The sequence below is a fragment of the Macadamia integrifolia genome, chromosome 9 (genome assembly GCF_013358625.1).
Source record: "Macadamia integrifolia cultivar HAES 741 chromosome 9, SCU_Mint_v3, whole genome shotgun sequence".
Lineage (NCBI taxonomy): Eukaryota > Viridiplantae > Streptophyta > Magnoliopsida > Proteales > Proteaceae > Macadamia > Macadamia integrifolia.
This window is the reverse complement of record NC_056565.1, coordinates 31,029,660-31,100,583: the sequence shown is the minus strand read 5'-3', so window position 1 is coordinate 31,100,583 and position 70,924 is coordinate 31,029,660. Positions and strand designations below refer to the sequence as shown.

The 70,924-nt window shown below is 41.6% G+C and overlaps 1 protein-coding gene across 1 annotated transcript; it reads right to left on the bottom strand.

Moving 5' to 3' along the window:
- Positions 1-10,207: 10,207 nt before the first annotated feature.
- On the bottom strand, positions 10,208-19,680 carry LOC122087954 (peptidyl-prolyl cis-trans isomerase FKBP16-1, chloroplastic). The gene is made up of 9 exons (XM_042657088.1): positions 19,577-19,680; positions 15,638-15,795; positions 15,268-15,462; positions 15,093-15,127; positions 13,250-13,343; positions 13,009-13,069; positions 12,821-12,866; positions 10,679-10,749; positions 10,208-10,512 (listed from the first exon to the last, which is right to left on the bottom strand). Exons 2-9 carry the CDS (start codon positions 15,733-15,735, stop codon positions 10,435-10,437), a joined length of 678 nt encoding a protein of 225 aa, XP_042513022.1. The 5' UTR covers positions 15,736-15,795; positions 19,577-19,680; the 3' UTR covers positions 10,208-10,434.
- Between the last annotated feature and the right edge of the window lie 51,244 nt (positions 19,681-70,924).

Genomic DNA, 70,924 nt, shown 5'->3' with positions numbered 1-70,924 from the left:
CCCTTCCCCCTTCCCCCTTCCCCCTTCCTCTAGGGTATATAGAATGATTTGTTCTCCTTCCTCCTCTAGAATCTCCTCCTCCTCCTCTACTGCTTGGCATCTTGTTTGTAGCCATGGTACTCCCTGCCCTTGGCACAAAATCACTTGGTTTAGATTCCATGGCTTCACCGTTTGGAGAGCCCTCTTTAATTGTCTCCACACCCAAGCTTTCCTCATTCACCGCCATATCCATGTGTCCCCTGTTTGTTGCCTTTGTTGGAATGGCTTATAGGACATAAACCACATCTTTTTTGAGTGTCTCTTCTCTTCTACTGTCTAGAAAAAAAGTCCTTACCCATTGCTGAACTTCCAGAAGATCTCCACTTCCCCTCTCTAGAGAATGGATTTGGATTGACAAGACCTTTACAGGTAAGGCCATCTGTGATGGGAGAATTGAGGTGGGTCTTGACGACTTTCAATGGTAAATGCTCTTGTGACATTCTTAGTAAGTTGGATTTCAGTGCAATGTGAAATAACCTAGAGGGGGGTGAATTGGTTATGCTAGTGGAAATTTAATCTTTTCAAAATAATATCCCCAAGTGTGATTGCAAATTAAAATGTTGCAGAATAAATAAAATAAACGCAATCATAAAACACCAAGATTTATAGTGGTTCGACTCAATCCAAATCTAATCCACTCCCTACAAGATCCTCTTGTAAGGTATTCCACTAGCTCTTTCCTTTCAGTACAGTAGGTAGGAAGGAAAACCTTTACAATCTTTTAAGGATAAGAATATCCGCATAAATCCCCTTTTCAGGTAGAGAGACACCTTACAATCTCTTTTAAAGTAGAGAAGCACCTTAAATCTCCTTTAAGGTAGAGAGACACCTTATAATCTCCTTTAAGGTAGAGAGACACCTTACATTTTTTAAGGATAAGAGAATCCTTTACAAAAGCCTAAGTACAATCTTGACTTAATGTAAAAACAGAGAAATAAGAGAAGTGGAATAATAGAGGATTACCTCCGGTGTGGTGCAAATGAAATATGCAATGATGATAGAATGCACCTTTGAAGTCTTCTTAATGCTTGCAATACAAATGCCAAGATGTATAAGAAGACCTGTAGATGGTCTTGAGTTCCTCTTGAATGTAAAATGAAGAACTTGAACTCAAGAAATGGTGTAGTCCAATTCTCACTTCTAATGCTTAAATAATACTCCTCCAAAGTTAGGATTAATTGTTAATTAATGAGTAGCATTACAGGTATTTATAGGTGAGCATAGGAGAGCATTTTAGGCAGCAAATTAGGCTCTAACGATCATATTCTGGGTCCATTGGTGGTAGTCGATCGATCGAAAAGAGCCGTTGGAGCAAAATATAGCCATCGGGGCACTTTTAGGCAGTCAACGGCTGATCAGGACTTCTAGCCGATCGATCGGCTATGGTTTTGGATAGTTCTAGTTGACCAGGACTTTCAGCCGGTCGATCGCCAACATGACAGACTCTGTTTTGACAAAATGCTATCATACTGACCAGTTTTCAGTGTTTTGACCATATCTTTTCGGTTCGACCTCGAATTGACATGAATCCAATTGAGTTGGAATCGTGACTTGATTGCCTACAACTTTTATGAAGGGTCTATCTCCTGATATCAACTCTAAGGTTACCCAAAATGCCCTTGAGTCAGGTCATTGTGGTTTTCACAAAATATTACTTGAACACATTTTTCCTAGTATGTTTCATACCACCTAAGGACTTTCCTAAGGTTATTCTAGTATGATGTTATGCAATGCATGAGGTACATGCACGTATATGGAAGTTTACAGATTACATATAAACAATCATTCTATTCTATAGGTCTTCTTCTCCACTTGAACCTTAAAGTCTTTATCTTCACTTCCACTCTTTGCACTTCTTCTTCCATTCTTCTTGTTTGCAATTCCACGTCTTTCAGCCTCATGTCTTGATATCTTGAAACTTGAATTCTTCTGCTACCTTCTTCAAGAATTGATACCAACTTGTTGATACTCCTAATTTGATGACTTCAATCTTCATTTCTTCCTTTCATTCATCAAATTCGATCTTTGATATGAAGTTTTTACAAAATAATACTTGAAGGAAAATTGTGAAATACCTTCATATGTTTATTATCATCAAAACCAACTATAGGAGTGTGGGCATATCTCTAACAATCTCCCCCTTTTTGATGATGACAAACAGATGATTCTCAAATAAAATAAGGGTAATTTATAGCGCCACCCCCTAGAAAATGCCAGTATTATAGAAACATCCCCTCTCTTTCACCAAATTAGACTCAGACCCCCTACCGTCAGTCTCTATTCAGGAATATACCTTATATACTGATGTCAACTACTATATTTTATTTTAAATATGAAAATGCCCTTACCAAATGTGAAGTCCCTAAAATTCCTATGTAATGAGTCTCATCCTCACCTTTCTCCCAAATCAAGCACCAGCGATCATGGTGGTGGGGGCAATGGCATTGGCGACAGCGACAATCAGTACGAACTCATAGCGGTGGTAGGCAGCGGCAACAGTGACAGTGGCAATCAGCACGGGTTAAACACATAGAGAGAGTTTCTATTGATTTCCGGCACCAGCGATCACGGTGGTGGGGGCAGCGGCGATCAACACGAACTCACAGTGGTGGCGGGCAATGACAATGGTGACAGTGGCAATTAGCACGGGTTAAACACATAGAGAGAGATCGTTCCTGCTGATTGCCGGCACCAGCGATCATGGCGGTGGGGGCAGCAACTTAGGCGACAGCGGCGATCAGCACGAGCTCACAATGGTGGGGGGCAACAGCAACGGTGACAGTGGCAATCAGCACAAGTTAAACACATAGAGAGAGTTCCTGTTGATTGTCGTTGTCACCGATGCCGACAACAGCGATCCATTCCGACGATTGATCCATCACAATATGTGCAATAGCCTTAGTTCTTGATTCTACACCAGAGGTTCAACGGCTGAGTTTTCCAAGCCATCGTCGCTGACACCACTCCACCACGCTGACTCCCCTCCCCTTCTCTACTTCTCAAGTTCCCTAATATGGCCGATCACGTGAGTCACCGAGTTAGAGAAGAAGATCCCTTATACCTGATCGATCAACGACTGCAATCCCTTCTGACGAAGGCGCCAAACCTTCTCCCTTACCTCCTCCTTCTCCACCGCTGCCGCCGCCTCTGACTCCATGTCTGCCACCGCCTTTTCCTCCATGTCCGCCACCGACAGATCCAACCTTATTAGACCTGAATCAGAGAGGTCGCAGAGAGGTAAAGGTTCTGAAATAGTCATGGCCGTGAATAGGAATGGGAGGAGGAAGAAGATGAAACTAAGTCCGGTGAAATCATTTATTTTGATCCGAATACCAGCGATGGAGACTTGCACGCGCACCATCAGAGGTAGCACCACTCGCCGTCGATGGAATGAGCACAACTCGTCGTCGACGAAATGAGCACAACTTGCTAGCGACAGCAACTCAGGTAGTCTAGATCTCGTCGGACTCACAAGTTGAGGTACAAAAAAGGAATGAGGGAGAGAGTGTGGTAAGTGATAAGGGTGATTAAAGGGTACTTTTGGAATAGTATAATAATGGTGTTTTACTCATAAGGGTAAAATTATCATTTCACAACATCACTTAACATAGATTGATGGCAAGGGGTCCAAGTCCAATTTGGTGAAAGCGAGGGGGTGTCCCTCTAATATTGGCATTCTCCAGGGGGTAGCATTGTAAATTACCCATAAAATAAATAATCAATTATCAATAAGTTGGAGAATCATTTCACTATTTCTCCCCCTTTGTCAACAGCAAAAAGTGGGGTTAAAAATCTCTATATTGTCTTTCTCCCTTTTTAACATTGACAAAGAGTGTGGGCAAAATAGCTTCCCTTAATGGTATGCTTAAGAAAAAATAACAAGCATGTAGTCAAGAATAAAACATGCTCCCCCTAAGCATATGCATCATATAAACATGCATTCAAATATAAACAAGTATTAAGGTGAAGCTCCCCTTAATAATATGCAATAGATGTTAATGAAGCAAACATAAATTCAAGTGAGATACAACATTAAAATTCTAAGATGGTTGATGATGCCAATTACTGTCAATTTTGACAAACATTCTAGTGCTTCAAATTTCGCAGAAAATAAATCTATCAGAGAACCTATTGGAGTTGGATATTTTATCTCTTCTCTGACAATGCTAAATCAACCATCTATGAGTCATACATATTTTGCTTTGGCTCTTTAAACCAATAGAATCAAGCATATATCGGTCCCCATAATCTCATAGGTCCATCCATGTTACAATCAAAATATCCCTTGGGTTTCCAAACCCTTTTAGGTGTATGAGGTCTAAAATGTGCGTATGGCCTATGTGAATCATATATTTCATAATGTGTAGGTGGCCTATAAGATTTTATATCTCTTTGAGTCTTATATGGACTATAACGTGGATAAGGCCTTTTTGGTGCATATGATTGTTGTGGAGTATGTGACTTATGATGTATTTGTGGCCAATAGGGAGTGTGAGGTCTAAATTCCCTTTGATATTTGAAATTCCTTTGAGGTCTAGCATGCCTCTTAGAGGGAGTGTAATAATATGCCTAGTGGTCATTGTTCCTTTTTGAAACTTTCCTTTGATTTTGTTGGGATTTCTTTGACTTAGCATGGCAATGCTCAATGGTATGACCTTTCTTTTTGCAATATCTACAAACAATGTATGAAGAGGAGACACGGTTAGTATGATGGGTCACATTTGGTGTTCTATCTTTTGGAGTAGTAACTTTTTCTTTTCCTTTACTTTGATGTGGTGCCCCATCATTATAGCCAAGTCCTTCTTTGTCTTGAGGACTCTTGCCTTGGGATCCTAGTAGGGTATCCATGGTCTTTTGACCTTTAGTAAATGTATGAAATGTGATAGTTAACTTTGAGTTATCCTCCTCAAGTTCATGCATTTTAGAGGTCAAGAATTCTATCATCATTTTCCAAATTAGACTTTTCAGTCTCAAGTTTCAAGCTTTATTCATATAAAGCTTCAAAAGTTTGTTGAAGATCATCATCATTAGATTCATTATTTGAAGTATCTAAATAATGAGATTGAGAACTTACCTCTTGTTCTTCGTCTCCATGAGCCATCAAGGCAAGGCCTATGACTTCTTCATTGGAGTCACTGTCATCTTCATCCGATGAGACTTCCTCATCATTTTCTTCTTTACTTTTTTTCATCCAATTCTTTAGATGCTTTGAAAGCAATGGATTTGGGATGTGCTTTCTTGAATTCTTCATAGAGATCCTTTTCATTGGTAAGAAGTGAACCCATTAATTCATATATGTTTATCTCGTTCAAGTCTCGAGCTTCGTTGATAGCAGTCGTCTTTGGTTTCCACTTGGTAGGTAATGACCTAAGAATTTTCCTGGCCATCTCAGAGTTGGTGTAAGTCTTACCAAGTCATTTCAAGGTATTTACAATATTAATAAATCTAGTAAACATGTCAGAAATATTTTCATATTCATGCATTTTAAATAATTCATATTCTTGTATAAGCATATCTACTTTTCTTTCTCTTACCTCTGTAGTACTTTCATCTGTTACTACAAGTGTGTCCCAAATTTCTTTGGCGTTTTCACACATACTTACTCTGTTGAATTCTTTTTCATTTAAAGCACATTAAAGATAGGTGAGAGCCCTGAAGTTGTATTGAAGAAGTATTAGATCATCGGCTATCAATTCTGATTCAACCTTTGGCACTGTCTTTCCATTTATAAATTTTGGTGATGACGTATGGTCCTCTTTCTATAGTTCTCAAAATAAGAAAATTATATTCACAAATAAAATTCTTAAATCTACATTTCCAGAATGAGAAGTTTTCTCCATTGAAGTATGGAGGCCTAGATGAATCTATTCCTTCAAGTGGTCGATTAAATGTGGCTATGGTCTTTGACTCACTTTAAGACAAATTAGTCTTAAAAATTTTAAGCTTCCACTCTGATACTAATTGAAATAACCTAGAGGGGGTGAATAAGTTATGCTAGTGGAAATTTAATCTTTTCAAAATAATATCCCCAAGTGTGATTGCAAATTAAAATGTTACGGAATAAATAAAATAAACACAATCACACAACACTAAGATTTATAGTGGTTCGACTCAATCCGAGTCTAGTCCACTCCCTACAAGATCCTCTTGTAAGGTATTCCACTTGTTCTTCTCTTTCAGTACTGTAGGTAGGAAGGAAAACCTTTACAATCTTTTAAGGATAAGAGTATCCCTAGAAATCCCTTTTACAAGTAGAGAGACACCTTACAATCTGCTTTAAGGTAGAGAGACACCTTATAATCTCCTTTAAGGTAGAGAGACACCTTACATTCTTTTAAGGATAAGAGAATCCTTTACAAAAGCTTAAGTACAGTCTAGACTTAATGTAAAAACAGAGAAATATGAGAAGTGGAATAACAGAGGATTACCTCCGGTGTGGTGCAAATGAAATATGCAATGATGATAGAATGTACCTTTGAAGTCTTCTTAGTGCTTGCAATACAAATGCCAAGATGTAGAAGAAGACTTGTAGATGGTCTTGAGTTCCTCTTGAATGTAAAATGAAGAACTTGAACTCAAGAGATGGTATAGACCAATTCTCACTTCTAATGCTTAAATAATACTCCTCCAAAGTTAGGATTAATTGTTAATTAATGAATAGCATTAGAGGTATTTATAGGTGAGCTTAGGAGAGCATTTTATGTAGCAAATTAGGTTCTAACGATCATATTCTGGGTCCACCGGTCGGTCGACTACCAAAGAACTGTTGAGCAAAATATAGCTGTTGGGGCACTTCCAGGAAGTCACCGATTGATCGGGGCTTCTAGCTGATCGATCGGCTATGGTCTAGGACAGTTCCCATCGATCGGGGCTTCCAGCCGGTCGACCGCTAACATGACAGACTCTATTTTAACATAATGTTGTCATACTAACCAGTCGTCAGTGTTTTGACCATATCTTTTTTTTCCAACTCGGATTGACCTGAATCTAGTTGAGTTAGAATCGTGACTCGATTTTCTACAACTTTTATGAAGGGTCTATCTCCTAATACTAACTCTAAGATTACCCAAAATACCCTTGAGTTAGGTCATTGTGGTTTTCACAAAATATTACTAGAATACATTTTTCCTAGTATGTTCCATACCACCTAAGGACTTCGTACTTACTCAAGGTATGTCCTAAGGTTATTCTAGTATGATGTTATGCAATGCATGAGGTGCTTGCACGTATATATGGGAGTTTATAGATTATTTATAAACAACCATTCTATCCTAGATGTCTTCTTCTCCACTTGAACCTTGAAGTCTTTATCTTCACTTCCACTCTTGGCACTTCTTCTTCCATTCTTCTTGTTTGCAATTCCACGTCTTTGAGCTTCATGTCTTGATATCTTGAAACTTGAATTCTTATGATACCTTCTTCAAGCATTGATACCAACTTGTTGATACTCCTCATTTGATGACTTCAATCTTCATTTCTTCCTTTCATTCATCAAATTCGATCTTTGATATGAAGTTTCTACAAAATAATACTTGAGAGCAAATTGTGAAATACCTTCATATGTTTGTTATCATCAAAACCAGCTATAGGAGTATGGGTATATCCCCAACACAATGATCCATCATATATGGTGGGAAAGAAACAAAAGAAGATGGTCTACCACTTGTGTACTATTGAACAAGTCTGGGACATTATCACTTTTGAAATTTTCTGAAATTCTTCAAAATTGTGTGGTGTGCACTGATTCAAGCATAAACAGATATCTAGCCTCTTATTGGGATCTCCCTCTTATTGCTCCCTCCCCTAGTTTTCATGTATCATATTTTTATGTTGTTTCTTCCCTCTCCTTTGTTTTCATGTACCCCCCTTCTTTGGTGTTTGTTTTGTCCCTCCCCTGTTTTTTTATGTATCCTCCCCCTTTGATGATTTTTGTTTTTAGTGGCCGATGTTAGGGCTTCTAGCCCTTCGATTGCCGTTATGGCTTGTTCTTTTTTTTTGGTTTTAATATATTTTTAATTCACCTGAAAAATGAAAAAAAAATGACCATATGTGACACTGCTGGCAAACTAGCCTTCGAAGCAGCCATAGACCACATTTGAATAGAGAGAAAACTCCGTAAATGGACTTCCAATTCCAAGTCTTTTGACAAGATTTGAGGTGCCATCCACTTTGATGTCTCCTCCAAATGTTCTCTTATACCTCCTATTCCAGTTGCCAGGTCCCCGAGGAACAGCCTCATTGTCTCCTTTTGGGCCTCCCCCCTTCCATTTTGTTTTCCCTCTCCCCTTCTGGGATGTGGCATCTTTTTTTATTGTACTATTTTTCTTTCCTTGCACATAGGGTTTTATATCCCCTCTCCCCTTTTCTCCCTTCTTGATAATGAATTTCTTATTAAAAAAAAAAACTAGCATAGCAATAAGAGGTGCCTTGAAAATAGAACATATTTTCGCAATCCACACCGACCTCTGTTTCTAAAATAATACACATTTGAGCTTAATTTTTAAGGGCGCATTAAAGTCCCTAGCCTGATGATGTTCGAGCAGATCAAATTCATTACACAACTAGGGTGGCATGGAGGCAGGCAAGATAGCACGTCTAGCTTAGAGCTCCTACCAGCCTTAGCATTCAACCTAGCCTCCTCACATGAACCGGCGACCCTCCATCTTTATAATTCTTACTTTTTCTTGTTCGAATTTATTCTTCTTCAAGTCACAACACTATCCATCCACCATGCCTATTTTGCACTCCCAACTGTAACAAGCGGTTCCAAACTTCCACCGCAACCCCCAAAGTGGAGAAGCCAGGGCAAGGGGCCACCCCACCACCAAAGGCTCAATACAACGGTGGATATCAGATTCAGGGCTAAAAGGAAGCACAATAAAAAACAAAAAATAAATAAATTAACAAATAAAAGAGCATTCATTGGTATTTAAACGAGATAGAGGAGCTTTACAAGGATCAACCTACCTGGGAGGTTGGCATACCGTGATGTTCTCACCTCAACCTCATCAACAGAGGGGGCTTGCATTAGCCATTTAAGATGCTCATAAGTTTGGTCACCAATACGAGAGGAAGGAGTGGATTCCACATCAGTACCATCAGCCACATATGCCTTTCAACGGTGGCATTTGACGTTGGCAATGTAGGCAACACAGTTGGCACCCACTGTGCATGTCCAATTGAGGAATGCTGGACTTCGCATTTTGAAACCTGGTGCTCTTGTTAGACTGTTTAGGGTTTCACAACAGACCCTAATAGGTTCCCACATGGATAATTAGAACACGAAGTCGAATCAAAACATAGATGATCGATATGTATCTTGTACCTAGTATGTAAAAGTGGATCGATGCAATTCTTTACGATTTTCCTTCTCTTGGCTATGGATTTTCTATTGCCCCTCAGACCTTCTTGAGTTCTCTTACATTAGCAAAATGGAAAAGAGTGAATGATGTCTATAGAATAAAATGGTAGCTCCCCATGTAAATTGATACATAGACGGATGGATCGATTCATGGGATACCCTTTCCAAATTGATACTTGTAGACCATGCCCCAAGGACAATTGGTTTGTGTTGGATAAACCAAAGGCCACCTTTCAAGAACTCGGAGTACGTCCTCTTCATTAGAGAACCTCAAGATGAAAAATCCAGACCCCACCAACGAAACCTCAACATTGCCAGAACAATTCCACTACTTCAACAAAACCCACCATCTAACAATGGAGAAGGAAGGTCTTCTACCAAGAAAGTGACACCCCCCCCTCCCCCCCCCGGTGTATTAGTCCAAAGACCAATATCATCCTTGACAAAGTGAATAACCAATTCTCTCAAGCCACACTACAGGCTGGGCATGATCACTTATTAATTTTATTTTACCTAATTTAACTATTTTTAGGGAGAAAGAACCCTGCAGGTCTGGTGTTGCCTACGCCAGCTTCTGGGGCCAATGGGAGGGCTTCAGCGCCTCTGTCTGGGCATAGGCAGCACCAGACCAGCAGGGTTCTTTCTCCCTTTTAGGGGTTTTTTTTTGGGGGGGGTGGTGGGGGGTTAATGCAGCATGAGACCCATCAGATCAACTTACTCAGTACTTCCAGGTTGTGGGTTGGTCAGACTTGAGACGATTTGAACTAAATCCAGGTTTTACATCGCAATTACCCTCAGCACTTAACCTGACCCAACGTAGCTAATGCCACTTCCATTAACTATAAGGAGAAATAAACTAGAAACATAAACAAACATGTTTGAGCACAAACTAGAAAGAATATACATCATAAACTGAAATTTAAAGAAAAGCTTCATTTCCTAATATGCAATATTAGCCTTCAGGCCAAAATCAAACAGTACCTTATAAGAAATTATCAGGAATTGAAATTTGACTATAAAACCATGAGATGAACTCATAGTACCTTCAGGAGCTGCACTTCAAATACCAGAGGCTCATTTGCATGAGAAAGAAGGCTACGTCGAGGGCCAAACTGCAACCAGAAATCAAAATACATTAACAGATTTAATCTTTAAGATACTATTTCCTCAAATTTGGCTTGTAGTTGGTTTTGGAGCCACTTGGAAAAGATGAATAAACTAGCAGTCTATCCAGGACACATTAGTCAATTGCAAAAATAACAATAAATAAGGAAAAACCTCATCAGGGATTGGTTTCAAGTTTTCATTTATGTATCCAACAGAAGGAGGTATCAACGCTCTCCTCTTCCCTGCAAAATAACGAGAGCCAGCAGTTTCAGTAATCTCTCACAGATAAAGGAGCACTACTCTTTTTTGTTCCACCCGTCTCTCTACAAGCAATTTCACATGGATGACAAGCGAATTTATACTGGGATCTGTTTCTGAGTGAAGTTACTGGCTTGCCTGATGAAGAAGGTGAAGAAAAAGGAGAGCTAGATGATACGAGATCAAAAGGAGTGGGTATTCAAAACTTGCATTAACAGATAGACAGGGTGGAGGGGCAGGGGTGCTGAAATCTGTCGATCATTTGCAGACGCTAGAGGGATGGATCAGCCAATAGATTACTATGGAATTGAACCAAAAGGACTGAAACTTTGGTGTTCTGGCACTATTTCCAAATTTAAAAATATATCAAAAGTATAAACTTGCCATCTGATGATGTTATTAAGAATAGGTAACTGTCCTTTTACAAAGAATGAAATCTGTGGTAAATTCAATCAATGAAACGCAGATGTAACAAGTTAAATGCTCCCAAAAGATGATGTTAAAGTTATTATGGAAAACCTTAATTTTGCCACATGATAAACCGGTCCGTGGAAGGTTTTAGAGACTGTGCAATTGTTAATGATAAAATGAAAAATGCGATGGAGATACAGGTAAAGTCCATGTGCAATGTTCAAATTTCAAGCGGAGACTATTGTCCACTTATTTTGAAGTGTGAAATGGGCCAACATATCTAAATGCCACCATTTTGGGAAGTAAGGAGATTGAGTTCCAATAAATTTTCAAAACTATTTAATAAAGTACCTTCCCCAGAAATGTTAAATAAGGAAAGACAAACTTCCGATCTTAGACCATGTGACCAACATTTGCTTTGAAATTAGCAAAAAAACAATAGAACAAAAACCAGGGTGAGATCTCAAGTATAAATCATCATTCACAGAAAGGCCTGGACAGTAAAACTTTTGAGAGCATTTCTACTTGGGAGCCAATGGTGGAAGAAGTAAGGGAGAAAGAACCTGTAGAACAGTTTCTGCTTCAAAAAGATCCAGTTGCACCAACTTAAGATCTATCACAAAGAATCAATCATGTGGTTGAGCGAAGAGAACTGATAAGGAGTGTTCACTGGGGCTGGGCTTCAGTATCCCCCAACAGGGATAGTTCTGGATATGGAAGTTCAGGCAATCACAGGACTCGGGGAAGCCTGTCTCGTGAACATGATACGACTAGAAGCACAGACTGATGCCTTACAGGTCAAGGATATTATTACCCAGACACAGTATGAATCATTGCTGTGGCAAGTATTTAGTTCCTTCACAGCATTTAGCATATTATTTTTATCTATTTGCACAAGGGTCAATAATTAGGAAGTTCATATTGTATCTGCATGGATAAGGGGAATAGAGCAACTAAATTATGGTTAAGAGACCAGAATGGCTTCACTACAGTACAACCTTTCAGAGCATGAAGTATAGGATGATTCTCTGTGGACAAGGTTTCTGTAATTTGATGTTACTATACTCTGTTTCAAAAATTACTGAACCCAATAGCATCTTTAAACCAACCCCACCCACCCACACACCTACCCCCTGTTGGTGTACGATGTCTTGTATTCCATCACAGTTTAATCCAGCGAGTACTGGTGCAACACCTAGACAGGCATGACAGCGGTCCCACTAGCCAGTTAGCGGGTTGTGGGGTTGCAAGGGGGCAGGAGGCCCCCCTACATAGCAGGGGGTGTAGGGGGCGCAGCCCCCCCCCCCCCCCCCGCTCGAATTTTTTATTTGAGGGCAATTGCGTATTTTTTGGATTAGGGTTTTTTCGCTATATATTTATAGCGAGGGTTTCTTTCTTTGTAATGCAAGCAATACTGAGAGGTGTGAGGACGAGCGTTGTAACCCTATTCTCCATTGATAGTGAAGCAGGATCTCATCTCACCGGTGACGTAGGCAACCTTGTCGAACCTCGTAAAATCCATGTGCATTGTTTGTTTTGTTTTTTCCATTATCTTCTGCATTGTTTTAGGGTTGCGTTTCTACACCCCCCCAAGAAAAAAAAGGAGAAACAAGATGAGAGAGAAAGAGAGAGCCGTGACCCTACCTCCAACCTTCATGCCAATTAAGACTTCCTTCAAGCCCTGTATGATCTGTCAAAATAAAAACAATACAAAATAATTAGAAACTAAAAAGGCTTAAGGGACAACCATGTAGCACACCTTTCAAACTGTGCTAACCTGTTTCCTGTTTAGCTCATGATACCACAAAATATGGAATGGTACAAAGACTAACCTGTTTGCTGTCCAGAGTGAGTATCACAGGCGTGCTTTCTCTACCGAATGGATCCAAAGTGCTACATTACAACATAGAAGAAATTGAAGCTCAAGATGACATCTTTATTACAAGAATAAAATAGATATCAAAAAGTTTAGGATGAAGTAAAGGGAGTCAGTTTTTCCACCTTAATGAAATCCTCCATAAAATATCCAAAGAAGAAAAGACATACAAAATTGGGGGGTTGAGAACACTCTACCTATGAACATAGTATCCATTTGAGCGGCGGCAAACATAATTAACTTCTACAATATCTCCTTCATGAGCTTCTTGCCCTTCCCCCTCAACAATGTCTTGCAACCAAAACTTAGAAAATTTAAGAATGACGTGCAAAATAGCATGCTGATATGTCATCAATCACTTGTCCATCAAAGTGATTAATGTTGGTTCATAAAAGGATCTTCATAGGCACTAGGTGGTGTCCTCCTAGGTTATGTGAATATATATGCTCCATCTTCATGGACTAAGCATGATTAATTCACAAGCATAAACAGTATATAGTTCCACGGTAACTGGAGATCCATCTTTTGGGATGGATAGACTTTCTCAAGTTACTACATATACATCTTACTTGTTTGGTGTAACGAACATGGGCAATAGGTCTGCTCATCCAGGCCTCTTACCCCCGCCAACTGAGGCTGTGAAGTGGGAAGTGGGCAGTGGGCAGTGGGCAGTGGGCAGTGGGCAGTGGGCAGTGGGCAGTGGGCAGTGTCGGTTAAGGGTAGATCATTCTACAATGCAGAAGCACATGTCATAGAAAGAGGCTTTAAAGTTGTAATATTTTTAACAAGGTGTTATACTATGAGGAGGTTCATCCCTTTGTAGATGCTGCCCATACTCCACTGAAAGTATTGAGGCATTGAACATTACGAAAAAATGAAAAGGGAAACAATAGGTGAAGCTGGAAAAGAATATAGAAGCCACTTCTGTTGTTAGCTTTTTTTGCAGCCCATTTTAAATTAGGGAAAATTGCCTAGATCTACTAAATAAGAAAAAAAAAATTATAGAACAAGTAGGGTTGACTGTCTTACACCTACTCTTCTTGTAACCTACTTGTTTTCTAATTTCTATTTTAATCTAGTAGATCTAGGAAATCGTCCCTTTAAAATATAGGTGTTGACTGTTGGTAATCATGTAACGCAATAGTAACAAGACATGGAAATTTCCCCAGAAGACATGAAGAAAGAGGGAAAGAGATTCTAGCTCTCTGTCGTGTGTTCATGGTAGGCACTGTTTATTCTTTTGCCAGAAAATTGCTACTGATTTTAACATTTATATGGATGTACCAGGCTTAAGTTGATTATCTTATACAACATAGTCTATATAGATAATAAATTCATGGGTCCTGATATGGTGACATTTTGTTTTGTGACCAAATATATCAGGACTGTCCATTTCCAAATCTCTACATGGTGGACCATTCTAATGTCTTCTACTTCTCTATCGATTTAGCTCAAAAATGTCATGAAACCTGAACCATAGACCTTAAACCTGAAACCGTAAAATCTAACCTTGAAGCCCAAAACCATTAATCCTACTGTGGACTTAGCTGTCAGTGAAGAGACCCCCTCAAACAAAGTTGCCCAAGTTGCAAAAATATCATCAAGATGGAAAGAGTAAGAGAGATTACCAGACTTGCACAAAGAATGGTGGCAAAACACAGGAATAGAGATCATCAAAGCCATCAAGGGATAGAGATTTCCGAAGGTGGAGATGGAGATAGATTGCAGGAGACAAGACAAGAAGACAAATTGCCAGAGATGCAAGAATTGCCAAAGACAGAAAAAGGGAGAGATCACCAGAGATGGAAAGGGGAAAGGTAGAAGCTAGAACTGCAGATAGAAAGGAGGAAAAGAGGAGAAGGTCAAGTAATGGAAAGGAGAGGGTAAAATTACCCTATAAACTTCAATGAACTTTTTCCTAGGGGTAAATTTCTTCTGGGTGCCACTTAAGTTATCTCACAAAAAAGTTTGATAAACAAATCCTCCGGTCATTTGGGAATCATCATGAGAAAAATGAAAATAAAGGAATGAAGTTCTCACCTTGAACTTTCACACCACTGTCAAGCTTCCGAGTCCTGGATGCTTCAGATTGATGCACTCAATTTTCATAAAAAACCAATCACAAGTATCAAAGGTGGAGAGTTGACATATTCAAAATCTCTTTTATCTAAATGAGAGCATGAAAGAAGAAAGAATACAAATAAAAGCTTCACACCTAATTAATTCAGGCTCCATGACATCTAGCTGTTGTGCCGCAAGAGCAGGACATACACAAAACACTGTTGTATTGAATCCTATGAACTCCAAAAGGTGTCTCCTTGACACCTTGCATACTGTTAGCAGACCAAGTTCGTCTTGAAACCCCTTAGCCCAAGCTTTTCTGGGGTGCCAAATGTCCATACTGCTGCTTCTGTACAAAAGCTACTGAAGTCAGCTGATAAGATAAACAAGAACCCCACCCATGCATCAAAGTGGGGGCAAAAGGAGCTATGTTCAGAGCATTTCTATTCCCATGTCTACAACTTAGGTTCCATATTAACTTCTTGACTCAACTTCATTCAGAATGATGAAAGTTATGTGCTAACCTGAATGAATAGAGATTTTGCAGTTGAGACACTGAATTTGAGCTTTGGCAATATCTCAGGAGGGGCAACGGTACGGGGAACTGATATAATATAGGCATATTTATTGCCAAGAAGATCCTTTGGCCAGGCCAAGTGTTTTGAGTGCATATACAAGTAATCTATAAAATATCAACAATGGTTTATTCAGAATCAGGATAAAACTTGAATAACCAGTTCCTTTTTCCCACTTTTGATAGGAAGCAATGAAAACTTCATTAAAAGAAACAATAATTGGACATAGTTGCCAAGGCGTTGCCCAGGCAACAAAGTGCATTTCCAAGACCTGGGCGTTCAAATGCTTTATTGTATGAATGCCTTATTGCTTCTTTATATATACATACATAAAGCTGATGCATTTTCTAATTTGTTGATGGTTTGCGTACATTTTTTTACGTAAAATGTGAAGCATGAGATCATGCCTCTGTATTTAAAAACAAAAACAACAAACCATTCTCTGCAGCTTCTGGCTTCTTCTGCTGAGTCTGTGATGATCTGGTCAACCAACAGGTATGTCTTCTTCTTCTTTGTTGCAGAGACAATGGTGGACTAGACTTGCAGGGGGATGGCAAGACTCGACTACAGGATGATGGCGGAATGGCGTTTGTATAAAAAAATATATGCATTCATTTTACAAATAGATAAAGGAAACAAACTTTCATTTTTACATGTAAACCAGCTTTTAAGTTTAAAACGAAAAGATAATACATAAGGTATTATATACCCAAACACCCCATTTTACATGACATGCCTAAGTGACCTAGGTGCCCGGGCACCACATTGGGTTGCCTTGTCGCAGTGACAACTATGGTTAGTGGACAAGTAAACACAGCCATTGACTTTAGGAAAATAGAGCAAAAGGAGTAGATCGATTGTCTTAAATCAAATTTGGCCAATAATCCACATAACTGGATTTACAAACTTTAATAAATTACTTTCTTTGGCTTCCGATTGCAGGAGGCTTCATCTATCTCATATTTCGTAACAAATTTTTAGCAATAAATTGCAGCTTCATAAGAGCTTTAAAAATGAGTACATTTGTATATAATGAAAGGAAATACTATGCAGTCAATTGGTCCTGTCCTCTAATTTTCTACTTGCTTGGTAAGATGGTAAAACCCTCAGGGTAGCAGCGTGAAGATGCAGGTTTGAGTCTTCAGTGCAGCAATTATGTGCAACAAATACCAAAGTTAAGGGTAGTTATCAATCCACCCCTAGCTGGGTCCTGCTGCCTGCAAAAGCAGGACCCATATCGGCTTACAGCCCTTTTATGGTCCTTTATGGTTACAATATGAATTGGTTAGATCATCCCTATGCATGCTGAATTTGAGAGTTCAGAAACTAAAGAGATGCTAGAAGATCTAGGAAATAAATCTGAAGGGTGAAAACCAATCAATCAAAATGAGTCAGGAGACCTAAGCCAATCTATTCACAGCCCAAGTGGTTACGATAAATAAGCAGATACATCTCAAGACTTCTTTTTTCTTCTTTTTTTTGCCCCGGGGGGGGGGGGGGGTAGGGGGAGGGAAGCAAATCAGAAATCTGTCAGGGATGCTTTAAATCATGTCCTGCTCCATCATCAAATCCATTTTTAGTGTTCAAACAATGCCAAATTAATAGAACTCAGGCGGATTTGGAATAAGATCATAACTATGACATATTGAGAACATTGAAAGGAAAACTTTGAAAAGCAACAGTAACAAATGGGAGTTGCAATCATTGATCAATTTATTCATGAAAGATGTCACTAAATTACATTCACAAGGCCACAAACTTTTGAAAGTTAATCAAATTAGTGCAAGAAACAAGGAACAAGCACCAACCTAGAGCAATAGAAAAAGCGATTATTATAGAGAAAACTACTGCTTTTTCAGTCATTTCTACACACATGCACTCACACTTTAATAAGCTAGGTACCCCAGAAATAGCTGAAAGGAACCAAACAACCACACACCTAGTCGATAACCAACCCCGCCCCCCCCCCCCCAACAAAAAAAAAAAAAAAATGAGGCCAAGCTAAACCAATACCCTCACTGTAGAAACTATTGGCTCAGGCAAAGACTTATAAGCCAATGGAATGAATATTTCAAATAGAATAGGTCCAGTTTCCTTTTCCCTTTGCCCATCTAATTCTTCTGGTGCTTACTTCTTCCATAGAGTCATCAATAATCATTGGATAGGTCCAGTTCCTTTCCTCTTGGCCCATCTTATTTCTTCTATTGCTTACTTTCTCCGTAGAGTCATCACCACTCATCAGCTCCCCAACATACATGATTTTTGAGCCCTTGTGATTTGGTCCAGCATTTTAAAACTCAAAAGATAAATTCACTCAGGATCAGGCTGATCCAAGGGTACCAGGCGAGTCCCCTACATCTAGGTTCGTAAAAACAAACCAACAACAACAACTAAGCCTTTTTCCCAAATGAATGGGGTCGGCTACATGGATTAGTCAAAGAAAAATATAACAGAAAGAAGATGGAAAAGAGGAAAACAAAACAAAAAGAAATGAAACAGAGGCAATGCAACACCTCCAAGCCATTCCACCTCAATGCAGTTGACAATATGGATCTTCGCGCTCCACACAGTTCTGTTTGATGTCAAAACAGGGTCAAGGCCTAGCTTCTGCATGTCTTTCCTTACCAACTCATCAATGATCATTTTTGATCTGCCCCTAGCTCTTTTAAAGCCATCTCATTGAATCTAATCACTCCTCTGTACTGGAGCATCTCAAGGTCTCCTCTGAAAATGGATATACCACCCTAAACAACATTATCGAAGCTTGCCTTGAATCGGGGCCGCTCCCAACTCAGCTCTTACCCTTTCATTTCTCACTCTATCTCTCATAGTTTTGCCGCATATCCATCTCAACATCCGTATCTCTGCAACACTCAACTTATCTATATTACACTTCTTAACTACCCAACATTTTGCCCGATACAACCTAGCTGGTCTTACGACCGTCCTATAGAACTTTCCTTTAATCTTGAGCGGAATACGATGATCTCACAAAAATCCAAATGCACTTCTCCACTTCAACCATCCTGCTTTAATTCTGTTCGAGACATCATCATCTATCTTGTCACCCTTATTAAAAGTTTACCCTAATAAAATAGTTACTTTGTGAAATCTCTCTCTCTCCTCAAGTTTTACCACATCAGTGATATCATCAATAAAAAGCATACACCACAGAACATCCCCTTGATTGTTATTGGTTAAATCATCCATGATAAGCATAAATAGATATGGACATAAAAGCGGATCCTTGACGTAACCCAATGGTAATTGGGATCGGTTCGTAAAAAATCAAATAAAAAAATTTTGAAAAACATAAGAAATATGTAAAGATTACACATAAAGACTAGGAAAATGCATCAAAAATAATCGTCCAATTCTCTAATTGAAATGCGTGGAAGTGGGATCGAAAGGGACAACAGACCACAAAAAATAATAATAATAATAATAAAATTAAAAATTAAAAATTAAAAAATGAGAAGCCACCACTACAGAGCACAAACTCCCCACCCTCCCCACCCTCCCAAGCTTCTTTTTTTCCAGCTTTGCGTTTGTATAACCAAAGTTACCAGTTACTTCAACTAAAGCTGAATTTCAGTTTCTTCCAAGCAAACAAACCCTGGTGAGAGCATCCATGTTGTATATTTTATAGATTATATGGATAGAATTAAAAGGAAACTTATATCAAACATCTGCTATTCCAAAATTAAGAACATGGGAAGCATCAGCCTTTGCGCCTTAAAAAAAATATCTAAAAGTTAATTCCGGGTCTATAGTCTATACAAATCAGGATATAGACAGGAAATAAAAATTAGTCCGTAGGAAATCAAAAACTTCCCAGTCATGGAGAAGAAGAAAGACAAGAAAAGGTAAGAGGTAGGAGTGTAGGACCTCAGCTTGACGAATGCTCCAATGATAAAGATGGAAGCTGATGCAATTGCAATCCCAACGAAAGACGGAAAAACGAAGTTGCAACGTTAAGCAAACAAACCGAAGGAGATCAGGATGGCAAATTTCAAGGTTAAATGGTCGGTCGGACCAGATAAGTTCCGGTTTAATAAATCGGGTTTTGCTTTGTCAGGCAAACCTATAGCGGTTGGGATTTTTTTTTTTTTTGGGAAAAAAAAAACCTTGTCTCAAAGTGTGGGCAATGTCAATGCTTCATCAGTCTATCTCTCTCCTCCTCTTGTGAAAAGATATTTTTATTACTTGTTTGGTAAAAGAGAGAGATTGACGGAAGTCACACTCTCAACAAAGAACCACTTCCCCCTTTTTCCCCCTAGGTAAGGAGAACGAAAAATGAAAATACTAATTTGTAACAACTAACCTATAAGGCTAGGATTTAGTAATCAGCACCTGTCGACTTGTATCAAGAGCTTTAGTCCAATATAGAGTGTCAGTGCCTTTTATTAAATTGACCTACATATTGGCCGTAGTATAAATTGTCAACACCTCATTTTGTCACCCCAATAACAGACTAAGCATGATAGTCAATGTATTATGAGATATCACATAACCCATTTCTTATAGCTCTAGATGTTCCTAGTGACCTGTACCAAATCCTTCAAATGAACTATCGATAAAATAGTTAAAATTAATTTTTGAATAACCTATGAAAATTTGATTTTTTTTTTTTTTTTCATGTGTAGGTGAGACCTGGCCCAAACACAAAGATAGATGCTTTGCCAGCATTGACTTCTAGGAAATTGTAGAAAGTAGGACTCTTGAGTTTGAGGTTTCCACAGAGTGGTTTGGCCTTATATAGTAATTGTTGATCATATGACGAACCTAAACCTCATCCAAAGATTCCTAAGCACATATGAAACCAACCAATTAACTTGCAATCCACCACTATACCTGTTACTGCCAAGAATCTGTATGAGGTTGAGCGCCGATCCTACACAAGCACAGAAGGCAGAGGCTCGAAGGTGGCTCCAAGATTAGTCCTCCAATGCCCAAGTTATAGACTCGTAGAACAGTGTTTTCAGGAGTAATGGTGTGAACGTATTGACTTACCCGTTCTATCTTTTAAGGTTTCTTCTTATAAGATTCCCCCTTTTCCGAGTCCTACTGGAATACGTCTTTCTACCTTCATGAGGAATATTCTCTATCCAGGTATCTTCTCCTCCTCACGTGGTTAGAGTCCTTACGGCCTCTATCAGTTGAGGGGACTCCACTCTTCCCCTCCTGATCTCCGGAGTCATGGTCATAGTGGGTATCCTTCGGTTGGGCATCACGTATCCTTCCTTTGGATGCCACATGTTCTTGCTTCACTGGGTGACTAATTTGATCATATCAGTAGTATGATACCCTACTTTCTAAACTCGGTCAAATTACCCGTATTGACTTGGTTTTATCATATAGGGGCTGAACCGGAGAGAACCGACACAGGTATCATATGAAATATGGTAGCAAGGGTGACCTTGAACTCGGGTTGGCCTGACATGACCGAGTGGGTACCAAGTGTAATACATGCACCCAAGCCTTGCACTTGCACGCACCACGAGGCCATATACAAAAAGTAAAGGTACGTACTAGTATTGTGGGTGCCAACGTAATCTAATATTATGTGGGAGTTTATTCCCATTGAATCCCACCTGAGATATACCTACCTGAGATATATCCACCTAAGATGGCCCACCTGAGATAGCCCACCTGAGATTTACCCACCTGAGATAGCCCACCTGAGAATAGAAGATATTTTTAGGGGGCCCAAGTATTGTCTTTTCCTTCATTAATGATATTTGGTCGGTGGGAGAATAAAGAAGAGAGACAAAGAAGAAGAAAGGAAAAGAGGAAGAAGAAGAAGAAAGAAGAAGGGAAAATCGACCGTAGAGTTCACCGGAGCTAGGTCTTGGTATTTTGAGCCCGGATTAATGATCAGCTCGTTGAGATCTTCGATTTGAGGTAGGTATTGTACACATTCCAAAGATTCTTAGGTAAACCCCTTTCTTAAACCTTCTTTTTGATTTTTTGGAAATAACCCACTTGGATCTTGCTAATCCTACTTGGATAATCAAATCTTAGGTCTAATGGAATGTGTGTATAATGATTTTGAAGGATTTGAAATGAGTGATGATGAAGATCTAGAGTATTTGGAGGTTCTTGAGCAAAAGAAGTGAAATTTGGGGTTTCATTGGTGTTCTTGAGAAAGAGGTAAGAATCTTCATTTTTCTTTTGATTTGTCTTAGATCTAGGTTGATGATACATAATTTGACCTTATATGAGTGATTTGAGTCACCGGATCGACCCCAAACAAGTTCCCAAAGCCAGAGAAAAGTTGGGGAAGATGTTGGAAGAATTTCGTTTTAAGACTGGGGGGTATTTTTAGCCCACCTGTCTTCAGGTTCTAGCCCACCTGAGTTTCTAGAACTCAATTTCTGGGCTCTGGTGTAACTGGTGGGCTGAAACCGGTTGGCTACTGTCTTTGGCTCTAGCCCACCTGTCTTTTTAGAATTCCCAGAATTGGTCCAAATTTGATGGGTAACCCCCACTTATGATTCTAAACCCGATTTTAGTGTTCAAATATGATGATTTTGACCCCAAAATAGTGAAATAATAAACCATTATGTTTATGATAGGTTACACTCAATATACGTGTATCCACACATTGGATCTTTTTCATACCTGGGTACAAGCATCGTGTACATATACAGGTAAATAGGGAGTGAACTCTGATTTAATTTCAAAATGCTATACATCATTTAACATGTGTTTGTCTAGCCATATCATCATATCACTTATGTGTAGACTAGACATCACTTATGCCATATCATGCATTGTATGTGCATTTACATAACATGCTATACTTTGCTTTATGATGAATATCCTTTATGTCATGATGTATGTGATGGAAGAGTTTTATTTGAACATGATGTATATGCTAGATTAGATGCCGTAGTTGGCTTGGAAATGAGTGCATGGTGGCTCGTGGAATGGGACGCGGTGCCATTGTGTAATCGTACTATGCTCATATAGAGGCATGTGGCTAGGATGTGATTTACCCTTTGTGCTACGACCCTTCCCAAAGGGGTTTACGTGTTGGGGGATCATTGGGGGGAAGCATCGGGTTGTAGTTGTCGAACTCCTACAACGGTTAGAAGTATGCACGGCTGATAGCTAGGACAGTTGGTAACCCTGGTGGTATATTCAGAGGGCCAATCATACTGCTTTTATTTCGGGTGGAGTCACCTATTTACTTTCTGTCATTAAAATTTGTTGGAGGTCGGTGTGTATTTAAATTTCGGTGCCAACTGTGGGCCTTCTCTGACAACCCTATGGACGTATCACGGGATGGGGTTCATGGCTCGTACTCGGGGCATACGTGCACTGTGGTTATGAGTAGCACATAGCCTATAACCTAGTAATGTTGTTAAGCTAATTAATAGGGTTAAAATGAATTGCATATAGGCACATTTGTGTTGTGACTGTTTGTGTGGTTTTCCTTGTGTGGTCTTCCTTTCCATTTATTGGGCTAGTGAGCTCACCCCACGTGCACAACTCTTTTAGGTGATCTTGTAGGTTATCCGCCTGGAGATCAGGAGCCGGGCCCCATCGTGGAGTTTACCTCTGAGGAGTAGTGGGTCCCCGATGTGTTCGAGCACTGTGTCGATTGCATGTGCGAGGATTGTGTTGCAGGGCTGCAGTGACTCCTGTGTGATTCTTTTAGATTATTTTTATGTACTCCTTTTTGATGACTTGATGTTAAATTGTTATATTTTTGTGTATATATCATGCCTTTGGGCCCAAATATATCTAACTTTTATAACTCAATTTGAGTATCAAGTATTTGGGATACAATTACTGGTATTATTATAAACAGGTCTTCCATTGAAAATATAGGCTTGTCTTAGTTTAGTAGGGGTATGTTGTATTGCAGTTACTGTATTGTTGATCCTGGCAGGTTTATAAGTTAACCAGTGTTAACTTGGTCACCGGCTCGGCTGTGTGTGAACAGGGTGTGACAAGGGTGATATCAGAGCCCAATGCTCTACTTACATCATATTGCTTAGACCCCATAGAAACTATAATAGGTATGGAGTGGGTGAAGATAAAAGCCTTATGAAAAGTTAAAAAGCCTTAATTTAAATGTAAAAATTTGTAACCTTTGCATTCATGGCATGCATGCATTGATAGTATGAATTCTGGTTAACTAAAATTAAAATTGTCATAATTGAATGTACTTGTTAGCAAAAATTTTAATAAAATTTCGACAGCATAACGGCATAAAATGAGAAAATTAAAAATTTTCAAACATAAAACCTGATAGACAACAAGAATAATAAGATAATAACAAATGGTGGCCGTGTCGGCGACCATCAAACCACACAGTTTAATACAATCAAACCATTCAAAAAAAATATTTACAATTTCTATCCAAGTTACAATTCAAATTCTAAGTACAAAAGTAGAAATGACAGGTACAAGGTCAAAAGAGGAGATAAGCCATCAGCCTAAAACAATAGTCAGAGTCGTCGTTAGAGACATCGAAAGGCTCTCCTAAGTGAACCCGAGAGTCGATGTCGAGACACATGTCCCAACGAGTGAATCGATCATGGAGGCGCACCACTCTCCTCTGTATATGATGGACATCCACAGAGATCATTCTAGAAGAGTGATACATATCCCAGGTGAGTCACTGAAACCTAGACTCTATCTCTCCGAACTGCCTCCACATCTGGACCTCTCTACCAGTGTTCTCATCCACTCTCCTGAGAAGCTCCTACTCCCGAGCCGCACTCTCTCCAAGCTGACCTCTAAGCTCAGCCTGGCCCTCTCTTAAGGACCTCAACTCTGATAGGATATCCTATAGGATAGGTGTGATACCCTACTTTTTAAACCCGGTCTAATTATACGGTTGACCCGGTTTAACCATGCAGGACCCGAACCGGAGAGGGTTAAGGCGGGTTCCTTATGGACCATGATGGCAAGGGTGACTTTGAACACAGGTTGGTCAGACAAGTCCAAGTCAGTGCCAGAGGAGACGGGTGTACCCAAGCCATGCACATGCACGTATCATAAGGCCATGTACCGGTAATGCTGGTATGTAGCCGTATCCTAGAGTGCATACATATAATATACCTTGTGCCGAGAGTGAGATACATGTCGAGAGTTGAATTCCATCAAAATCTCACTTGTTGGCCAATTTTCGGCCCTTAGGTGGGCGGTCACAGGCGGGCGCATCCGCCCACTTGAGTGACCCACCCATGTGGTTACTAGATGTTTTAAAAAGTATAAATAGCATTATTGTGTTTTTCATTTTCTCATTTATTACATTAAGGAGTTGGTGAGAAAAGTAAAGAGGAGAGAGAAAAGAAGGGAGAAAAGAGAACGGAGAAGAAGAAAGGGGAAGGGAGAGGAAGAAGAAATGGATTTAAGTGGCACCAAGGTTTGATCTTTCCATTCTGACGCCAAAAGAGTGATCCCAAACACGAGATCTACGATTGGAGGTGAGCAAAGGCTATGTTTCTTAAACTTCCACCAAACCCAAGTAAAACCCTTGATTTGGGTAGAGTTCCTTGAGGTCTTGTAAATCCCCCTTGAGATGATGAATCTAAGGTTTAATAGATGTTCTATGTGTTGATTTTGAAGGATTTGAAGAAGTGTTTACAAGATTGGAAAAGCATTGGTGATTTCTTGAGCTAAGAAGTGATTTTGGGGTTTTGAAAGAGTTCTTGAACAAAGAAGGTAAGATGGCTCTTCAATCCTTAAATCTAACTTAGATCTAAGTTAGAATCATCTTATAAGACCTTGGATGTGTGAAAAATGAGATTGGAAAAGCCCCATTTGATTTCCCAAAGGCTGGGGAAAGTTTCAAGGAAGAGGGTAATTTTTTGCCCTCTTAGGTGGGCTGGGACCGGTGGGTCGCACAGCCCGCCTGAGAAGGCAGTCCCTCGGCTAGGACCAGTGCTAGGACAGGTGGGCCGACCGATAAGCCAATGGCTCGCCTGAGATAACAAGTGGGCCGATCGGTGGGCCGACCGGAGGGCCAACCTACCCGCCTGAGAGGATCGGCCCTCGGTCCCCACCAGCGGGCCGAGATCGGCAGGCCACCCCGCCCACCTGAGAAGACCGGTGGGACGTGACAGGTGGGCTGTCCGACCCACTCGAGAGGCCCCCAACGTGATTTTTGTGTTCGAATGGACCCAAAACGGACGTGCAACCTTCTTTTATGATTCTAAACATGATTTTGTCATCAAATCTTGTTAGTTTTGACCCAAAGTGGTGAAATGCTAACCCCATTCACTTATGATAGGTTCACCAAAATTTACATTTCTCGCGCCGGATCTCACCCGTACCGGGCGTGAGTCTTTGTACACGACAAGTAAGTGGGGAGAGGACGTTTGATTTTATTTTAAGGCTTGTTTGACATCATTCAATTGTATCTAGACTAGCCATGTCATCATGTAAATTATGCGTAGCTTAGTCATCCTCATATGATTATGACATGTGTGTTGCGTTTTACTTTCTCAATGCTAAATGATTGATGTGCTTATGTGATGAATAATGGAATCACTGTGCATTATGCATTATTAGACTAGATGCTGTAGTCGGCTTAGAAACGAGTGCATTGGTGGCCCGTGGAATGGGACGCGGTGGCACTATACAATCGTACTATGTCATATAGGAGCATGCGGTTTAGGATTATCATCTTCCCGTGCTACGACCCTTCCTAACAGGGGTTGAGGTGTTGGGTTATCACTTGGGGGGAAGCAGAGGTCGCGGGTGTCGGGTCACTGGGGTGGTTAGACATACGCCCGGCTGGTCATTAGGACAGTCGACAACCTCAGTGGTATATTCAAGAGGGCCAATCGTACTACTTTTAAATTACTAGAGTCAGCACCTTTACTTTCTGTCATTTACTTTTATGTTGAGAGCCGATAGTCGGCATGCTTTACTTTTCTGAGTACTCACGGTGGGCCTTCTCCTACAACCCAATGGGCGTATCACGGGATAGAGTTTGCGGCTCGTACCCGGAGTATACGCGCACTGTTGTTGTAATAGCACTAAACCAAAGACTTAGTAATGTTGTTTAGGTGGATGAGATTTAAAATGAATTGCATAGCATATAGTGCATATGAATGTGATTGTTGTGTGGTCCTTCTTTTCACTTACTAAGCTAGTGAACTCATCCCACGTGTGCACCTTTTTTAGATGATTTTGCAGGTCACCAGCCTGAAGATCAAGGGTCGGGCCCCACAGTTGAGTTTCCCGATGAGGATTGGTCGGTCCCCGAGGAGTATGAGCACGGTACGGATTGCACGTGTGAAGGTTGTGCTGCAGGACCGCAGTATTGACGCCATACAGGGTTTTACTTTTTGATTCTTTGGTGACCCTTTTTTGTGTACTTGATACGTGAATTGTTATTCTTTTTGTGTAAATATCATGCCTGTGCGTCCACATGTATTTATCTATATACTACAATTTGGGTATCAAGTATAGTGGGGATATTTACAGGTAAATTAAGTCTTCCACTGAACTTTTTAACGTTTATCTTAGATGTGTGTATGCTGTGGTTGGGTACTGTATCAGATGATCCTGGCAGGTTTGGGTTAACCGGAGTTAACCCGGTCACCGGTCCGGTTCTGTGTGAACGGGGTGTGACAACGGTGGTATTAGAGCGTGATGCTCTATCCACTCACAACATACCATTTAGACCCTATAGAATCTATAATAGGAAATGGGATTGGGTAAATATAAAAAAATTAAAGAGTTAAAAGCCAAAAAAAAAAAAAAATGGTTGCATTTAATTATTGCATTTCATGGCATACATTAGAGAAAGTTTGCTTAGAATAAATAAAACATTAATTATTTGATTTCATAACCCATCGAGTACGGATTTAAGGAAATTTCGACAGCATAATGATGCTAAAACAAGATTTCCCAAATTTTTCATACATAAATACCTGATAGACAACATATATATACAAATAAGCATAATCGATAAAGGCTAACTAACGTTGTTACAACTAAATTACAATAAGTTATCGAGCATACAAAACTAGCCACAAGTCACCAACAACATCATAACACCATACTAGCAAGTTCAATTACAGAGAAAAGTACAAAAAAAAAAAAATAATATAAACAACATAGAGACAAGTAAAAAGCTGATTTAGATAGGCGAGTTAAGTCCTCAGAGACCCTCATCATCGTCTAACTCTACTACCATCCCTCCTAGGCCTCGATTTAACATTGAGCCGACGGTCGTAGTAGTCAAACCTTGAGTTCACTAGTTGTACATCCCTCCAGAGTTGGGAAAAATCCGCTGAAATAGCGTTGGCCGCTGTGTCCAAATCCTCGCCCAATCTTAGGAAGGAACTCTCTAATGCAGCCTGCCTTTCTAAGATATTTTTCTCTCTAGTGGCACTCTCATCTAGTCTTCTCAAAAGCTGATCTTGCCCATCTTTCAAGGCCCTCATAGTAGTCATCATACTCTCAAAGTCAAAAGCACCACTCTCAGGTGGTGGGGCTCTATGCTGTGGGCCTACAGCCCTCGCAAAGTCAGGATTAGCTTCTCTCGAATCAAGAGGCTCCTCCTCGAGGATATCCTCGTCCAGAAAGTCCTCCTCCTCGAATTGAGGAACGTAAATCCTCATCCTCCTCACTAATTTCCTCCTCCATGGGGATATCCTCCCTGTGGGCATTCCCCTTGTCCCTGCCTCCTTGAGCTCCTGCCCTCTGAGGTACATCCATAAGAGCTTGGAGACCCATCCTTTGTAGGTTTCCCCTGTTAAATTTATCCGCTGGAGTCTTTCCCTCCTCACCACTCAAATCCACCCCAAAGAACTCAAAGATCCTGGTGAGGGTCCTACCATATGGGAAACCTCCATCCTCAGGGTGTGTGGTATGATGCTCTATAGTCTTAAGCATAACGTAGGACAAGCATAAATGCTCGGCACCTCCCTCCAAGGCCTTATAGATGCAGAAGGCTATGTAGGCCGCCATGAAGCCTACTTAGTTTCGGTGGCCTCCTCTAGGGAGTAAATTAAACTGAACCAAACGAGCAAATACACGAACCTCTGGGTAAAATGTCGTCTCGGAATCTAGGCGCACCTTGCTGCACAAATGGTCTCGTAAATGTGGTCCTGCGTCTCCAAACTTAAGGATGGGCCCACGGGCTTACTCCTTGGGGGACTGTAGAATTGATGCCCAATTGATGAAATATCTAAAATACTAGCTAGGGTGTCCACAGTCAAGCGAATGTTCACCCCCTTCACCATACTGGTAATTGAGTACTCCCCATACTGGTAAGAGACCTCCAAATTATAGTAGAATCTTCGAACCAGTTGTTCATAGCATGGACGATCGATGTTAAGGATGGACTGCCAACCCAGGGCAGTAAATCTCTCTTGAAGTTGAATCTTGTTGAAATCACTAATTACCACGGTCTTCTCCATCATCAAAGACCTCTTTAGGAAGGTCTGCCAATTAGTTTCCGCCCTCAAACTCCGGAAGAGTCCCTCATCTCGATGGGGGCATGCCTTTGTTGCCTTGTGCGAAGGGCAGGGGAACTAGTCCCTACACTTTTCCGTTTAGAAGTAGTGGTCCTAAGTCGATTGGAAGAGGATGCGGGTTCCTTGCCCTTGCGAGAAGACATCCTAGTAAGAAAAGAGAAGGAATAATGATAAGTAAGGATGTTGCATAACAAAGGAAGAAAATAGGGGGGTGAGCAAGCATATGTAAATGCACCTAAATACATAATGTGGATTATTATAAAAAGATGAGTGGTTAAACCACGGAAAAATGAAGAGGAGGAAGCCCCCAAAACATGACATCCACTAGCATGTTGCAAATAGAAAAGTAAAAAAGGCGTATAAAGCACGGCAAGTGAGAAGTGATGGAAAGCCTCATGAGAATTTCCTCAAGTGGGGTAATTGGTGTCAAATGATGGAAAACCCCAAATTTCAATGCGTAAGTTCAAACTAAGAAAATGAAAAATCCCATAATAGTGTAGAACTTGAAGCTTACATGTCTATGAATGAAATGCCTATCATTATACAATCAAGATTATGCAAAGAAATTTTCTATTATGACATTGAGGTGCAAGGAATAAAAGAGATTTAAGTTGTCCACAAGTATGGAATGCTGTGAAGAGAATCATAGAAACCCATAATTTTTTTTTTTCAAGAAACCCAACACAAAAGAGATGGGTTTTCATGGAAAAGAGATGGATTTTCATGAGAAAGAGATGGGATTTCAAGCATATACAAATTTTCATGATCTCCCCAATATTGTAAGTGCAAATCAAGGATGAGGAATTTCATTTGAGTTGTTAGTTGGGGAGAAAAGGGTAGTGATAGAAGAAAACCCCAAATTAGAGAAATTAGGGCATGGTTAGGGATTTTCTCTCATAGATTGGGTAGTAAAGCCCAAAACTATGAATGAGTCACAAATGAAGCATCATATTCTCATGGAATGATTGTTCTATGGAAAGAAATATGAAAAAGATTAAGATTTGGGGAGTATAAATGGATTCAACCTCCAAAATACATGTTCCAAGAAGAGAAATAGAGAAGAGACTTACTTGAGAGTGAAAGGAGCTTGGATCTTACAAAAATCCGGGAATCGTTGAGTGAAATCACGAGTGGACGTGCCAAGAACCTCCCAAAAATCGCCCCAAGTAAGCCAAGAGAAGGAATGGGAGAAAAAGGAGGAAACAGGGGCTTAAAAGCCCTGTGCGTTTTTCACCTCGGGTTGGACCGACGGGCCCGACCCGAGCAGCCCACCAGTTGGGGGAAAAACACAAAAAAAAAGGGGAGTTTTACTATATATAGAATATTGATATGTAAAAAAAAAAAAGAAAAAGAGGAGTCCAGTGGGACCATCGTCCTACTTGTCGAAGCACTAGCACCATATTTTTGGGATTAAGCTGTGGCTAGTTGCAAGACATCATACACTATAATACCCCATGTGTTGGCATATGACTATGTGCCGATGTAAATTCTAAGGTACTTAACCAATGTTTGCGTATGGTATGTTCCAGGTGCAAGGACATGATGGTACGTACTAGATCCGGTAGCAATGCATGAGGTACCTCAAGTGGTCCTCGTCCGATCGGTCGACCACCAAATCCTAGAAGGTCCCGCTCTGTGTGGCAAACCCCACTTCCACAACCTCAAGAAACCTTTGGTCAGGGTGTGGCACAAGGGGACCCACCTGTGACTACACTTCTGGGTCTCCATCGGTCATCACTCCGGGTGATGTTGCAACCATAATCCAGCAGTCACAACAAGCCTTCCAGCAACAAATGCTTCAGTAGCAGCAGGCATTTATTGTTGCTATACAGCAACAGTTAGACCTTCCTCAACCCGGTCAATGTCCTCGGATAATCACTCCACAAGACCCTCCTGTAGGGTCTGATATGGGGCCACAAGCTGGAGGTACACCTCCAATTCCGCCACTTAGCATTCCTCCGTATATGGTGCCCCCTTCGTACCCTTTCTATCTGGCATATGCACCCAATTACCCATCGACGAATAATACGTCAAAGGTAGTGGAATCTTTCAAGAGGAATTTACCACCTGTATTCTCTAAGGTGGGAAGTGATCCTCTAGAGCCGGACTAGTGGATCCAAGAGCTGGAAAAGATATTTAAGGTAATTGAGTGCACTGAGGCACAAAAGCTTATTTGTGCGGGGCTGCAACTCAAGAATGAAGCCAACTCTTGGTAGCAAGCCTCTAAGCCTATATTGTTGGCCGCACATCTGGAACCCACATGGGAGCAGGTCAAGGAGTTGTTTTTGGCCAACCATTACCCTCGTAGCTTCAGAGACCGTAAAGAGACGGAATTCATGGCCTTAACTCAAGGGAATAAGACTATCCTTGAGTATCAGCAGCAATTTGAAAGCTTGTTCCATTTTGCCCCTAGGCATATGAGGTCAGCTAAAGAAAAGGCTGCAAGATTTCTGAAGGGATTAAAGGCATCTATTGGGTCAGTGCTCGAGGTCTTAGATTTGATACATTATAGCCAGATTGTGCAAAAAGCTAAAACCATAGAAGATAAGCAGAAGGGAGAACAGTCCCTCACACCTGGATTATGGAAGAGGACTAATCCATTTCTGGACATGGGCAACTCATCCAAGATATACCATGGGTCATATAGTTCTGGGCCTACATACAGACATCCCTATAGGCCATCCGGCTACCTTCCCCGACCAGCTGGTGGTCCGGGCTCTACATCTTTTCGCCCAAACACTAGTACAGTGCCTACAGTCACAAGGCCACCCCGTCCCCCATCCGCATCAGGTCAAGTGCTGAGGGGCGTTGCCCCAGTTTCGGTGTCACAGGTCCGTTGCTATAATTGCCACAGTTTTGGGCATTTTGCTAAAGACTGTCGAGTTAGACTAGCCTTACCCTCCAGTCAGCCCTCTGTGTACAGACCTCCCTTAACTCGGGGGAATCAACCGCAAGGAAGAATGTATGCCTTATCAGCTGAGGAAGCTGAGGCCAGCACGGAAGTGGTAGCAGGTACATTCTAATTTAATATTTTTCTTATGCTAAACGTTGATGACCTACTGTACTTATATGCATTGTTGCACTAGGTGTTCTACCTATATCAGGTATACCAGCCTATGTCTTGTTTGATTCAGGAGCTACACACTCATTCATATATAGGAGATTTGCTGAGAAACTTGGTATGTCACCCCGGACACTAGATCATAAGATGATTGTTAGTATGCCTACCGGTAAGGTTACACAGTTGAAGGAGGTGTATGGGCCCTGCCCAGTGGAAATCAGTGAGAAGAAATTGGATGCACAACTTATTAAATTCAATATGTAGAATTTTGACGTTATACTGGGCATGGATTGGTTGTCGGCCCATCGAGCTAATGTGGTGTGTGCCGAAAAATTAATTAGGGTGACAGATGATGAAGGAAAAGAATTGGTATACCAAGCAGATAAAATGAAACGGGCTAGAAAGGTCCTCCTCTTCGCTCTTCAAGCGGTAAAGTTGTTGGAAAGTGGATGTCAGGGTTACTTAGCATCGGTACTTGATGTTGATGCAAAGGTTACACCTCTAGAAGAGGTAAAGGTGGTTAAAGAATTTCCCGACATCTTTCCAGATGATCTGATGCATCTACTGCCTGATAGAGAGTTAGAATTTGCTATAGACTTGATTCCTGGAGCAGCTCCAGTGTCTAAAGCTCCATACAGGCTGGCACCAGCCGAATTGAAGGAGTTACAGATGCAGTTACAAGAATTATTGGAGAAGGGGTTTATTTGCCCAAGTGTTTCACCTTGGGGTGCCCCAGTTTTGTTTGTCAAAAAGAAGGATGGCAGCTTGCATATGTGCATCGATTTTCGGGAATTGAATAAGCTAACCATCAAGAACTGGTATCCATTGCCACGCATTGATGATTTGTTTGACCAACTACAAGGTGCAAAGGTATTTTTAATGATAGACCTTAGATCAGGCTATTATCAGCTCAAGATAAAGAGCGACGACATACCCAAGACAGCGTTCAGGACTCGATATGGTCACTATGAGTTCCTAGTGTTATCTTTTAGGTTAACCAATGCACCGGCAGCATTCATGGATTTAATGAATCGAGTATTTCACGATGTCCTTGATAAATGGGTAATTATTTTTATTGATGACATCTTGATCTACTCTAAGACAGAAGAGGAGCACACTCAACACCTGAGGATGGTGTTACAGAGGCTGAGAGAACAACAATTGTTTGCCAAATACAGTAAATGTGAATTTTGGCTTGAGCAAATTGGATTCCTGGGACACGTAGTGTCTGAGGCCAGAATCGAGGTGGATCCTGATAAGGTGAAAGCAGTAGTAGAGTGGAAAAGCCCTAAGAATGTTATTGAAATTAGAAGTTTCTTGGGTTTGGCTGGATACTACAGCCGCTTCATTGAGAATTTTGCTCGGATCTCAGCACCAATGACCAAGGATTAAAGTATCGGTATCGGTCGTCGTATCGGTCGGCCAAAATTAAGATACGTATCAGAGGGTATTGTATCGTATCGGAGATACACTAAGATACGCTAAAGATACACACATAAATGGATAGGAAACATTTTTTTAAACACTTTTACATAAAGAATTTGTTAAAAAAAGTTATTGATAACATGTATTATGCATAAACACTAAATTGAGGGTATCGTACTAAGAATTCAAGGTCTGTAGTTGTCCCAAAAATGTAAAATCCTTGTTCCCAACCTTGATTTCCACTTTAGTTAGAGAGAAATATGGCTGACAGCAACTTTGGAACAAAAACCCTTCAAAAAATCGTTTTTTCTGAAAAATTACCCATATTGGCCATTATATGACTGTAGCGCCGATACGTATCGATACTCATCGATACGTACCGATATATATATATATATATATATCGATACTCACCGATACGTGCTGATATATACCGATACGTACGGATCGATACATACCGATACGTACCAATACATACCGAAACGTACATTTTACCTCAATTTTATATTTTTCATAGAGTCGTATCGAGGCATGTCGTATCGTATCGATGTGTATTAGTGGTGTATTGATGCATATTGGTATGTATTGTAGGATATATATCGATACGAAATGATTTAAAAAATTCAATGTATCGTATCTGTGTGTATCGTATCGGTCGACTAAATTTAAGATACGTATCGGAGGGTATCGTATCGGTATCGGAGATACTTAAAACCATGCCAATGACTAAGTTAACCAAAAAGGGTGTGAAATTTGAATGGGTAGAGGAATGTCAGAAGAGTTTTCAGGAATTGAAGAAAAGGTTGGTGTCGGCCCCTGTGTTGACCATCCCTAAAGGCACAGGTGGAATGATAGTCTGCACTGATGCTTCTAAGGTTGGGTTGGGTTGTGTTCTCATGCAACGCGGTAAGGTGATAGCGTACGCTTCCCGACAACTAAAGGAATATGAGAAGAACTACCCCACTCATGACTTGGAACTAGCCACTGTCATTTTTGCCCTAAAGATTTGGCGACATTATTTGTATGGGGAGAAGTGCGAGATATACAGTGATCACAAGAGCCTTAAGTACTTTTTCACCCAAAGAGATTTGAACATGAGGCAGAGGAGATGGCTCGAGCTCATGAAGGACTATGACTGTGACATTCAGTATCATCCTGGCAAGGCTAATGTAGTGGCAGATGCATTGAGTCAGAAGGCACAGATTGTGTCACTCTCATACTTAGCAGTCAGCCCACCACTCGTACAAGAGGCGATGCTAATGGATGAAACCCTCTTATATGAAGGAGCAACCTTAGAGCTTGAACATCAACTAGAAAACCTTGAATGGTTGACTGTATCCCTGGCAGCTCTACAGGTGCATCCGTCTATTAGGCAAGAGGTGATAATGAAACAACCTTTGGATCCTAAATTGCAACGGATCAGAGTTAAGATTCAAGATCAAATAATGAACGACCCTGATTTTGTTTTAGCCAGCGACGGGGCATTATTGTTTCGAGGTAGGTTGTGTGTGCCCGATGATTTGGAGATACAAGACAAGACAGTGCGGGAAGCACATAGTTCCGAGTACTCACTCCACCCTAGAAGTACAAAGATGTATAAAGACCTTAAACAAAATTACTGGTGGCCAAGCATGAGAATTACAATAGCCTTATATGTGGCGACTTGTCTTACATGCCAAAAAGTAAAAACTGAGAGGCATCGACCTTATGGTACTCTTTAGCCACTCCTAGTACCAGACTGGAAGTGGGATAGGATTACAATGGACTTTGTCACTGGACTACCATGCACACCTAAGGGGATGGATACGATATGGGTGATAGTTGATCGGCTTACTAAGACTGCTCATTTCATTCCCATCAAGACCAAGTTCTCTATGGCCAAGTTAGCACAACTTTATATAGATAACATAGTGCGCTTGCATAGAGTGCCAGTGAGCATTGTGTCAGATAGGGACCCAAGGTTCACTTCCAGATTTTGGAAAAGCTTCCAGCATGCTTTGGGATCACAATTGAATTTGAGTACTGCTTTCCACTCACAGACTGATGGTCAGTTGGAGCAAAGAAGACATGCTCAGGGCATGTGTAATGAAAATGTGTGGTAGTTGGGAAGAATATATACCCCTTATGGAGTTTGCCTATAACAACAGCTACCAAGCTACAATTGGGATGGCTTTATACGAGGCATTATATGGTAGGAAGTGTAGAACTCCTCTATATTGGGATGAGGTAGGCAAATGCCGAATGTTAGGACCTGAAATGATACAGATGAATTGTGACAAGGTCGATGTTATTCGAGAAAGGATTAAGGCAGCTCAGTCACGTCAAAAGAGCTATGCAGACAACCGCAGGAAAGACATTAAGTTTCAAGCAGGAGAAAAGGTGTTTCTTAAGATTTCTCCTACAAAGGGGTTGCAAAGATTCCATAGAAAGGGTAAGTTGAGCCCAATATACATTGGTCCGTTTGAGATTTTAACCCGGGTTGGCTCGGTAGCCTACATGCTTGCTCTGCCACCTTCACTCGGGAATGTTCATAATGTATTCCATGTATCCATGCTGAAGCGATACGTTCATGATCCATCTCATGTATTACTCGTGGAACCAGAATATCTAGAAACTGATATGACCTATACAAAACAGCCAGCTGAAATCTTAGACCGAAAAGTGAAAACCCTTTGCAACCGCTCCATTTCCTTCGTGAAGGTACGATGGAAAATCATTCACTTGAAGAAGCATCTTAGGAGAAAGAGGATGAAATCCAAGCCAAGTACCCTCATCTTTTCAAAAAACCCGATATGCCAATTTCGAGGACGAAATTTTTAAAAAGGGGGGGTTAAATGTGATACCCTACTTTTTAAACCCAATCTAATTACACGGTTGACCCAGTTTAACCATGCAGGACCCAAACCGGAGAGGGTTAAGGCGGGTTCCTTATGGACCATGATGGCAAGGGTGACTTTGAACACAGGTTGGCCAGACACGTCCGAGTCAGTGCCAGAGGAGACGGGTGCACCCAAACCATTCACATGCACGTATCATAAGGCCATGTACGGGTAATGCTCGTATGTAGCCGTATCCTAGAGTGCATAAGTATAATATACCTTGTGCTGAGAGTGAGATACATGCCAAGAGTCGAATTCCATCAAAATCCCACTTGTTGGCCAATTTTCGGCCCTCAGGTGGGCGGTCATAGGCGGGCGCATCCGCCCACCTGAGTGACTCACCCATGTGGTTACTAGATGTTTTAAAAAGTATAAATAGCATTATTGTGTTTTTCATTTTCTCATTTATTACATTAAGGAGTTGGTGAGAAAAGTAAAGAGGAGAGAGAAAAGAAGGGAGAAAAGAGAACGGAGAAGAAGAAAGGGGAAGGAAGAGGAAGAAGAAATGGATTTAAACGGCGCCAAGGTTTGATCTTCCCATTCTGACTCCGAAAGAGTGATCCCCAACACGAGATCTACGATTGGAGGTGAGCAAAGGCTATATTTCTTAAACTTTCACCAAACCCAAGTAAAACCCTTGATTTGGGTAGAGTTCCTTAAGGTCTTGTAAATCCCCCTTGAGATGATGAATCTAAGGTTTAATAGATGGTCTATGTATTGATTTTGAAGGATTTAAAGAAGTATTTACAAGATTGGAAAAGCATTGGTGATTTCTTGAGCTAAGAAGTGATTTTGGGGTTTTGAAAGAGTTTTTGAGCAAAGAAGGTAAGATGGCTCTTCAATCCTTAAATCTAACTTAGATCTAAGTTAGAATCATCTTATAAGACCTTGGATGTGTGAAAAATGGGATTGAAAAAGCTCCATTTGATTTCCCAAAGGTTGGGGAAAGTTTCAAGGAAGAGGGCAATTTTCCGCCCTCTCAAGTGGGCTAGGACCGGTGGGCCGACCGACAGGCCGATGGCCCACTTGAGATGACCGGCGGGCTGACCTGCTTGCTTGAGAGGACCGGCCCTCGGTCCCCACCAGTGGGCTAGGACCGACAAGCCAACAAGCGGCCAACCCCGCCCACCTGAGAAGACCGGTGGGCCGTGACAGGTGGGCTGTCCGACCCACCCGAGAGACCCCTAACGTGCTTTTTGTGTCCAAATGGACCCAAAACGGACGTGCAACCTTATTTTATGATTCAAAACATGATTTTGTCATCAAATCTTGTTAGTTTTGACCCCAAAGTGGTGAAATTCTAACCCCATTCACTTATGATAGGTTCACCAAAATTTACATTTCTCACGCCGGATCTCACCCGTACCGGGCGTGAGTCTTTGTACACGACAAGTAAGTGGGGAGAGGACGTTTGATTTTATTTTAAGGCTTGTTTGACATCATTCAATTGTATCTAGACTAGCCATGTCATCATGCAAATTATGCGTAGCTTAGTCATCCTCATATGATTATGACATGTGTGTTGTGTTTTACTTTCTCAATACTAAATGATTGATGTGCTTATGTGATGAATGATGGGATCACTATGCATTATGCATTATTAGACTAGATGCTGTAGTCGGCTTAGAAACGAGTGCATTGGTGGCCCGTGGAATGGGACGCGGTGGCACTATGCAATCGTACTATGTCATATAGGAGTATGCGGTTTAGGATTATCATCTTCCCGTGCTATGACCCTTCCTAACAGGGGTTGAGGTGTTGGGTTATCACTTGGGGGGAAGCAGAGGTCGCGGGTGTCGGGTCACTGGGGTGGTTAGACATACTCCCGGCTGGTCATTAGGACAGTCGACAACCTCAGTGGTATATTCAAGAGGGCCAATCATACTACTTTTAAATTGCTAGAGTCAGCACCTTTACTTTCTGTCATTTACTTTTATGGTTAGAGCCGATAGTCGGCATGCTTTACTTTTCTGAGTACTCACGGTGGGCCTTCTCCCACAACCCAATGGTCGTATCGTGGGATGGAGTTCGCGGCTCGTACCCGGAGTATACGCGCACTGTGGTTGTAGTAGCACTAAACCAAAGACTTAGTAATGTTGTTTAGGTGGATGAGATTTAAAATGAATTGCATAGCATGTAGTGCATATGGATGTGATTGTTGTGTGGTCCTTCTTTTCACTTATTGAGCTAGTGAGCTCATCCCACGTGCGCACCTCTTTTAGATGATTTTGTAGGTCACTAGTCTAAAGATCAAGAGTCGGGCCCCACAATTGAGTTTTTCGATGAGGATTGGTGGGTCCCCAAGGAGTATGAGCCTGGTACAGATTGCACGTGCGAGTGCTATACTGCGGGACCGCAGTATTGACGCCGTACAGGGTTTTACTTTTTGATTCTTTTGGTGACCCCTTTTTGTGTACTTGATACGTGAATTGTTATTCTTTTTGTGTAAATATCATGCCTGCGGGCCCACAAGTATTTATCTATATACTACAATTTGGGTATCAAGTATAGTAGGGGTATTTACAGGTAAATTAAGTCTTCCGCTGAACTTTTGAACGTTTATCTTAGATGTGTGTATGCTGTGGTTGGGTACTGTATCAGATGATCCTGGAAGGTTTGGGTTAACCGGAGTTAACCCGGTCACCGATCCGATTCTGTGTGAACGGGGTGTGACAATAGGTGCCTCTCCAGTAGGTGGCAGAGCCGTGGGTTGTGTGCCAGAAGCATTGGGAATGTCTGGGCCACTAGCTCTGGCTGATCTAGAATTGCCAGCTCAATGGAAAGCTGGATCTGCTGCCCTAGTATCCAATGGCACCTCCTCCAAAACCTCCTCTCTGATCTCCTCACGATCAGGTACCCCTGGAAACCCTCCTCCTGGTACGGGAAATGACTCCTATCATCTCTGGCATGCTCATGCTCATCCTCATCTATGGGCACACCCTCCTCCTGCTCTACATCCTCCTGCTCCTGCACCTCAGCTACCTATGGCTCTACCATTAAAGCGTGCAAGTTCATCTGCCTCAAATTCCTTGCAGAGAACTTGTCCCTTGGGACCGTTCCCTCCTCGTCAGAAAGGTCAACTACAAACTGCTTGAAGACTCAAGTAAGAGTTCTGCCTTAGGATAGGCTGGCATCCTCGGGATGCAAGGCATGGTGATGCATAGACCTCAGCATAAAGTAGGGGAGGCATAGTCTAGGTACATTGCCCTCAAGGGCAGATAGTAGGCAAGCAGCTAGGTAGGTGGGCATGAACCCTACCTGATTCCGGTGACCACTCCTAGGAGATAGGTTGAACTGCACCAACCTAGCAAATACCCTACCCTTAGGGGAAAAGCCCAACTCGAATGCAGGCCTCACTCGTGAACCACTAATCACCTCATAGATGCTCTCCTACAGGTCTTGGCTCATCAGCGGGCCTATGCCTCTAGTCATGGGAGGACAGTAGTAGGGAATACCCTCTAAAGAGATCCCTAAAATCTCCGCCAGTCAATCCACAGTAAGGATGATCTCCACACCCTTCACCATACTGATTATGGCGAACTCCCCCTCCTCCTCCGTGGCCTCCTGGTTGTAGTAGAACTTCCTCACCAAACCCTTGTAATACAGCCGGTCAATGTTGAGGATAGACTCCCAACCAAGGGCAGAAAACCCTTCCAAGAGGTGAATGTAAGAAAAGTGCTCCACAATCAACTGTTTTTCTAACATCACAGGTAGTGAGCAGAAAGTACTCCACAATGATGCAGCTCTCGCACTATGGAAGATAATCTCATCATAGTCGAATAGGTCCTCCCATTCCCTAGATGGAGATGGGGCTGAAGAATTAGACCCCACCTCTTTCTTCTTAGCCTTGGAAGTTTTTCTCTTCCTTGATGGCTCTACGGATTCCTTGCCTCTTCTTGGTGGCATCCTGAAAATGCAAAGAAGAGAGATAAGCACATGATGTAAAATAAGAAGTCAAAGTATAAGGAGTATCAAGTTGAGACAGATGGTAGAAATGAATCAAAGAGATGAATATAATGAGCTATAATAGCATATGGTAGAAACGTTTTAGAAAATGTGATCTAAGCTAGTATTTTACAAATCATCAAACCCGGATACCTAAAAAGGCTAAGTGAAAATACATAGATAAGAAGGATTAAGGTGATGGAATCACTAAGTAAACACAAGTGGTGCAAAGCGATGAATGAGATAATGCATGTGTGAATGAGGTATACAATGATCCCAAATGAGATGTAGTCTTGATGTATTAAAAGTCCAAGAATATATACAATGAATAGATCAGTGCAAGAGATAGCATATCCCTATTTGGGTTTGGAATAAGAAATTAAAGGATTTCAAACAAGTATATTGATTAAGTAGGAAATTTTAAATTTGGGAATCTAGCCAAATGGAAGGTTTACATTTCAAAGGAAACAACTAATGATGATTCTAATATGCTTGAAGATTCATGATTCAAATGTAAACAAGGAATCCAAGATTTGGCTAGGTATAAATTTACCTAATGTAGTTGCCCTCTCTTTTTGGGCAGGTTTATATGAGGGTTTTAGAACAATTATACCATCCAAATTGGGGCAAATTGCAATGGAATGGTTAGTGAACACAATAGAAGCCTAATATTACAATGGAAACAAAGAAATTCATAATGTGGATGCTAGATCGACATAGAGGAGAGAAATGCACAGAAAAAGCCCCAAAATCAAAGGTTAGGGCATAAAAAGGGGAAAAATTTTCTCCAATTTTTCCATTTCTTGGATCAAACTACTTGGAAACCATAATCTAAGCTCTACATTAGCATGTAAATCATTTTCTAGAGATAAAATTGAAGAAAAAAACCAATGCCCCAATCACATTGGCGATTTTTCCATTCAAAAAGAAAGAAAACCTAGAAATTTTAAGAAATAGAGGGTTTATGAACTTACCTTGAAGGTGGAATAAAAGAGAAGGCAACTTGAATGGATCGTTGCGTCGATTCGGTGAGTTGAGTCTAAGAAATCGCTTAAGGATCGTCCAAAATTGCTTAAGTTCGAATGAAAGGGAAAGGAGAGGAAATGGGTGAAAAACTGGGTTTAAACCCTTTTAAAATGTAACTTCGGGTAACTCCGATGGGCTGAAACCAACGGGGTTCAGCTAGCCAGGCCCGTCGGTCCTTAGCCAATCGATTTTGGCAGGGCCTGATTCCACCGGTGGGTCCTACATGGCCTGCCCTGGTGGGTTTGATGGTCATTTTTGAAAATTTATGAGTGTATAGAGGAAATTTGGGCCGACACTTATAATGAAATACAAATTTGGAGTTTGAATTATTATGTGCACATTTCTTCGATTGTTTTGGGATGGAAGTGCACAAAGTTACAAGCTAAGCTTCAAATAATTGTGTAATGAGTTGTAATACTAACATATACAAAATTTTTATGCAAATCAGGTACACTAGCGATGGTACACACTAGATCCGAGGATGTCGCTCGAGGTGCACCTTGAGGTACTCATCCCGTTGGTAGGCCACCAATCAATAGGAGGCCTCAACATACGGGGCAAGCATCTAACCCACAACCTCAAGAGACAATTGATCAGAATGTGGCTCATGAGAATCCGCCCATGGCTACACTTCTTGATCCTCCACCAGTACTTACCACTGGTGATGTTGAGAACTTGATTCAACAATCGAATCACAATCTCTATCAGCAGATTCTCCAGCAACAGAAGGCATTTATGATTGCTATACATTATCAGTGGTATGCTGCACTACCAGGTCATCCTCCTCTGGTAGATATTCCACAAGGTCCAACTGGAGGACCTGGTGTTGGTGTTGGGGGACAGGTTGGTGGTACACCACCTGGCATCACCCCTTAGAATCAAGTTGGAGGTACACCACCCATACTACCTTAGGGTACACCTCTATATATGATGCCACCTCCTTATCCATACCATCCAGTATATACACTATATTTTTAGCCTGTGGGCCATACCACAAGAGTGGTGGAGTCATTCAAAAGGAACCTACCACCTACATTCACTAAGGTGGGAAGTGACCCTTTGAAATCGAATCAACGGATCCAAGAGATTGAGAAGATATTTGAAGTGATTGAGTGCACTGATGCTCAAAATATTATTTGTACGAGGTTACAGTTTAAAGAATGAGGCCAACTCCCAGTGGCAAGCCTCAAAAGTCCTCGAGATTGGCTCGCTCTCGGGCTTAAAAAATCGGTACTGGGAGAAGCGGCCCGAGGAGGGGATATACTGCAGCTAGGGGCCGTGGGAGCCTGGACAGCCTCAGCGATGGGATCATCGACTCTGGCCATCTTCTTCAGGATGACATCAGAAGCAGAAGCCCCCCTTTTCTTTGTTGTTTTATGGTTATCCTTGTTGGTAACTCGGCCACATGGCGGTGATGATGTGGCTAGTTTGAGTGACGTGGATGAAAATGATGACATGGCAGTGTCCAATGTCACCGATGAGATAACAGAGCAGTTTGGTATGCATGGAGTGATTTAATATATCATTAATAGGTGGTGCGGGTTTCTGGGTCAAAACTGGTAAAATTGGCCTATTTATGCTCGGGGGCATTTTTGATAATGGAAATGACATTTTTAGAAGATCGGTTCTTTATGAAAAATATAGATTGTAATTTACCTAGTCCATTGCATTTGATTTCATCACATTCTGATACCGTATGAAGAAGTTACGGCATTTGTGGCAGTCAAGGGTAGTTTCGGCATTGAAGATTATTTTTTTAAAGGAAGTGTTCTACATGTAACAATACGACAAAAATCCAATCTTTCCAACGGTTTTGATTTCATCGCATTCCGATTCCGTATGAGAAAGATGCATCATTGGAAAGGTCTAGGGGCATTTTGGTCTTTTTACATGGATGATTCAGATGATTGAGTCTTCCGAAAAGTCGTAGAGCATCCAGTTACGATTCAAACGCACTTCATTTCATCTCGATCGGATATCGTATGAAAAAGTTATAAGTGTTTCCGTAAAGTCGGTTCGAAAATCCAAACCGAAAATCCATCAGTTGCTCTCGGTGTTGGGTGGATTTTTCAGAATTTATTTTTGAAATTTTAAGGTCTTTTGTGTAATTTAAAGATTTTTAAGGTCTGAGTTGCAAGGGGTCTTTAAGCACTGAAACATATAGAGGCAGGGGCTTGATTGTAATAAAGAGGAGTAAAGGGAAGTGAAATGGATGGTCAAGATTCGACCACGTAGGCTTGATGCCCATCCAAAGGCTGCTGAGATTTTGGATTGATATGGACGAGATAGATGCTTGCGTGTAGAATTTGATTGGTTAGGTGTATAATTCTTGATGCACTGGCGCTACACCTTATCAAGGTATGTTGTGGTGTTTCGCGCGTGTAAGAAGGTATAAAAAATTCCGATATTAATGATCTCATGAAATCTGATTAAAGCCATCAAGGAGGATTCGGATCCAACAGTCTATATGCATTTCTCTTTTGTGAGTGGGAGACGAGCTCCCTTAAAATCCGGAAAAGCAACCAATCATAGATTGACAACACTTCTGACGATGTCAACGCCTACATCATGATGACATCATCGAGATTCAAATTTAATGGTTTGGATCTATTATCCGTTGGTTTAATCCGATGGCTCAGATTACAAGATCTTTTATATGAGATCTACGATCAGATTTTGCCCCTGTTGCGCGCACCGCCGGTGTAGCCTACGCCACCCCTACGAAGATTCCATTTCGGACTATCTCATTGCTCCAACTTCAAATGGTCATATCTCCCTCATTTTAACTCGGATTTGGGTGAACCAAGTTGCAGCTTCTTCGTTTTTTCAAGCCCTACACTATGGAAGCAAGAAATATGAGATTTGAGTGAAGAAAGGCTACGGTTTTGGTAGGAGAAGCTTCCCCCTCTTTGTTGGTCCTTGAATGAACATACATTCTTGATGATAAATGTTCTTAGGCCATTAAAGGAGGTAAAAGAGGTGGTTGAAGTGTGTTAATGGTATATTAACTCAAAGCCAAGGAAGAAGAGAAGAAAGCAAGGATGTGTTTGCTTTGAAGAGCAAGAAGCCAAGGAGAGAGAAGGTGTGAGCACCAAACTTGTCGGTACAAGTTTCCAGTCATCCCAGGCAATCGATTGGACAGGTATATCAGGTTTTTCTTGGCCAGACATCAGACAGATTTTTGGGGATCGGAATTGGACTCACTGATTCACCCCCCTCTCAGTGACTGCCGGGTTACAACAATTGGTATCAGAGCCGATACTCAGTGATAGTTTGATCAACAACTGAGTGATCCAGAGGCAGCGACAGTGACAGTATGGCAGGTGAAGGTTATTCAAGACATGCACCAAAGTTTGATGGATCTGATTTTATCTTGTGGAAGAGGAGAATGCAGTCGTACCTAGGTTCACTAGGTTATGATGTTTAGGTATCAGTTCTGATTGGATATACAGAGCCTGAAGGAGGTCCGGTTGACAATGAAGCTAAAAAGGCTTATTGTAACAATCAGAAGGTTGTGAATGCAATATTCTCAGCATTGGATAAAAGTGTGATGGCTAAGGTAATGGATTGTGACTTAGCCAAGGATATCTGGGGAAGACTGAAGAACATTTATGAAGGAGATGAAAAGATAAGGAAAACAAAGCTTCAGACCTTCAGAGGCCAGTTTGAAAGTCTACTAATGTAAGAAGGAGAAAATATTGACACCTATATGACCAGGGTAAATGAAGTGGTCAACTCTATTAGGGGTCTGGGAGCCAATCTAGAAGATTTAGTTGTTTGTCAAAAAATCCTGAGATCTTTGTTGCCCAAGTATGACTCCAAGGTGTCAGCTATTGAAGAGGCAAAGGACCTAGACACTATCACTCTTGATCAAGTGCATGGCACTTTCACAACTCTTGAAATGAGATGGAAAAAGGGCAAGTCCACTGACAAACAAGCTGCTTTCAAGGCAATGAGAAATTTAAAAATCAAGGAGAAGAAGAAGCAGTCTATGGAGGATACTGATGAGAGTGAAGATGAGGTTACAACTCATTTCACCAAAAAGTTGAAAAGGGGAACAGGAAAATATAAAGATAAGTTGCCTTTCAAATGCTTCAACTGTGGAAGGGTTGGACATTTTGCAGCCAAGTGTCCTAACCAAGGAAAAATAGAAAGTGTTGAAGATGAGAGTGAAAAGAAAATTCATTTCAAGGGAAAGAAGAAATTCTTCTCAAACAGATACAAGAAAGGCAAGGACAAGAAGAAAAGATTGGTTTCTAAGAAATGCAGTGACACATCTGATGAAGAGTCTGAAGAATCATCTAATAATAAAGATGATGAGGCTATGTTCATGTCTCAATAGATATGGAAGAAAACAAAGAAGATTCTTCTACTAAGGAAGATTTTACAGAAGAAGAAGAGGAAGATGAAAAATCACATCTAGAGGTTGAACTCACAGTTGCCCTTAGAGAGCTTAAAAGAGAAAGGAAGAAAGTGAAAAAGGTCACTCAAGACCTTAAGGGGCAAGAACAATTAGTTCTTGAGTTGAGAGATCAAGCCAATAAGTCAAGGAAGACCTTAGATGATCTTGAATATCAACTCTCACAGAAGACCATTGACTGCAACACTCTTGAGTTAGAGAAAGTGGCTTTGAAAGCACAACTAGAGGAGCAATATGAGATTCTTGCACAATTTGATGGTTATGCAGATGAGCTAGCCTTATTAAAGGCTAAGGTTGAAGAATATGGGAGAATTGAGATTGAAAGAGAAGACTTAGAAAATGAAGATGTTGAAGATGACTCTACTCCAAAAGAGCATCTTAGCAGTAAGAAGCTCAATGACATTATCAATGCTCAAAGATCGACTCACATCAAATTTGGACTTGGATTTGTTGGGGAGTCTTCCAAAAATACCAAGGTAAATGGTAAGGGAACAGTACATAATCCTATCAAAGTCAATGATAGGAATGCTCAAAGAGGAAAGGCACATGTTACTACTGCTGGCAATGTCAAGAGAGCAGTACAAAAAGATAAAGTGCAGACTGGTCCAACTAGAAGAGGAAATCCATCTATATTACATAAGACTAACCATGCTAGACAACCACAGTTGGCAAGGCCAAGCAGGAGAGCAGAGAGCTATGGATACAGTCAAGGTCCTCAACAGAGGCCTAGAGCATTTGACAACTTCAGAGCTCCTTACAGATGGCAGATGGAACCTGTGATGCAGAGGCACAACTTTCAAGGTTATTGTTACAAATGCAACACTTTTGGACACAAGATCTCAGATTGCAAGTTCAACATTGGTCCAAGGAGTTATGTGGACAGAAATCCTTTTGCACCCCTTATGGAGGAAACAGTTGAATGTTACAGATGCAACAACCTTGGACATATTGCAAGGAATTGTAGAACTGTGTTTCCCCCACAAAGACAGGAGAACAGAGGTAAGCAGAGAGTTTTCAGAAACACAGAAGATGATGAGATGGAGAGACAGTTCTCAAGACAGAAGAAAGCAAAGAAATCTAAATCTGTCAAGAAAGTTTGGGTTAAGAGAGAGAGAGTAGAAGATGAAGAAGATGCAGCAGCATTTGTTATTCATAAAGCTTTTAAGGCTCAAGGAGACTCTAATCCATGGATTCTTGATAGTGGTTGCTCAAGCCACATGACATGAGATAAGGAAAGGTTTGAACAATTACATGACTTTGAAGGTGGATCCGTAAAGTTTGGCAACAACAATGGTGCCAGAATTACAGGGAAGGGGTCCATAAGTTTGAACCATGGGAAGGTGAAATCCCTTGATGTCTTGTATGTTGAAGGACTCAAACACAATCTTCTCAGCATCAGTAAAATTTGTGACAAAGGGCATGAAGTAACTTTCACTAGTAAAGGGTGTGAGATAAGAAGATCAAGTAGTGGAAATGTTGTAGCTACTGGATAGAGAACTTCAGGGAACTTGTACACCTTGACAGAGTTAGAGAAAGATTCTTACATGGTTAGCATAGATGAGGAGACATGGTTGTGGCACAGAAGACTTGGGCATATTGGTTTCAAGAACCTTGCCAAGATTTCTTCGAAGAAGGCAGTGAGAGATGTTCCTAAGTTGAAGAAGCTCTCCAATCCTATATGTGCATCTTGTCAAAAGGGAAAGCAAACCAGAATCTCCTACAAGTCTAAGGAGTATTATTCCAGTTCTCCATTGCAGTTGATTCACACAGACCTATGTGGTCCTATGAGGACACCTAGCACCTCAGGAGAGAGATACATCATATTGTTTGTTGATGATCATTCAAGAATGGTGTGGGTGATGTTCTTGAAACATAAGTCAGAGGCTTTAGAAAGATTTAAGATCTTTAAGAAGCAAGTTGAAAATCAGACAGGGAAGAAGATAAAGTGGCTGAGATCTGACAGAGAAGGTGAGTACAATTGGGATGATTTTGAAGAATACTACTATGAGTATGGTATCAGGAAACAAACTTCAGCTCCAAGAACACCCCAACAGAATGGTGTTGCAGAGAGAAAGAATAGAACAGTGCAAGACATGGCTAGAACAACGTTGGCAGAGAATTACATGGGTAAAAAGTTTTGGAAGTAGGAAGTTCTAACTGCAGTGTACATCCATAACAGATGTATGTTGAGACCTCATGAAAGTAAGACTCCATATGAAATCTGGTTTGGAAGAAGGGCTACAACAAGACACTTCAAGGTCTTTGGTAGCAAGTGTTATATCAAGAACACAACCCAAGATTTGGGTAAGTTTGATGATAGGGCTGATGAGGGTATATTTTTAGGTTATTCTACTTCAAGTAAGGCCTATAGATGCTACAACAATAGACTTGGGAAAATTGTAGAGAGTGCTGATGTCACAGTTGATGAAAAAAGGGATATTCCTTCAGGCTCAGGAAATGAACTTCCAGAATTTGAAGATCTTGATGATGAGAATGACCTGGTTGATAGTAGACCCAAAAGCAAAAATGAGATTGATGTTGAACAGGATGAGGTAGATTCAGATGAGCAGAGGAGACACAACAGAGTTGATCAACAGAAAAAAGATGAGTTAATCATTGGTGACCCCACTGTAGGTGTTCAGACTAGAAGAATGAAGACCAACACATACTCTCTTCTTTCGAAGATTGAACCAAAAACTGTTGATGAGGCAAGCAATGATGAGAGTTGAATGAAGGCCATGAATAAAGAACTTGATCAGATAGAGAGGAAACACACTTGGGATCTAGTCCCTAGGCCAGTTGACAAGAATGTGATTGGTACTAAATGGGTTTTCAGAAATAAATTCAATGAAGATGGTCAAGTGGTGAGGAACAAAGCAAGACTTGTATGCAAAGGGTATGCTCAAGTGGAAGGCATTGATTTTGAGGAAACTTTTGCTCCAGTGGCAAGACTTGAGGCTATCAGAATGTTCTTGGCTTTGTCAGTGTACAAGGGGTTCAAGGTCTATCAGATGGATGTCAAATCAGCTTTTCTAAATGGAAACTTGGAAGAGGAGGTTTACATAGAGCAGCCTGATGGGTTTCAGCTGAGTGAGGACCCCACTCTTGTGTGCAGATTAAAGAAGGCATTGTATGGTTTGAAACAAGCTCCAAGGGCATGGTACTCCAGATTGGATTCTTACTTGTGCAAGTTGGGTTTCAAGAAAGGCTTAGTGGACAGTAATCTCTGCATCAGAACTGAAGAAAGCAGTCAGCTTGTGGTGGTTGTGTATGTAGATGATATCATCTTTGGGGGTCACAAAGATGAGTTGTGCAAAGATTTTGCAATGAGGATGCAAGATGAGTTTGAAATGTCCATGTTGGGTGAACTATCATTCTTCTTGGGTTTGCAGATCAATCAAAAGAAAGAAGGTATCTTCACATCTCAGTCCAAATATGTGAGGGAGATGTTAAAGAGATTCACCATGGAGGATTGCAAGCCAGTTAGTACACCTATGATGACTGGGTGTAAGTTGAGCAAGGAAGATGACTCCCCATCAGTTGACCACACCTCGTATAGGTCAATGATTGGTAGCCTATTATATCTGACAGCTAGTAGGCCTGACATCTTACAAGCTGTGTGCATGGTAGCCAGATTTCAAGCATGACCAAAAGAGACACATGTGGTAGCAGTGAAGAGAATTTTCAGATATCTGAAAGGGACTAGTGAGTTTGGGTTATGGTATCCGAAAGTCAAGAGCTTTAGTTTGTCAGATTTTTCAGATGCATATTGGGCCGGATGTGTAGATGACAGGAAGAGCATCTCGAGCCTTGGCTTCCCTCAGTTGGGCCTGCCTCTCGGCTGCGATCGCCCTGGCTTCTGCTCTAGAGAGTTGCACTGCAATAAAGATGATCAAGATCAGTACGAGGAAGGGATAATCCGAAGCAAAAATAGTCTCGGGTAAACCTAGGACTCACCTGCGCTAAGCCTGAACTGGAACAGAAAGGCATCCGTCTGGAGGCTACTGGACTCGACAGGCTGATGGAGGATCTTGTCCTTAGCCATCAATAATACTTTGCATTTGTCCCAAAGATGGCAGGTGTAGAGTTCACATCCTTTAGATTGAGGATGTCCCAAATATTACCGAGGGGGAACCCCTCGGGCACCCTCATAAAAAAATACTTCAGCTTTCAACCATGTATTGAGGTCGGGTTTTGGTTCAAAATTCAGAGATCTTTCCTAGGGAAAAAGTAGTACTAGCCCGAATCCCCCTTGCTAGAACCGAGAGACAGATAATTGAGGAAGAGAGGAAGGGAGAGGGGTCTCCCCATCGAAGAGAAGAGGATGATAAAGCTAAGAACCTGTCGCCACCCATTTGAGGTCAGCTGGGCGAGATAGATGCCATAGTACCGAAACACTTGGCCGAAAAAAGGATGGAGGGGAAGCTAAAGCCCAACTTTGAAGGCATCTCGATAGAAGCAAAGCTCTTCAGGGTTTTTATAGCTAGCTCTATCCTCGGGCCTCGGTAGCCGAAGGACGAGCTCGTCTGAGATACTACAGGAAGCACAAAGCTCCACTAGTTCGTCTTTAGTTATGGTCGACACAATATTCCTGGCCTCAATGGCCAGGGACTCATTTGCCTGGGCTTGGGACTCAAGGAGCCCCTCCCTGATACCTTCACCGCTCAGGCCACTGGCGGTGGAAGAAGAGGAGGCACCCGAAGAAGTGGAAGCAATGCCTAGACACAGCACCCTCGGAAGACGAGGGGCCACTACCTAAAGAGCTGGACATGAACTTACTTCTAAAATCATTGTGGCCGAACCGAAGATCAGGGGAAGGTTAAGGACGAAGGACGAAAGGTCTGAGAAATGAGGAGAATATGACAAAATGAGAGAATGGGGTACTATTTGTAGGCAAAGGGGCGGCGATATGACTCCCCAGCTTCATTAATTGTAGTACACATCATCCGTGCGAGATTCTCGAAGCACACTTGATCAAAGCACATAAGCGAAGTACCAAGCCTATGATCCCATACCTCGGTTAGGGGCTCAAACCAAGGCCGAGCAGACCTGACTGAAGGTCCACACCTCGGTTGGGGCTTAAGCCAAGGCTGAGCAAACCTAGTCGGACGTCCACACCACGGTTGGCGCTCAGGCCAAGGCCGAGCATACCTGATTAAAGGACCACACCTCGGTGGGGGGCTCAGGCCAAGGCCGAGCAGACCTGATCGAAGGTCCAATCCTCGATTTGGGTGCTCAGGCCAAGGTCAAGTAGACCTAACTGAAGGTCCAAACCTCGGTTGGGGGCTCAGGCCAAGGTCGAGCAGGCCTAACTGAAGGTCCACACCTCGGTTGGGGGCTAAGGCCAAGCCGAGTAAACCTGACCAAAGGTCCATGCTTCGGTTAAGTGCTCAGGCCAAGGCTGAGCAGACCTGGCGGAAGGTCCACACTTTGGTTGTGGGCTCAGGCCAACACTGAGCAGACCTGACTGAAGGTCCACACCTAGGTTAGGTGCTCAGGCCAAGGCCGAACATACTTAACCGAAGGTCCACTCCTTGGTTAGGTGCTCAAGCTAAGGCCGAGTAGACCTGACCAAAGGTCCACTCCTCGGTTGGGGGCTCAGGCCAAGGCCGAGCAGACTTGACCGAAGGTCCATACCTTTGTTGGGTGCTCAGGCCAAGGCCGAGCAGACCTGATCGAAAATCAACTCCGCGGTTAGGCACTCAGGCCAAGGCCGAGCTGACCTAACCGAAGGCCCTCTCCTCGGTTGGGGGCTCAAGCCAAAGCCGAGCAGACTCCACCGAAGGTCTTTGTCTCGGACAGAACGAAGGCTAAAGCCAAAGGAAGAAGGCTGAAGGAGCATATAAAAGAGAAGAAAAAGGAGGGAAGACTTGGTTACTCCCACTAGTAGGGTCTCCTAGTGGAAGTAAGGGGGTTACTTGTCACACCCACTCACACACAACTGAGCCGGTGATCGAGTTAACACCGGTGTGGTTACTCCCACATAATATTAGATTACGTTGGCACCCACAATACCAGTACATACCTTTACTTTTTGTACATAGCCTCATGGTGTGTGCAAGTGCAAGGCTTGGGTGCATGTATTACACTTGGTACCCGCTCGGTCATGTCAGGCCAACCCGAGTTCAAGGTCACCCTTGCTACCATATTCCATATAGTACCTATGTCGATTCTCTCCGATTCAGCCCCTATGTGATCAAACCAAGTCAATCCGGGTAATTAGACCGGGTTTAGAAAGTAGGGTATCACATAATTCCCCTTTTTGAAAATCTTGTCCCCGAAATTGTAGTACCTGGTTGTCCGAAAAGATGAGGATATAAGGTTTGAATATCATCCTCTTTCTCCCAAGATGCCTCTTCGATCGAGTGGTTGGCCTACCGAATCTTCACAAAAGTGATAGAGCGATTGCAAAGAGTTTTCACCTTCCGGTCTAAGATCTCAGCCGGATGTTCTTCATATGTCATATCAGCTTCTAAGTATTCCGGTTCCATAGGTAGTACGTGGGATGGATCATGAACGTACTGCTTCAACATGGATACATGGAAGACATTGTGAACACTGCTGAGGGAAGATGGTAATGCCAACATGTATGCTACTGCTCCAACTCGCTTCAAAATCTCAAATGGCCTAATATATCTCGGATTTAACTTGCCTTTCTTGTGAAATCTACGTAGGCCTTTGGTAGGAGATATTATGAGGAACACTTTCTCTCCCTCTTGGAATTCCATTTCTGTCCTACGGCTATCACATAGCTCTTTTGACGTGATTGGACTGCTTTAATTCTTTCTCTAATGACATCGACTTTACCACATGTCATCTGAATCATTTCTAGTCCAAGCATTCAACGTTCACCTACTTCATCCCAGTATAGAGGAGTTCTGCACTTTCTACCAGACAATGCTTCATATGGAGCCATTCCAATTGTAGTTTGATAGCTGTTGTTGTAAGAAAATTCCATGAGAGGTATATATTCCTCCCAACTGTCACTTATTTCCATGGCACAGGCTCGGAGCATGTATTCTAATATTTGTATTGTCCGCTTTGACTGTCCGTCTGTCTATGGATGGAAGGCCATACGCAGATTCAATTGTGATCCCAAGGCTTGCTGGAAGCTTTTCTATAATCTGGAGGTAAACCTCGGGTCTTTATCTGATATAATGCTCACTGGTACACCATGAAAGCGTACAACATTATCCATGTAAAGCTATGCCAACTTATCCATGGTGTAATTGGTCCTGATCGGAATAAAGTGAGTTGTCTTAGTAAGCCTGTCAACTACCACCCAAATTGCATCTATTCCTTTGGGTGTACATGGTAGTCCAGTGACGAAGTCCATTGTAATGTTATCCCACTTCCAATCAAGTACTGGGAGTGGTTGAAGAGTGCCAAAAGGTCGGGGCCGTTCAGCTTTGATTTTCTGACATACAAGGCAAGTTGACACATACAGAGCTATTGTGGACTTCATTGCTGGCCACCAATAGTGTTGCTTTAGGTCTTTGTATATCTTGGTGAAGAGAGTAGTCAAAACTATGTGCTTCCTTTACTATTTTGTCTCGCAGGGTACACACAATCTGCCCCGAAACAACAGTGCCCCATCACTGGCTAATGTAAAGCGAGGGTCATTCATTGTTTTCTCTTGAATCTTCTCTCTGATCCACTGCAACTCAGGATCTAAAGGCTGTTTCATTATGATTTCTTCCCTGATGGATGAGTGTACCTATAGAGTTGCCAAGGACATAGTCAACTACTAGACATCACCTAACTGGGGCTCTAGTTCCAAGGTCGCTTCCTCATACGAGAGGATTTCATCCATTGACATTACCTCTTATACAAGCTCTGGACTGACAGCTAGATAAGCAAGTGACACCATTTGATTTTTGGCTTAAAGCATTTGCCACTACATTAGCCTTCCCTGGGTGGTACTGAATATCACAATCATAATCTTTCATAAGCTCAAGCCATCTCCTTTGTCTCATATTCAAGTCTTTTTTGATGAAAAAGTACTTAAGACTTTTGTGGTCACTATATAGTTCGCACTTTTCACCGTACAAGTACTAACGCCAAATCTTTAAGGCAAAAATGACCGCTGCTAGCTCCAAGTTATGGGTAGGGTAGTTCTTTTTATAGTCCTTTAATTATCTGGATGCATATGCTATGACTTTGCCGTATTGCATAAGTACACAGCCCAATCCGACTTTGGAAGCATCGGTATACACTGTCATTCCATCTGTGCCTTCAGGAATAGTCAACACTGGTGCTGACTCTAGCCACTTCTTTAGCTCTTGAAAACTTTTTTCACACTCCTTTGACCAATCAAACTTTATACCCTTCGTAGTTAGCTTGGTCATTGGTGCTGAAATCTGAGAAAAGTTATCAATAAAGTGTCTATAGTAACCTGCCAAACCCAAGAAACTTCTAATTATTGTTACACTTTGGTACCTCCCAGTCTATAATGGCTTTCACCTTATCTGGATCCACTTTTATTCTGTTTTCAGACACCATGTGTCCTAGGAATCCAACCTGTTTGAGCCAAAATTCACACTTGCTGAATTTCACATACAACTATTGCTCTCTCAGTCTCTGTAGTACTATCCTCAAGTGTTTTAAATGGTCTTCTTCTGACTTCGAGTAGATCAAAATATCATCAATGAAAATAATGACCCACTTGTTAAGAACATCGTGAAACACTCGACTCATCAAATCCATGAAAGCTACTGGTGCATTGGTCAATCCAAAGACAACACCAAGAACTCATAATGACCATACCGAGTTCTAAAGGCTGTCATTAGTATATCACTACTCTTTATCTTGAGTTGATAATACCCAAATCTGTGGTCAATCTTTGAAAATATCTTAGCACCTTGTAGCTAATCAAACAGATCATCTATGCGTGGCAATGGATAACGGTTCTTGATGGTTAACTTGTTCAATTCCTGGTAATCAATGCACATACGTAGGCTCCCATTTTTCTTCTTAACAAACAACACTAGAGCACCCCAAGGTGATACACTTGGGCATATGAATCCCTTCTTCAGCAGATCCTACAACTGTACTTGCAATTCTTTTAATTCTGCTGGTGCCATTATGTACGGAGCCTTTGACATTAGGGCAGCTCTAGGAATCAAATCTATAGCAAATTCCAACTCCCTTCAGGTGGTAGTTGAGTCAGATCATCTGGAAAGACATCTGGGAATTCTTTAACTACCTCTACTTCCTCTAGAGGTGTGACCCTTGCAACTAAATCAATCACCGATGTTAGGTACCCCTGACACCCATTTTCCAACAACTTCACCACTTGCAGAGCGGAAATGAGGACCTTCTTAGCCCGCTTTGTCATATACACTTGATATATCAGTTCCTTTGCTTCATTATTGATCACATTGATCTGCTTCTCAGCACACATCACACTTGGTCGATGTGCTGATAACCAATCCATGCCTAGTATAACCTCAAAGTTTTACATGTTGAACTTGATGAGTTGGGCATCGAACTGCTTTCCACTGATCTCAACGGTGCATGGCCCATATACTTCCTTCAACTGTGAAATTTTACCTGTAGGTGTACTAACTATCATTTTATGCTCAAATATCTTAGGTACCATGTCAAGTTTCTCAGTAAATCTCTTTAATGCAAACGAATGTGAAGCCCCTGAATCAAACAAGACATATGTTGGTATACCTGATACAGGTGGGGGACCTAATACAACAATGTCATCAATATTTACCAGAAGATTGTTCTCAATTAAATCGTACCTGCCACCACATCTGTGCTAGCTTCAGCTTCCTCAGCTGATAAAGCATACATCATTCCTTGCGGTTGACTCCCTTGAGTCAAAGCAGGTCTGTATCCAGAAGACTGGTTGGTTGGTAGGGTTGGTCGGGCTCAGCAATCTTTAGCAAAATGCCCACATACATGACAATTAAAACAATAGTTCTGCAAAGCTTGAACCAGAGCAGAAGCTCTCTAAGCCTGACCTGTAGCAAGTGGAGGGCGAGGTGGCCTAGTAGTTGTGGGTACCATACTGGTATTCGGGCGAGAAGATGCAGTACCCAGCCCACTAGCGGGTCGAGGAGGATAACTCGATGGCCTGTAGGGCTGCTTGTATGAAGGACCAAATCTGTATGATCCACGAAAAGTCTTACTCGGGCCACCCAAATCCATATAAGGGTTTGCTCTCTTCCATATTCCAGGTGTAGTGGATGATTCACTTTTCATCTTATCTTCCATGATTTTGGCCTTCTGTACAATCAAGGCATAGTCGGTGAGATCTATGCCTCTAGTATCATGCCAATGGATACCTTCAATCCTTTTAGAAATTTCTTACCCTTTTCTTCAGTTGATTTCATGTGAGGGGGTGTAAAGTAGAATAGGGCCTCAAACTATTGCTGATACTCAGGGACAGACTTGCTTCCTTGAGTCAAGGCTGAGAATTCCGCTTCCTTACGGTCTCTAAAACTCAGAGGGTAGTAATTTGCTAAGAACAACTCCTTGAATTGTTCCCATGTGGGTTCCGGGTGTGTAACAAATAATTGAAGTCGGATTCATCCCTCGTTGGTCCATCAAGGAGGACGAGACACTATCCATCGGGCGAGTTGCCCGAGAGCTTGTGCAGAAGGGGAGCCATCCTGGAGATGCCATAGAGGCTCAAAGCCAGGGGACTAAGGCTATGGTCACCAGTACTTGCGTGTTTATGGGAGTAATCTTCGGCTTTCACCTCTGAATTTTTCCTTTTTCATTGTAATTTTTTTCTAACTATGTTGATCTCTTTCAGGCTCAGAACCAAGTGGTCCAACTAACTATTCGAGCCGAGGCCCTAGCCCAGGACCTTGAGGTGTCCGAGCGTGAGAAGTCTACCCTCGACAAGGAGTATACAGTCCTCCTAGAAAAGGTCGAGCATCTGGAGGCCAATCTCTTTCGCACCCAGTAGGAGTGCGATCAGAAGCTCAAGGAACTGGAGGTGCAGATGGCTGTAAAGCTGAAGGAAGCCGAAGCCCGAGCCATCGAAAGCTATAAGGCTTTTGAGGACTTTCGACAGGTAGTCAAGCGTGCCATTGCCCCTGGGTTTATCATGGGTGCTACCAACATTCGAGACTGGATCCTCGAGCATCACCCTGAGATATCTTTCAAGGGAAGTGGCCTCATCTTTGAGGAAGAGGACGTCGGCGCAGCTCCAACTGCCATCGAGGTCGTAGACGATGAGGAGAGTGGCAGCGAGGGAGAGGGGGTCCAGTTATCTTGTGAGGTCCCTCCAACTCCTAGGCTTGGTGACTTCAATCGAGATGTCACCAACCCTACTGAGGACAAGGCCACCCTTCTGACAGATGCTCCATGAGGCACTTATTTGGTGTTCTTTTCGGCCTTCGAGCCTACTTATGTAGTTTGATGGCCTTCGACCCTCTTTTTTTTTTTTTTTTTGTAACTTTGGCCTTTGGGCCTTTTTTGTAACTTTGGCCTTCAGGCCTTTATGAATGAACTCATGGATCTTACTACTTTCCGTATTGTCTTCGTTCCCTTTTTCTTTCTTGCATTCCCAACGTTTAGTCTCGGATCCGTAGGATTGCCAGGGGGCCTTTGGCCCGTAGATAGGGATGAAGGCCGAAGCTTTTACGCCAATTTTTCCCCAAGTATAATGTGCTCTTCGGGCTATCTGAAGCATAGAGGATGCCCTGCCATATTTCTTGGTCTGATGAAAGCCGAAGCTCCCTCATAAGTAGAATTTCACCAAGTGTCGGGTTTCCACTCGGCTCCAGCCGAGGATATTTCCTTCACGTCTGAAGGTTGAGGGATGCAACCAATGTGGAGACTTTAGATCAGGTTATCTTGGCTTTGGCCTGAGCCCCCAATCCGAGGGAAAGACCATAAAATTTGGCTTGGACCTTTGGTTGGGTCTGCTCGGCCTTGGCCTGAGCACCCAACAAAGGCTTGGACCTTCGGTCAGGTCAGCTCCGGACCGATACCTCCACCCTTGTATATAAAAAATCCTCTAAAATGCTCGAGGATGAAACACTACAGATTAAAAGTGTTTAAAAAGCAGCAAATATTAAGTGTAAAAAAAAATGACTAAGTAACAAAATGACTAAGTAAATGTGTAAATGTGCATGCCACTGCTACTAATAGAATTTTCTCAAGTTCTCCAAGTGATAGGACCTTGGTCATATTATTTTGGTGACTCTAGAAGTCCCTTCCCAATTTGGAGCTAACTTTCCCTGATGCTTCGGGCCTGGTACCTCCACCCTTCTCAGGACGAGGTCGCCCATTCTAAACTCGTTCCTTCAGACTTTTGAATTGTAATGCCTCATAACCTTCTGCTGGTAGGCTGTGATCCTTTCTTGCAAGGCTTCTCATACTTCATTCAGGAGGTCCAGATTAGCTCGAAGCCCGTTGTCGTTTTCTTCTTCATTGTAGTACTAAACTCGATGGGTCATGGCTCCTACCTCAACTGGGAGCATAGCTTCAGTGCCATAAGTTAAATTGAAGGGTGTTTCTCCGGTGGATAATCTTTTAGTTGTACGGTAGGCCCAAAGGATGCTGTGTAACTCATCCGCCCATAGGCCTTTTGGCATCATCCAGTCTTTTCTTTATTCCTTGGAGCAATGTACGATTGGTTACCTCTATCAATCGGTTGGTCGATGGATAACCGATGGAAGTTTTCCTGTGGTCAATACTGAGGGCATCACAAAACAAACCAAAAGTTGGGTTGGAAAATTGAGTTGTATTGTCGGTTACTATCACCTGGGGGATCCTGAATCAATAGACCACCACCCTCTTAAAAATGTCCCTTATATTCTTTTTCGATATAGTTGCTAGTGCTTCAGCTTCTACCCACTTTGTGAAGTAGTCTACCATCACCACAACAAACTTTCTTTGCCTCGTGGCCAGGGGAAACGAGCCCAGGATGTCCATTCCCCACATGGGAAATGGTATCGGGCTTAACAGGGAGGAAAGCTCAGTGGCATGCTTCTATGGGATGGGGGTGAACATTTGACACTTTACGCACTTCCTGACGAACTCCTCCATGTCTTTCCTTATGGTCGGCCAGAATAGGCGCTGCTTCAACACTTTGTGGGCCAAGGCCCAGACTCCCAGATGTTGGCCACATATCCTCATGTGCACCTCTCAGAGAGTATATTCAACATCGACAGGGTCCAAGCACTTTAGGTATGGTGTGGTGAACCCTATCTTGTACAACGTCTTGTCCTTCAATAGGAACCATGCTGACCTCATTTGTACCTTCCTCGCTTCATCCTGATCCTCAGGGAGGATTCCTTCCTTTAATTTCTTGATTATGGGATCCATCCAGCTAGGACCATTCTTACTAATGGGTAACACCTCTTGGGCACTTTTGGTGTTTGGTTGAGGTAATACTTCAAAATATACCGAACGTCCGAGGTCTATGAAGTCAGAGGTGGCCAATTCCAATAATGCATCTTACTGGCATTCTCCACCTACGATACCTGCTCTACCTCAAACCCCTTGAAGGCTACTAGGGCCTCGACAAGCTCTTGGGGTTCATCTGGGAGTGCTGTCTCGGCTATGAAGTCCGCTAGGGCTTGTGCTTTTATTGTGGTCCTCGATTTGTATTGGATGTCAAATTCTTCCAACTCAATGGCCCAATTTACCAATCGGCCAGACATATCCGGCCTCTACAGTATCTTCTTCAGGGATTGGTCTGTGAGCATACATATTGTGTATAATTGAAAATAGGGCCTTAGCTTTCTTTTCTCTATCACAAGGTCATATGCCTCCTTCTCCATCTTCCTGTATCTTATTTCTGCATCCAAAAGGGTTCAACTAATATAGTATATTAGCCGATGTTTTCTTCCTTCTTCCTTTATCAATATTGCACTTATTGCCACTGCCGATAGAGCTAGGTATAACTACAAGGTATCCCCAGTGTTTGGCTTCATCAGTAGCGGGGGCATCGCTAAGTACTCCTTTAGTTGCTCAAAGGACTTCTTGCACTCCTCCGTCCACTCAAAATTTTTGGATCCCTTCAGGGTTCTGAAGAATGGAAGGCACTTGTCAGCTAACTGAGGCATGAATCGTCGTAGGGTGGCGACTCTGTCTGTCAGTTCTTGGACTTGCTTCGCATTCTGTGGGGACTTCATATCTTGGTGGCCTGTATTTTCATTGGGTTGGTTTTGATCCCCCTTTCCGAGATGATGATGCCATAGAACTTTCTCGGTGCTACTCCGAATGCGCACTTCATTGGGTTCAACTTGATGCCGTATTGGCTCAGTACTTGGAATGCCTTCTCTAAGTCTCGGATATGGTGTTTTACCTTCAGGATTTTTATAAGCATGTCATCCATGTACACCTCCATGGTCTTGCTGATCATCCCCTTTAAGATTTTGTCCACTAACCTTTGGTAAGTGGCCCCTACGTTTTTAGCCCGAAGGGCATCACTTCATAGCAATATAGCCCCCCTTCGGTTACCAAGGACGTCTTCGGGACATCAGCCTCACACATATTGATTTGATTGTACCCTGAGTATGCATCCATGAAGCTCAATGCCTCGTGTCCTGAAGTGGCATCAATGAGCAGGTCTATCTTTGGTAGGGGGTAGCTGTCCTTTAGGCAGGCCTTGTTTAAATCTGTGAAGTCAATGCATATCCTCCATTTCCCATTTTCCTTCGAGATCATCACCACATTGGATATCCATTCAAGGTATCGGATTTTACAAATGAACTTGTCCTTTATCAACTTCTCTCCCTCTTCATCTATCTTCTGCTGCCTCTCGGGGGTGAAGGTCCTTTTCTTCTATTGTACCGACTTCTTAGTCAGGTCAACACCCAGACGATGCTCTATTACCTCTCAGGCTATTCCAGGCATGTCCAAGGCTGACTAAACGAAGACGTTAGAATTACCTTAGAGGAATGAGATGAGCTTTTCTCATTGTTGCCTTGGCATTAAGGCCCCAACTTGGAATTGGTGAGTGTTATCCCCTTCTTTGACGTCGACTTGGATCAACTCCTCAGCTAGTTCTCCCCTTTGATATTTGTGTCATCGCGCAGATCTTCTATCGGGAGTGCCTCGCCTGCCCTTTATTTTTCCCACAAGGTTGTGGCGTAGCACTTTGGGGATGCTTCTTGATCACCTTGGCATTCGCTTACCTCATTTTTAATTAGGAACTTCATCTTGAGGTGTGGTGTGGATACGACAGCTATTAGCAGGTTCAAGCTGACTCTTCCCAGGATGGTGTTGTACGTCGAAGTGATGTCTACTACCAGGAAGTTTATCATAATTGTTACCTGGCTGTCCCCCATGTCGGCTCTTACTGGTAATTCGACTGATGCTTCTACCTTGGCCGGGGCACCCAAGAACCCTTGCAACGGATGTTCAACCTTCTTCAACTTTTCTTTGTCCAATCCCATCTTCAGGAAAGCTTCGAGGAATAGGATATCAGTTGAACTGCGTTATCCACCAAGATCCTTTTTACTCTGCAGTCGGCTAGGGTTATGGTGATTACCAAGGCATCATCTTCCGACATCTACACCACCTCCAGATCATCATCCGAGAAGGAGATAACAGTCCCTGTCTTGGCCTTCTTGTTTGACCATTCGGCCACATGTACGTTCCTTGCATAGGCCTTTGCTTTCCTGGCAAAGATGGAACTTTCTCTAGCGGCCAAGCTCCACTAATAGTGGCTATGACCCTGGTTGGGCTTTTATGATCATCCTGGGGGCGATGATCAACTTCCTCTGGGGTCAAGTCCCTTTACCGTTCCTGGTTGCCTTTGCGGGTTGGCCCCCTTCTTTCACGACGGCCTCTGCTGTTCCTTTGGCAGTTGTCCCTTAGGTCATTGCCATCCTGGGCATCTTCATTTTCGTGGTCTACAAATCAGCCCAGATATTCTCTTCGGATCATTCCTTCTATTTCTCCCTTTAGGTGCCAACAATCTTCGAGGTCGTGGCCGTGGTCCTTACGGAAGTGGCAATATTTGTCCATGTTGCATCTCTCGGGATCTTGTCCCATCTTCCCAGGCCACTTCATGGCTCTGGCATCTAGGGTGTCTTTTATTTGCATTAGCACATCTGTCCTCCTTCGGTTTGGGGTTGCATACCTTTCAAACTTCTTCGACAGACTGGGTGCCCGGTCATGTTTAGACTTTCGTCTCTTGCTCTCGCAAGGCTTATCATCACCTCTTAAGGTCCTTTTCCTCCTCGCCTTCCCTTCAACTTCTTCATTAGCTTGAAGGGTTTCCTCCATCTGAATGTACTTATCGCACCGAGCCCTCAACTCAGCTAAGTTCCTTGGTGTATGCTTCGCCAAAGACATTTTTAGCTCTTTTTCTTTGATGCCTCCCAACAGGTCCATAAACTCTTCCTTCGGGTCCAAACCTCTGATCGTGATCTTCTCCTGCTAGAAGCGCTTCATATAATTTTGCAGTGACTCCCCTTCATACTGTTTGACGTTAGTCAGGTTCAATGTGGTCTTTTGAAGGGTCTGGCTGCCGGAGAATCCCTTCATGAAGAGGTAACTCAAATCACTGAAGTTGTGAATTGATTTCGTCAACAAGCAGTTGTACCATAGCCTTACAGCTCCTCTGAATGTCAACGGCAAGGTGTTATACATGATGTTTTCTGAGACCCGGTGGAACTACATCATGACCTTAAAGCCTTTCAGATGATCGACGGGGTCCCCAGACCAGTCGTATGTGTCATAGTTGGGTAGATGAAACCCAACCGGGAGTGGATCCTTCATAACCTCATCAGCTAGAGCTGTGTCATTAGTGAGGTCCGGATTTCGTCCTTCAATTCTAGGATCATCTGCTTCAACCCTAGGTCTTTATGTCTCTGACCGTCTCCTTGGCGTGGTTCTTCATGCCTAACCCCTATGGCGTGCCGCGTCCTTTCTTTAGGTTTGGGCCTTTCCCTTGTTGATCGATTTTGAGGATTTCGATCGGTTCTTATCGACCCTGAGCTACTTAAGTCCTTGTCTTGAACTCGCTTTGGCTGGACATGGGAGCCTTGCACTGCTCCATTGGTCTTCTAAGAGACAACCTTGGAGACCTCCTTTATTTTCTCTGCCATTTGGTCATACTTCTCCTGAAGGACATCAAACTGCTCCTTAATCACATATTCTTGCACCCTAGGAGGGGGTGGAGGATTACTGTCTCTACGCACCGAATGTCCGACCGAGCACTAGTCCCTCACAAAACCTTCTCGATCATTGTTTCCCTGTTCTTCACCGATATTCGTCGAGGGGGGAAGATATTCTGAAGGTTCTCCCTCATTCATATTTATGCTCGACACTGCTCTTGTTTTTTTACAATTGAAGGTGTTTCCCACCATTACTCTATCGTTCCCACAGACGATGCCAATCTGTTATTGTCGAGAATCTGTATGAGGTTGAGTGCCGATCCTGCACAAGCACATAAGGCAAAGGTCTGAACGTGCTCTGGGATTAGTCCTCCGACGCCTAAGTTAGAGATTCGTAGAACAGTGTTTTCAGGAGTAATGGTGTGAAGGTATTGACTTACTCGTTCTGTCTTTTAGGGTTCCTTCTTATAGGATTCCCCCTTTTTCGAGTCCTGCTGGGATCCTAGTTATTAAATTCTCTGAATTATTTCGAATAATTTGGCCGAAACAAAATTTTATCGAATTTTACGAATAATTTTATCCGAATCCATATCAAATAATTTTTTTGGAATTTTATAGACTTTTTTAAAATTCATGAATAATTTGGCCGAACAAAATTTTATCTGAATTATAACCAAATTTTATCCCATGTAAAAAAAATAAGTCAATAAGCCTTTAGAAAATAGTGTGATTATAATGCATTTATTATCCTAATATTACTTTTCTTCTTTTTTTAACAAAAACCTACAAAGCTTATCTTTCTTGAGGTAATCTCTCACACTTGTACAAAAAAAATAAAAAAATCTCTCACCCCATTTTGGTTTGACTAAGTCTTACAGTCGTTACTCTCTCTCTCTAGTCTTTAAGTGAACATGCATGGTGGGTGACATGGGTTTCGCTGAATTTGTACTCAGTCCCACCTCTCAATCTCTCTTTCGCTAATTCAATTATTTGAGTAATAGAAAATGAGTTTAGAAAAATAAAAAGAGCTAAATATAATATTTTAATCTTTAAAATAAAAATTTTTTATTTTTATATCATTTGTATGTTATGTACATATGATAATTGATAGATAATATGAAACAAGTATTGCAAATATTAAAAATAACATCCGAATTTTTCGTCCACTTTTTAATTTTGTAAATGAATAATTCCTAAATCCGAATTCGAACTCGAATTTTATTATCTTCGTTTTTTTTACCGATATTTTGACCGAATTATTAAATTAATGAAACGAATTAATCCGAATAATTCCCGAATCCGAATTTAATAACTATGACTGGGATACGTCTTCCTACCTTCGTGGGGAATATCCCCTATCAGGTTATCTCCTTCTCCTCAGGTAGTTAGAGTCCTCACGGCCTCTATCAGTTGAGGGGACTCTAGTCTCGCCCTCTTTCTGATCTCTAGAGTCATGGTCATAGTGGGTATCCCTCGATTGGGCGCCATGTGCCCTTCCCTTGGATGCCACTTTTTCTTGCTTCACTAGGTGACTAATTTGAGCGTATCAGTACCACATCTCAATATTTAGTGGCATGGTGGAGTCCACCTCCAATGCAGCCATTGATAACCACATTAACCCTAACTCTTTGGAGATCATAATTTTTTTATTATTCTCTCAATTCTAATAAAATGAAAGTGGATCTAGTATGAACCAACTATCAAAATGTATATAAATAGAACTTATAGCGAGATCTCAAAAACTAAGTAGTTTCTGCTGGGCCCTTATCCTTTTTTTAGGTTCATTAGGATTCTTATTGGTAGGAACTTCTAGTTATCTTGGGAGGAACCTAATATCTTTATTTCTGTCTCAGCAAATGGTTTTTTCCCCAAAGGAGATCTCCGTGAATTTCGACAAAAAGCATCACTAGGTTCATGAATTACACCTAGACTATAAATAAGAAGCACCAAGATGTCGAGGGGACCTATTAAGAATCTGAAGAATAGATAGCGAGACTCGATTTTCAGCAAGTCATTTTTTGTAATTATGCAGACTTTAGCTCCTCCAAACCTGAGCCTAGCTAGCTCTAAAGCTTTTACTCACTTCATGAGTTATGTTTCTAGCTCAGTATTCTTCTTTCTACTGCCTTTGGTTTCATTTAGTTTCATTGAGTATGCTTTGAGATATCCATCAAACATTGCAGGCACGTCGTTGTTGTCCTTAATAGGCAACAATGACATGAGATAAATTGATGGATGTTGGGATAGTTTCTGATGGAGCTTTATGCATAGTAAGATAGAATGCCTCATTATGATTTCTAGTAGACTCACCAGTTTTTGCCCCCACGTTTTTACTTGTTTTAGCCCTGGATCCGTGAATGGATGCCTTTTTGGGTGATGGACTAGCTATAAAAGATACCTTTTTTTATAGGTCCATCAAAGACTCAACTAATGGGTCCAAGTCTATTTACCCCTTTTTTTACCATTTTGAGAGTGTGAAATGAATATGGGAGTGACCCCCCCACCTACTTGATGATTGCTTGCCCATTCCACCATAAGAGAGCCAAGGGTGTGGAGAGTGTTCTTTCCCTAATCATTAGCCTCCATTTTCCATTTTTAGCCCATTCCTTCACTCCAATCATGGCCGATCTAGGAGATATGTCCTAACACAATGTTTGATTCGAGGCCAAAACTCTACCCAATTGGGTTCGACTTTTATTTTACATGTCGAAGACTTGTCGAAATTTTTAAAACTTCTTGTAAAGTGTGTCTTTTGAGGTACCATCGAAGGCCTAGATTCTCCAAAGAAGAGAAGCATTAAGCAACCAAGATCAATTCCCACCTGAGTCGGGAGCCTCCACCAAGATCACGTATGCATCAATAGGGGCCCACCCCTTTTTGACCCGAAACAGGGGTCAAGCAACAACAATAACAACAACACAACTCAGCTTTATCCCAGCTGAATGGAGTCGGCTACATAGATCCAAGGGAAAAAATACTTTTGGACATCCCACTCAAGCATCGGCAACCCGGATCATAGCCCTCCAAGTAACTCTGCTCGATACCATACTTGAGTGAAGACTTAACTTCTGCATGTCTCTTCTTACCAACTCATCAATGGTCATTTTTGGTCTGCCCCTAGCCCTTTTAGCTCAATCCATCTGCATCTGGTCACTCCTCTGTACTGGGGTATCCAAAGGCCTCCTTTGTACATGCCCAAACCATCATAACCGACATTCTTTGAGCTTATCTTGAATTGGGGCGATTCCTAAATCTGTTCTAACCTGGTCATTTCTTATTTTATCTCTCAAGGTTTTGTCGCACATCCATCTCAATATCTTCATCTCTGCCACATTCAACTTATCTACATTACACTTTTTGACCACCCAATATTCTGCACCATACATCATAGCTGGCCTTATGTCAATCCTGTAGAATTTTTCCTTAAACTTTAGTGGAATCTTTCGATCACGTAACACTCTAGATGCCCCTCTCCATTTCATCCATCCGATTTTAATTCTGTGGGAACCATTATCATCTATCTCACCTTCTTTGTTTAAGGTAGAGCCTAAATATTTGAAGCAGTCACTTTGCGGGATCTCTCTTCCCTCAATTTTCACTTCCTCGCCATCAATCCTCAATCGACTAAAGTTACACATCATATATTCCATCTTCTTTCTACTTATCTTAAGACCTTTTGATTCCAAAGTATATCTCCATAGTTTCAACTTATTGTTAATTTCTGCCATAGTTTTACTGACTAAAATAATATCATCTGTAAAAAGCATACACCACGGGATCTCTTCCTGAATATCCCTGGTTAAGTCATCCATGATAAGAGTAAATAGGTAGGGGCTCAATGCGGATCCTTGATGTAGTCCAATAGTAATTGGGAACTGAGTACCCTGGCCTCTCACTGATCTCACACTAGTCACCACATCACCATTCATGTCTTTAATTATATCCACATATTTACTTGACACTCCTTTCTTCTCTAAAACCTACCAGATTAAATCTTTGGGGACCTTGTCATAGGCCTTTTTAATGTCAACAAAGACTATATGAAGATCCCTCTTGTAGGTTCTGGATTTTTCCATAAGCCTTTTAAGGAGGTAAATTGCTTATGTAGTGGATCTCCCAGTTATGAAATCGAATTGGTTCCCAGAGATATTAGTTTCTCTTCTTATACGAACCTCAATTACCTTCTCCCAAAGTTTTAAGTTTTATGGCTCTATAGTTGTTGCAGCTCTCGATATCACATTTTTTTTGTAGATTGGAACGATAACACTTCTTCTCTACTCATCCGACATATTTTTCGTGTTCATGATCTTGTTAAACAACTTGGTTAACCAAACAATCCCACATAATCCCAAGCTCTTCCATACTTCAATTGGGACCTCATCCGGACCTGGAGTTCCCTACCTTCATCTTCTTTAGGGCTTCAATAACTATGGGCTCTTTTATCTTGCGTACATACCTATGATTCCTATTGTCAAGCAGAATACTCGAACCACTCCTATTAGGGTTGTCTCCATTAAGTAGGTTACAAAAATACTCATCTCATCTCTTCTTTATGTCATCATCATTCACAAGCACTCTACCCTCCTCATTCTTAATACATCGAACATGGTCAAGATCCCTGCTCTTGCTTTCGCAAAATTTACCTACCCTATAAATAGCCTTTTCCCCTTCCTTGGTAATTAAATTGTTGTAAAAATCATCATATATTTCTCGCCCTTGCTTTCCCCACAATATTTCTAGCCTCGTTTCCTCTTTATCTTCAGCTTCCCCAATCCTTTGCCAAATCTTAAAATTATCTTTCTTAGTCTTGATGGCAACTTGAACCTCTACATCCCACCACCAAGTTTCCCTAGGGGCCAACTTAGTACCCCTAGACAGCCCTAGAACCTCCGTAGCAACTTTCTTAAGGTAATCCATCATTTCATTCCACATCGTGTTGGCATCCCCATCACACTTCCACTTCTCATGCTTCAACACATTATCTATAAAAGACTTCACTAACTCACCTTTCAATCTCCACCACCTAACTTTAGGGCAAACATGTTTCTTTGGTTTTTTCTTCGATAAATAGAAGCACAAGTCCAATATCAACAATCTATGTTGAGAGGTTGAACTCTCCCCAGGGATGACTTATAGTCCTTACACATCCATCTGTCAGACCTTCTAGTGAGGAAAAAGTCTATTTGACTGAAATGTTGTCCACTCTTGACTGAAACAGGGGTCAAGATCACGAACAATTCTCAACATAGTAAGAATAATGTAGACTTTTTATTTGATATAGTATTTGAGTAATGTTGTACATTAAATACTTAGTTATGCATATGGTGTAGGATATATTGGGGAATATTCATACTTAAACATCTAATAAGAAGGTCGGTTCAACAAGGTGAAGTGGGTGCCTAACATCTTCCCAACTTTATAATCTGACGCTTGCCCTAACCATTGGATGAGACCAAGTTTATATCAGGCCCATTCCTATAGATTGGGCCCACACCCCAGGTCCTAAGCCCTAATCCTAGGTGGCGACTCTAATTTCATAATTTTCATCTCCGAATTTGCCACTATATATTAAACCAATATTGAAATAAACATAAACCAACCATTACCCCTCAAAAAGGGTGTAATAAAGGGTCCATTACCCTCACAGTGGTGACTCCACTAGGGACTTGTCAAAATTTCAATATTAGATGCTACCATTAAATGCAATAATATTCCCCTTTATTTATTTTTATTTTTTTAAGACATGTTTAGCTAACCCATGTTTGCAATTGTATGTATTAACCACATCATGTATTGTGCTCGAAGTGAAATCATGTGACGAGGATACTCCCTATGGTGCCAGCACCCTCAGGGAGGTCTATGCACGAGATACTAAGAATTTTGAAATCAGATGATAGCTACTTCCTATACAAGAATGCTTAAGGCACGATCATACAACGAGGATGCCCATTATTGTGTCAGCCCCTTAGGGAGGTTCGCACACTTTATGGCATTTTGAATCGGATGATGGTACTCTTTGGCATTACAGTTTTTACACCCACTCACGGCACGATTCCATCCACCCCCATGGCTAGTTATCTAACCTCATATGTAGTCATGAGTAATAGTCAATGATGCCACAACCTTGACACTATATCCTTCTTTCTCTCTTTGCTTGGTTACTGGTTATTATTTTTCTGATATTGTCACATTATCAATTCCTTAATCTCTTATGTAAAAGTTACGAAAACTCCATTTTGGTTACTTTTTCTATTTTTTTGATTTTTGATATCAAAATTACCGGTTTGTGCCAAATGTTCCTTTCAAAGTATCAAGGATTCTAACAAGCTTTCTTTGCTTCTCCCCATGGTTTCACAAGATCATAGTTGCACTCATACGCAAACCAATTTCACACACTAAAGATTGATTTCTCAGTCAGTTTACAAGGTGTGGCAGTCAGATGGTAAATTTGATAATGACTTTCAACAAACATGGCAGGACAGGGCAACTACTGATAGATGATATATTATTGATTTTGATATTTAGAACTATGGCCAAATGAAGTACAGAATAAAACAGACATAATTGACTCAGCATAAAAATTGAGATTGAAACCAAGAAAAGCCAATAGGTATAGAGAACAAGTTAAAAATGTCCCAACATACATTCAGCGTCAGAAATCACTCAAAAACTAAAGCATCCACCACTGGTAACCAACCATCTTACCATAATGAATCTAAACAAAGAAAAAGTGAATAAGGGAAAATACAATTAGAACCCATGCATGCATGCATGCATGCATACATGTCCCCTGGTCATCGCTGTCGTGAACGAATCAAAATAAACTCTAATTAAACTATGAGATAGTGGTAAAAAAGGGGTCGAACCCATAGAGAACTAGAAGGCTAAATCTACTAAGATTGAGGTGAATGTTGTTTTGAAAATTAAATTTGTAAAATCTAGAATTAAAATTAAGTAAACCAATTAACAATAACAAGAATTAATGAGAAGAAGCTATCCTTAGGTCTCAAATCCGTTTTGGTATTATTACCAATTTCTGGTTCATACTTCGGTTCATTGAAACTACAAGTTCCAATGCAACCACAAAAATATAATCTCTAGATACCCTAAGCATAACCTATCCTGTCAAGCACTATCATCTATTGCTTTCGCTTAGCACGCTTAGTTTGATTGGTTAAAAGGTATCGTTAGTGCATGCCACAGTTCAACATAAAATATCATTGTTTGAATAGAATAGTTGAATCAAAGAGACAAACATTTTAAACTAATTTAACTATTAAAATCATCCACAATGGGAATGGGTCTTTAACATCAAACAATCAAGTATGACTTTCAACTAGAAATTAAATAACAATAACTCAAAACTTCATCTAAACCTAAAGATAGAAAGGGGACTTAGCCGCTCATGATACTAATGAATGAAGGGCAACAATGATGATGGTGGTAATGAACCTTGATGCAATGGTGGTGATGGAACCTCGATGCAATGGTGGTGATGAACCTCGATGCAATGGTAGTGTCCTCTGTGCAATGCTGTTTAGGAAAATCCGTCCACAAGAAGGTACAATCCAAGAAGAAAGGAAAACTATGATAACCAACAAGGGATGATGTATGTGAGGGGTGTGGTATGGCAGCCTAAGTCCTAAAGAATGAGTGTAAAAAGTGTGTCTAAAGAGAAGGACTGAGAGGGATATATGGGGGAGAGAGAGGTGCATGAGATAATAGAGGTGGAGTTTGATTAGGAGAGAAGAAGGAGAGAACATGTGCGGGTGATGGAGGGAACTATGGGTGGAAAGGGGAATTAGGGGGGAGAGAGAGAGAGAGAGAGAGAGAGCTAGCTTAGGACAAAGGGGAGAAAGAGGGAAATGTGGGAGGTATTGTAGGGGAGAGGGATTTGGTGAGAGATGGACTGTGGAGAGAGAAATCGTGGGTAGGGGAGAGAGTCGGTGGGAGATAGAGAAAGAATAGGAACCGTGGGAGTAAG

Bases quoted from the DNA above. Each gene is read 5' to 3' on its own strand.
- LOC122087954 (XM_042657088.1), bottom strand. From the start codon at position 15,735: ATGCCTATATTATATCAGTTCCCCGTACCGTTGCCCCTCCTGAGATAT. The intron at 15,463-15,637 runs GTTAGCACATAA...GCTTTTGTACAG, and splicing joins CAAAATCTCTATTCATTCAG to AAGCAGCAGTATGGACATTT. The intron at 13,344-15,092 runs GTGAGAACTTCA...TTTGGTTGCAAG, and splicing joins CAGTGGTGTGAAAGTTCAAG to ACATTGTTGAGGGGGAAGGG.